This window comes from Trachurus trachurus (genome assembly GCF_905171665.1).
Source record: "Trachurus trachurus genome assembly, chromosome: 11".
Taxonomy (NCBI): domain Eukaryota; kingdom Metazoa; phylum Chordata; class Actinopteri; order Carangiformes; family Carangidae; genus Trachurus; species Trachurus trachurus.
The window spans coordinates 15326052-15398140 of record NC_139904.1 but is presented as its reverse complement, the minus strand read 5'-3'; the positions used below and the strand labels follow the sequence as shown (position 1 = coordinate 15398140).

The 72089-nt window shown below is 43.5% G+C and overlaps 1 protein-coding gene across 1 annotated transcript; it reads left to right on the top strand.

The window, feature by feature from the left end:
* Positions 1-12889: 12889 nt before the first annotated feature.
* On the top strand, positions 12890-69489 carry efna3a (ephrin-A3a; the record flags this gene model as incomplete). The annotated part of the gene is made up of 5 exons (XM_083981724.1): positions 12890-12999; positions 60795-61096; positions 61437-61502; positions 63188-63265; positions 69371-69489. 5 exons carry the CDS (start codon positions 12890-12892, stop codon positions 69487-69489), a joined length of 675 nt encoding a protein of 224 aa, XP_083837850.1.
* Positions 69490-72089: the final 2600 nt, after the last annotated feature.

Sequence of the window (72089 nt, the reverse complement as noted above, 5' to 3'; positions counted from 1 at the left end):
GTGTGTTCAGAGGGCACTGTGTCAAGTTTCAGGGTTAAAGCTCTGTGTAATGTGAAGCTGTCTGCATTCATTACAGACAGTGTTTCCTCATGGCGGAGCAAGTTTTCGGCAACATCGGAAATCACTTCCAACACCCAATTAAGCTCACGCATGAGACAACGCTGAACCGCTCTCAAAAATTCAACATCTGAAGAGGCCATTTAGGATTTTATAGAACAGTTATAAAATTGCTATACGCCTGTGCTTTATGATAAAGTTAGCTTCATTTTTTCCTCTAAAGCAGCATTTATTTCTCTCCTCGTAGCACCTGGCTAAACATACACACATGGCACATCGCAGCTTCGTGTCTTGAGTTCTGCCAAAAAAAAAAAAAAAAGCACACACCCACATAAAGAGCAACTTAATTATCTCCGATTTTATATATCAATGGGCCAGAGAGGTGTGCAAAAGACGACAGAAAGCATAATTATCTTAATGGAAGACTGAGATGCATGCCCTTTGTAACACAAGCACCTCTTAACAGCCAAATCAATAGCGCACTATGGCTGTGCCCTCAGCCCAGGAGTGGATCACCTCCATCTCCACTATCGAGCACTGATGATCATAATAAGCTGCTTTGATGCAATTCACATCGCCACAAATAATGAGGCATCCTCGATTGAGAGATCACTATTACTTTTTCCATCTCTCTCCCCTCCTCGCTGGCTCTCAGCAAAGTTCAACATTAATGTAGCTTAACAAGTTTCTCTTCTGAACCTCCCCTGGGGTTTTAAAACCCCGCTCCATCGTTTACTTTCTCCCTCTCTCTTCTCTCCTCCGGCAGTTTGAGTGGCATTTTTTTTAGAAGATTAATCAACATTTGGGAAAAAAGAAAAAAAGAAAGAAAGAAAAAAAATCACAGCGTCATGAAAAACCTCAGCCCGACAGAGTGATAAAGACGGAAATAGAACAATAGGATTTGATGACCGCTGCTGCACAAGTGTCGCCCCTGTTGATTATCAGCTCATCAAAGAGCACAGAACAAGAAACAAGGAGGACGATTTCTTCCAAGATGCCTGCCATCCACATCTAGGGGGATATTCGACTTAAAAACTAATGTAGCACAACACAAAGTCCCTGGTGAGGCTTGTATAACTCTATATATAAGAGCAAGTCGGCTGCGTGTCACAGCCATGAACAAGTAACACTGATTGCTCGGCTCATTACTCCTCCTCACTGGACTACTGACTAACAATACTCCTCTGAGGCTTCGCACTTGGCCTTTGTACAAGTGCTTACAGCGCTGTGTGGCTTGCTGAAACAGCCCTCTGAGCCAGAACAGGGGGATTTAAATAGAGGGAGATATGGCTTCATGACTCTCAGCTGGGGCGGCTGTCAGTCAGGTCGGCCTGAATCTTTACATGATCAGGGAAAGGCCGGAGACCACATGACATTTGGCTGACGTGTCTGCAGGACGAGGTCGATTTATGTGTTGCACTCTCTAACTTCATCACGATTATAATGTTTTCTATTGAACTGAATTATTATTTTTGGGCTTTTAGTTGAGAGAGAGAGACAGGAAATGGGAAGGCAGAGAGGGGGAATGACATGCAGGAAAGGGCTGCCAGATGCAGGATTCGAACCAGGGCCGCCTGCAGTGAGGAGTCAGACTGTAGCCTCAACATGAACATGAACTGAATCATTTTTCCAACAGTTTCACGCTCCAACAGATACATTTCTGTGCTAGTGTGGAAATTTTACCCAAATTACTTTTCCTAAACCTAACCAAGTCCTGACAGGAATTATAGTAACCATGGAGACAATGGGCAACCCGCTGTCGTTAGTTACATTCACATGTTTATTAACCTGTTTAGTAACCATGACAACCAAGGTCTGGTACATGTGACACCATAGGGGGCTCTGATTCAGGCGGGAGTAAGACCTCGACCCTTCAACGAGGCATTTCATGAAAATTTGACTTTGCTGTCAATTTACTTAAATCAACGTCACACAATACATTTTACAAAAGGGAAAACTAACTATAACCTTTATTTAACCAGGTTTGCCCCATTGAGATCCAAGATCTCTTTTGCAAGAAAGACCTGGCCAAGAATGGCAGCACATAAAGAAATACACAACAGGTTCCTAGACACTAATCTTACAAAGACATTACTCCTGGGAAAAAAAGGTTGTGGTGGCTGCCTTGTCTTTAGCAGTCTCCAGTTGGCTCAGACTACGAGCAGAAAATGAGCATTTAATGGAAATGTAATTATATGTTTTTCTAGGGGTTGAAATGTACTAATGGAGCAGCTGATAACAGTATAGAAGGAAACAGACGTCAAGCTGTCAGTAAGAACTGAGCTATGTTTTGTTGAAAAGGTTTTTACATTCTGACTTTTTCCCTTAATGGCCTTTTGATTACTATATTTTCCATATGCAACAGGATCGCTTAAAACAGCACAGACAGACCAACATGGCTGCTTTTTAAAGTGCAATCTTCACTGGTTGCAGTCTGACATTTGGATTCACAGGAGCAAAGTGCAACCTCAGTACTGGCATCTTGTCTTTGTCCACCTACGACCCCGCACTCATCTACAGCTATGAATGAAAGACACTGAAAATGTTTCATTTCAGCCCAGCCATTTGCCATCTGTCCTCACTGTCACTCCCTCTGTAACACACACACAAACACACAAACACACACACACATCCATCAGCCACATGCCAGCCAGTAGGGCAATTATTCAAACTGCTAATTAGGTCAGTCAGCTCCTTCGGCCCTGCAGGCGGAGGTTTGTGCAAGATGGTCAGGTCTGACACAGTGACCTCACGACGGCTCGCCTGGGCATCGCTGGCTGGGATTGATCCAGAGCCAAGAGGACGAGTGACCTGCCGCATCACTTGGACTCATGATTGAAATCCTGAGCATCAAGCACATAGGCCTTCTGGGCGTCTTGCCATGTGTCTCTGTGATCCTGTACTCTGCGGATATGAGACGACCACGAGCGAAGTCCCTTTTCGAGGCGGCTAAACAGGGTTTTGTTTTTCGCTCAGTAGACAAACCTTGAAACGACTGATCTGGTGTAGGGAGATAAACACGCACCATTCATAAACATCTGTGCAGAGGTTTCCTTGGGCTGTGGTTGATGGGAATTTGCAAATAGTTCTTAGCTTTTACTTAAAAACGCATAAAGCACCAGAGTGCTGCTGCTGCAACAAAGACTCATAATGCCCTCTTAGTTTTTGAATAATCTCAATACTGTGGTCAATCTGATTTGAATGAAACACATTCAACACTGTCTCCAGCTGTTTTTGTTGGTAGACCCTTCAAATGAAGCAGTGTCCTCTTGTGACCACTTGTCCCTGACTGCATGGGTGAGAAATGACGGTAGCTATAAGCCGCCCAGACATCAAAGAAACCAGATGAAAGCTGCACACTCAACCCCAGTGCAATCATTTTATTTTTGAATTGTGTGAATAAACATTTGTCCACATTCTGCCTTTTTCAGGGTTTATGCAGAATTTAATCAGCTCTTCGAGTGTGCAGCTCCCTCCGAATTTCTTCATGTCATATTAGAGGAGCTATGTAAGATTCTTACCTTTAATTAAGTTTAAATTATTAATTCATTAAACAGCTTCAGAGTAATTGTGATGGTTAAATGACATGTTACTTGTTACCGGGAGAATGGAGGCTCTCTTCCTTCCACCTAGGGTCTCTTGGCCCGAAAACCAAGCTTGCAAGATCAGCACCTCCGACCCGGTGTCCCAGCTCTCGTCTCCGCAGCACCACGACACGTAACCCGCAATCTCTTCTTTAAAACACATAAGACTACACAAATACACACATCCTAACATGTACATGATATATAATTTTATCCACCGCTCCATGGATTGCCTTCTTGTCAGCTTTGTTGTAAACAAATGCACACGGCTGGGAGGAGGGTTAGCAGGGCAGTGAAAAAGCGCCCGGACTTGCTTAGTTCCCCTTAATAAATTCCAGAGGCTCATGGAGGACGGATGAATGACTTACAGTAGTAACTGACTTGAAGAAAGAAATCTGTTTATATATTGTTGAGTGAAAAAAATGGCAGCAGGTAAAACCGATCAAGGTCTTCTTACTGGTTTGTTCCGGTGTTTGACAGCCGCTCAGCCTTCAAAGCCAGCGTTGTCAAAGAAGTTCTGGATGATAGAAAGTTTGAACATTTACATTTCACATTGTTTTGCCTGATAAGTGGAAAGTTAGTGTTCTGGTACTTTCAATTTATTCTGCAGCCCTGGGCGAATTCCACCGTTGACCTGTGTTGGTATATTCAGAGCAGATGAACAATAACGTTCACTGTGAAAAGGAGAGTACAGAGTGATATAATGCATAATGAATGTGTGAAATCGCTGAGGCTGAGCTACAGTAACTTGCTCCGTGCAGAGCACTTAGTGAACAGCACTGTACAGTAGACTGGTTATGAGTAATGGCCTATGAAGGCTTGTATATTGTAAAGGACACCGCAATTTGTTCCCTACCTGGCCATATATAAGCAATCAAAACATTACTTAACACCTCAGCGGATGTTAAACCTACTTTATCATCATAATGACATCGTTTTCATCCGTATCTCATTCTAACCTGCCATCCCCTAACTTGGAGCCACAATCCCGAGGCTGTGTAATTTTGTTTTTCCCTTCCTAAACGCGCACACGAGGAAAAGGTTGATGTCCATGCCAGGCCTTGCTCCAGTAGTGATTGTGACATTTCTCCTTCTCCCTCAGGGCTTTGCTGAACCCCCCTCCCTCCGCCTCTGCGCACCCTCTCATCCAAAATGCTCCAATTCCTCTGGAGCAATATCTTCTGCTCGCAGAGGAAAAGGTCACATGCTCCATTATTTCAAAGTGAACTTTCGACCTAACATTTACAGAGGAGGCAAAAAATAGCTGTGGATGTGAAGACGCAGCAGGGTTAGTGTGGCTGTATATTTTTGGATGAAGGATAGACGGATAGATGAGGCAGCATGTATAGGGATTACCATTGTTTGACAACACAGGGCTAAGTCTCTATATAGAGGGACGAGGGATAACAAGGCTGAGCGCGGTTAAGTGGTCGTGCATTGATCTGCGTGTTCCAGCTACATGTGCTGCACAAGCCATTATGGCATATTGCAGGTAATTTCTATGCTAATAATATCTGTTCTTATTGTGCATTATGGAGCCTGTACATGCAGTATACTGCCAACCCCTGAGGCTGTGATGGCAATGACTTAACACCGCCTTTTGACTCTGATTCACTCTGCCAGTGAGCTCTCCCTGCCACTGCAGCTCTACCTCCATAGCTTCTCATTAGAGCTGTGGGCAAGCACGGTGATGAGATGCAAAGTGATTTTTTTTTTCTCTTTTTGTTTTTCGCCGTTCAGGGTGCGTCATTAAGTTAGCAAAGTGACAATGAGAGGGAAGCTGTGTTTACTGCTTCTGTTGTCGCCTTCCTACCAGCCAATTACTGATCATTAAAAGATTTCAGCGGCACTAAATTTACTTATCAAGAGACGACGGCACCGAGTACGAGCGGAGAAGCAGAGAGGTTGAGGAGAGAAACAATCCTTTATGAATACATTGAGAGGCTTACTTAATTGCTTCCTCAGTCGATGCTCTTCCTGTGGTCAGCCCGGGCTGCTGATTTAAGCCTGGTTATTGACTCAGCTGTTGTTTGATTTGTTGTACAAAACCAATCCTCTGAGCTTCACTAAGAACGGAGCGAGGCGGAGTAAAACCTTTTAACCAGGTTGGGAAAAAAAGTGCACAATACAATAAACATCACCTCCTGTCTGCCTGATTTTGTCTTTTTTTTTCTTCTTACAACTCGTAGCTCTCAGCATGCCGTTAGGTCTGTCAATATGTGTTCTGCTTGCTCTTGTCAAATGTTATTGCATAAGGCTCATGTAGGCAGATTTTAATGCTGGCTGTCGTATAATGACGCACGTCTCTTAATTTCCAAGACACAGCTGCAGCGAACAAAACACTTGACAACAAGATTTTTAATTACGCACGTTGATTTGACATTAATTATCTATCTATCTATCTATCTATCTATCTATCTATCTATCTATCTATCTATCTATCTATCTATCTATCTATCTATCTATCTATCTATCTATCTATCTATCTATCTATCTATCTATCTATCTATCTATCTATCTTTCTATCTATCTAATCAGATTAGTTCACCTCTCTCCATCAGTAATGTAATATGACGGTGAAGGCTCCATATTTTCAAAGCATTCTTTGTTATTTCTTGTGTAAATAAAGGATCACAAGAGTAATTCTCTTCTATCATCGTCTGTGATTGAAGCCTCTCCTTCTGCTTCTGTTTGCATATTGAGCCATATCTAATATTCACCTCTAATACTAAAACAAAATAAAAAACAAAATCAGATTATCTCCAACTTCCTCTGTTTTTGATGTGGCATAAAAACAATCTCACTGTTGATCCGTTGTTTGCAGCATCTGCTCACTAATGACATTGCTACTACTACAGTATGTTCTTCCTCCTCTTCTTCTTCTTGAGGTGCACTAGAAACACTAATGTCCTCCACTGTTGTGGTTCAGCTTCCTGCAGGTTCTGTGCAGTGGAAAAATATTCCTTTCTCCCCCCGTAACAGTCATGCTAACAATTTTCTCCTCTTTTTGTTTGCTCATCAGACACATGCTGCTCGTCTCTTGTTTTCTCTCTCCTCTCCTCAATATTTCATGCCATTGAAAGTGCATCTATTCTTGGCATTCCCCATGCCCCACCACCTCCTGTCAAAACACAATTTTCCATCATCATTCGACACCCCTCCACCTTCTTAACACTCTCCCTGCCTCTCTGTCCTCCGAGCAGAGGCCATCATGTGCTCTGGGACGACCTTAGGTGCTCTAAATGGGCTCTGAGCCACAATTAGCTTTAGTTTAGAGTTTAAACCTGAAGGGAAAACATAAAACTGGCTATTCAGTCAAAACGCTGTACAACATACGTGGTAAATTTGCTCTTTGGAGAGTTTCAACTCAGCAAAGGCCAGAACCTGATTTACCTAATCTTGTGCATGGAAGCAAATGAGATCTAATACACCTGCTCCAGGGACATGTACTGTACATTAAGTCTTGATTTGGATTGCTGTAAATATTCCAGTGAAAGTCTGTTAAACCAAATTGCTTATCAAATGGTCAAACAGCATCTGAAAATGCCTGCTCACACCGTCGCTGTCTGGCATCAGAACTTTCTGTAACTTCCTAATATAATTTCCCTGCCAGGGATGAATAAAGTATTCTCTATTCTCTCTATTCTATTCTCTATATATGATTTATTTGTTAGTTTTGCTATTGCTGCCTAGCCTGTTGTGAGTTGTTCGTCACAAGCTTTTACAAATAGCCTCTTTCAAAAAGAATCAGTGTTTGCAGACTTCTTTCAAGCTCACGGTCACTTCAGTTCTTTACAGTATGCATATGTACGGTATGCTTCAAGTGTCTTTCAGAGCGGCTCCACTTTTACCTTCAGACTTGACTGGACAACTTATCACTTTGTTTAAAGCAGACCTGAGATTTAACTCCTTAGAGGGGACTTTGGTCACTTTTCCACTGTTTGGGTCTCTCTCCCCCTATAGTTTCGGAGTGCATATTTTCACTGTTGTAAAAACTTACCGCTAACCTTATTCGTTTTGGCCTTTTTGGCCTTGTACATTTGTTTTCAACGAAGCTGGCGAGAAGGCAATCCGTGGAGTGATGTCTACCGTTAACAAGAGATTATGGATTACTGGGCATGTTTGTGTTTTCTCACGAGACAAGAGCTGGGACACCGGGTCATAGGTTCTGGTTGGTAGGTTGGTTTTCAGCCAAGAGAACCTAGGTGGAAAGAAGAGAGCATCCATTCTCCCCGTAACAAATAACATGTCATTTAACCATCACAATTACTCCAAAGCTGTTCAATTAAGGTATAAATCTTGCATATAGGTTCTCTTTAAACAGTGGGTTCACACATTTTCAAATTTCTGAAAGCAACAGTAGTGAGGTGCCTGTGCATACAGTATATCTGTAATTGTTCCTCCTATTTGTTCTGTCTATTGAAAGTTCCCTTTCTGTTAATGAAGGACAAACTCCTCAGTCCCTCTGACGTCAATATAAGTCTTCAGACATCTGAGATCAGACAAGTGATTTAGTGTATGTTTTCCAAAGTTACACTCTGCAATCACAAAATTCTCTCTTTTTGTTACAATTCTTCCACTACAGCCAAATGGGAAACTCTGGGAAACATAAAGAGAACATACAGCATTCATTACACAATGTATAATAACATGCAGTTTCAGTAGGCAAATGGCTCTTAAACTACCCCAAGCTCACTTAGAAAACAAGACAAAGATCCTGTTGTGCGTTGTTTCGTGTTTGTTTTCCACACCCTCATGTGATGAACATATTTTGATTTATTAGGAAAGATCGTACCTTTAATCCATGACAAATCTCTCCCTAACGTTGTTGCTGCTGTTTCATTTCTATCTGTTCCTCTAAACTGATTGTCTTCGCAGTGCATCTCCTTGCCCCTCCAACTCTGTCCTTTCTGACCATTTACCAACACATCGCTCCCTTCCCCGAAGGCTCAGCCCTCATCCCAGCATCCATTTCCCAGTTCTCCCTTTTCATCACAGCCTTGACGCTGAGGAACATTGTTCTTGATTGCTTGGCAGATGCCATTATCCTGGGCTTATATCTTCACAATCACATTAGCCATTTGCACAGCTGGGTACTTACCGGAGCGAGGCAGGTTAAGCACCACACTCTGGGGGACAAAACGATGGAGGCCCACCTGGAGTTTGGGCCAGGCCTTTCCCCAGCACCACGCCATTACCAAAAACACAGTTGGCCTTTCTTCCATTTAGCTAATGTCTCCATGCCTCCCTCTCCATCTTCCCTGTATACACACTCCTCTGCATCTCTGTTTATACCTGTGTCTTCTTTAACCTTCACTACCTGTGCCTTGGTTCCTGCACTGTCATTTCTTGCCTCCAATCTGTCCGTGCCCCAGGGCTTTCTCTGTTTTTATCCCCTCTTCCTCTCACACTCTGTAACTTTTTGTCCCTTTCTCTCTCTCTCTTTTTATCCCTCCCACAATTTATCACTCTGCTAGAGTTAAGGGACTGCAAAATGCAGATTCACACCAAAAGGAAGAAGTGAAGAAAGAAGGATGAGTGAGGCTGCTGAGGTGACTAGTGTCTCTAGAGCTGAGCTGGTGTGGCAGGCCAGCGATACATCTCTACATGCTCTTTCTTTCACACAGAGATTTTTTTTTATTCTTCTGTGTCTCAGAGTTCAAAAGGCTCCTGCTTCTGTTGTTATTTTTTACCACACTTAGTTTATATTCAAAGTCTGACATTTCACTTGATTAACTGATTAATCAAATAAATCGTTGTTTACTGACACCGCCACTGGACATTAAACTCAATCGAGACAACCTCATTTTAATCCATTAACATTAAAGCTGAGATAACTCCAGAATGAGACATCAGGCAAAGAGGAGCAGATGGGTGTAGGAAATTAGAGATATAGCTCAGATAGAGGCCAGGAGGAAGAATAAAGAAATCCCACTCAGGGAGAAAGCAACACATTTTCTCCTGGAATATTGCTTACACCGGGGAAGGAGCCGGTTAGGAAATCAATAGGAAGGCAACAAGGATATATGAAAGTGTTGGAGCTGATTGATGATAACAAATTATCTGAATAATCAATATGCCCATAGATGCTGTTCATGAATTAATCACAAACAAAACAAAACAAAAAATAAGAGAGCAGGGAGTCAATGCAACAAGCCGTAGTTACTGTTCCTACACTGTGTACCCGCAGGAGCAGTAGTGCAGCTGCAGAGGCTGCAGGAAGCAATAAGCATAAACAGTGCATCACATGGCACCAAGTGGAAAGAACAAATATGTTCAATAACTTATGATACTGGGAAGCTTCCCTCGGTCACATGTTCAGGATACACACTCGTACACACACACAAAGCGCATCATAAATATGCATTTGTGCCGCCGCTGTTTGAGGTGGGTCCACGAAACATATTAAATGTCGCTCTCCATATTTTCATCTTGGCTTGCGATGGCAGTGCGTGGTTGGCACGTGCGACAGAAGAGAGAGAGATCATCAGTTTATAAAGAAATGGAAGAATGTGCGGCTCATATGCAGCACTTTCCCTCCCGAGCGCGAGGCGACAAAAGGATGACAAATGCTAGAGTGAATCGAGGTGAGTGATCCAGTGGAGCTGCACAGATAGGTGGTGGGACAGAGAGAGGCAGAGATGGGGGTTGGTGGTGGAGGTGGTGGGGTAGTGATGGCACTTGTTCTTTCATCCGCCCCTTTACTCCAGTCGCCACGGCAACATGCCTGGAGGGCACTCAAGAGAGGCGTCATCACTGACAAAAACAACAGAGAAGGCAGAGAGTGAGTGAGAGCAAATGAGAACAAACTAGACAGACTTTTGTGTATGAATGAGAGCTTAAGAGAGCGGGCGGCAGATCTACAGCTGACTCCGGCTATAACTGCTGCTCACTCAAACAAGTCGCAGTGTTTGACCTTCAGGGACTCGGCTAAGAAGTGTAATGAACATTCATTCATCATCGGAGGTCATGCAGATTAATGTTTCGGCTCCCCACAAGCTGAAGTTTCACCAACAGCGTCGATGGCCACGTTTATGGGTGTGAATATCACTGATATCCCCCTCCCACCACCAAAAAGGACACTATTATGAGATAAGAAATTGGCAGAGTTAATCAAACCGAGGCTAATGCCTAATATTTGGAATTAACGGAGCCATTAATACTGCGGGCTGCCGTTGGGCTAGATAGAGTGGTTAAACCACTACCGGCGAAATTAAACAGGTTAATTAAAGTCTCCAAATTTTTATACAGTGCCCCTTTTACTGTTACACACACACACACGCACACACATACACTTACACACACACAGATCCAATTACTCATATACACGTATATTACTGTACTCATAATGGCCTTCTACCAACTGTATTAAGTTCATAATATTAATCCTAGTTCTCACCTCAGCCCACTGAATTGTGAATCTAATACAATCTTATTTCTCAAAAATCTCTCACCTCAAAGACTTTGGTATATGTATAAATTGTTTCTACCAACAAAACAAATAAGTGAATAAGTGAATAAAATGTCACAAACACTTTTGTACAATAAGTTTCTGTTGTCTGGCAACCAGAGTGAGCCTGTGAGCAGGTGGAGTATCACAGTTACAATCAGGTGACAAATTAAAGAAAACAATGATAAAAAAAATAATGAAATACTTTCATCGTGGGTCACTGAACAGTTTGGTGATTATGGAGATGAAGTGAATCATATGCTGAAGCACCTGAAGGAGATTTGGGACACATTGAGCCGTGACCCGTGATGTGAACAAGACAGGGTGTTGGATCCTGACCAATCATATCTGTTGGTTTTTCCTTTATAGCTTGTCACCCATTTGGAAGCCGTTTGATACAAACAGCTGTGCGATACAAACAGCTTCCATTTTTTTCCCCTCTGTGTTGACATAAATCTGAACAGTGTGCTCCTCATTAAGCATGATAATGATTAAATATCTGATAATGAGTCATCTCACAGCCACTGACTGAGGATTTTAGTCTTTTAGCGTGTTCCAGGCTTAATCCCACGGTGCAGTAAACCCTGAACTCCTGCTGCATTTTTAAACATCTTTTAAGGGTTGTGAGAGTTAATTTGCATAAACTAAATCTATTCCAACTCTTACCTTCACTTCAAATTCAAACAAACCTCATTAAAAGCACAAACTTCACTCAACTGAACACAGACTGTTCACCCTGAACTGTTATAGTATCTATTACTCAGGCCATAGTGCACTTTTTAAAAATGTTTTTAAATCATTATAGTTTCATTCTATTCGTAATAAAATAAAGGGGTAAAAATACAAAGTAAGAATGTAATTGCATGGTTTAATCGCACATGACAATAAACCTCCTGGACTTGATCTAAACCTAACCTGTTTCAGCTCTAAACACGACATTAACACTGCAGCCAGAACATGATCACGACACCCCCCTCCCCTCTTAATTAATTGGTGAGCATTTGCTCCACAGTGTGATTGAAACACACACACACAGAGCGTTTGGAGGGGGCGGGGCCGCTCAGTAGATGGACATGTGAGCGCATCTCGGCCATCAGAGGGCGGGTTTGTAGCGTTGTGTGCGCAGCGTGTGGCTCCTGCTCCTGCTGCCGCCGCCGCCGCCGCTGCTGCTGTTACTGCTGTTACTGCTGCTGCTGCTGGTGATGTTGATGATGATGATGATGATGATGATGATGATGAGGAGGAGGAGGATGGTGATGGTGATGAGAGCAGCGGCAGGTACACACACCTTTCAGCGGAGATCCTGCGCCTTGGATGCGACTTTAAAGCTGCGTAAAGAACAAAAGCCGCCGAGCTCAGCTGTCAGTGTTGAATGTGATCGCCTGCCTTGCCTTATCGTTAGTAGTAATACCGCGGGTGTCGTTGCTCTTTGGTGAAAGCAAGCAGACTTGGCAAACAAAAGGAGGAGTGACTAGAAAGTGCGCAGCCCGGTACGCGGAACAAGTCCTGATCAGATTTGGCACAGGCGCAGGTGCCCAAATGGGTCTCGTCGCGATGGGATTTGAGTTGAAGAACACGTAATCACCCAGAAGTCACCCTGATTCAACCCGTTGTTAAGGTAACTGGGAACTTGAAAAGGCGTCTTTTTTTTTCTTCTTCTTCTGACCGCTGGGATGTTGTGAGCCACACGTCGCCTGGGACAGAAGGAAGGAAGGAAGGAAGGAGCGGGGGACGCAGAAGGAAAAAAGAGAGAGAGCGAGAGGGGGAACCAGGTCGCTGGACGAGCACCGGAGGGATTATGGCTCTCGCAACGTTTTCTCTCAGCCTCATCACGCTGGCGCTTACAAACTTGCACCTGTCGAGAGCCAGCAACCGGCATGCGGTGTACTGGAACAGCTCAAACCTACTGTAAGTGGCTTTCTGCGGTCCTAACACTGCTCTGTTCCCTGTTCACTACAGATTTAACTTGGTGCTTGATGCGCACCTGTGCTGCTAACTTCATGGTCATCCTCTGCAGACCTCCACAGCATGAAGCCATTGAACCGCCTCTGAGATATTATATATAGAGTGTATATATATATGAAATGTCAAGAATGAGCCAGTTAATCCTCCAGTTTTAAGATGAGACATGAGATAGTTAACAGACTGTGTCCAGCGGTAAACAACTGTTTCAGCGTTTTAAACCTCGGTCTCTTCCACCGGAGTACAGTAAAGGTGCACGTCCAGATGGAGACGGTCTCTCCACGGTGTTTCCCTCTCTCTCTCCAGCATAGTCCTGCAGAGTGCAGAGTGCTGCTCACTGTATAAATATTTCATTTCTATCTTCACATTTAGTCCATCTACTGCTTCACAGTAATGACTCATTTAAGCAAGCAGTCATCTTTTCATTTAGCTGCTGTCAGGTCTGTGTTGGCTATTATCCTACAGTACCTGCTGCCTTACTGTGCAGCACAGATGCATAATTCATACACACAGCTCAAAACTTCCATAAATCTGCATGTGTGTGTATGTGTGTATATGTGTGTGTGTGTGTGTGTACATTCACTATATACTATATAAAAATGCTTGCTCTACACACACATACACACAGGGATTAATGTATTCACACACACACACACACACACACACACACACACACACACACACACACACACACACACACACACACACACACACACACACACACACACACACACACACACACACACACACACACACACACATACATTCTGAGCCTATATCCTTGGACTCTGATTCCTCCTACAACAGTAAGGTTGCTTACCTCAGGTAAGCTTCCCCAGGCTCTCCTATCTCTCTCTTTCTCCCTCCCTCCCTCTACCTGTGAGCTATAAAGCCAGCTTGCTGTGGGGCAGAGATCGATGTGGATTCTACCGCCTTTGTCTTCTCATTAGGCAACAGTGAATCCATCTTTCTCACATTCTTTTATCTCCTCTCCTCACACAACCTCCCTCTTTGCCCCCGCCCCCTCCTCCCCAAACCTCCTCCACCACCACCTCCTCCTATCTGTGTTCCTCCTCTGTCCATTTGTATTCACCTCAGACTCGGGTCTCTCCTATCGCCTCTCTCTATCTCATACTTGGTTATTTTCTCCTCTCTCTTATTTTTCTGCTGTGTCTCACCAGTCAGCCTGTCCCCCTCAATTCCCCTTTTTTTCTGCATCTCATTACCGACCTCCCTCCCATCTGCTCGGGTTCCTCGTTCACCTCCCGAGCTCTCAGCTGAGAGCACACACATGCAGTAGATGATTAGAATTAGAAATTGTGTGGGGGAAAAAAAGTTATTTGAACGTATGTAGTTGTGGGATAATTCAAATATTTGAAGGTTTCCATGAGTCAAACAGTGAGGAAACTGCTGTAAAAGCTGATGGGGAACAGTCAAGGTGGTGCTGCAGCCCTGTCACTCCCTCATTAATGTTAATGTGTAAGTGGCACAGGCACATTCACAACTATTTTAGATTTATGAGCGCAGTTAATCGCGTCAGTGTGACATGAATAGTGAAAAGGTATATTAACAGACCTTCGCTGCATCTAAGTGCTGTAAAAGTTCACAGGTTTTTGAATGTCATAATCAGTATTAGTCCAATCTATCAGTTTTAATTAGTCTTCCTGCGTGTGCTAAAATGATTTTCACAGCATGGGGAAGGCTTCTCTGTGTAGTCATTCATTACAGTGTTAGCACATTTTGGCGGCTTTAAAGTGACATTTATGTGTTAAAATGACAAATATGTGTTCATATTAATGAATTCAGAAAACTGTGTGTGGGGGAGAGAGGGAGAGGGAGTGGAGAGTGAGACAAATGCAGGTGTGGGTCTACATGGCTGCGTGTGCAAAACCTCCACATCAAGATACAAATCTCTAAAATAAAATAATGCAAAAATTGACCCAGTTTGCAGGTAGAAGACAAATCCTCAGAGGCTATGGGCAAGAATACTGATGGCCATCAGGCTTTAAAAGGCCTTAGGCTCAAGGCCACTTGTCCACCACTCTGTCTACATGCATAGAGAACAAGCTGAAGGCCTCACTTGTTCTAGATGCAGCTCCTTCCCTCATGCAGCTTCTTGAGACGAGCTCATCGGGGAGCAGGAGGAAATAAAGGCTGCAACAGCGCTAAAAAACCAGAGGCCTTTGGGGCCAGAGTCAAGTTGAGGCCTTAATGTTTTACCCCTGAGCGCAGCATTCAGTGCAGATGGTTACGGCACAGCTGCAAGAAATGGGATCACTCGGTGGCAAAGCTGTTTGTGCCACAGCCGTGAAAAAGGCTTTTTATGATCACGCTCAGCTAGAAATATCTTGCTCTGGTGTATTGACCATCAAGGGGAGATTCCTCACATAGCTGATACAGTAATGCTGTGCTCTTTGATTCTTTTCACAGTTTCTCTGAGGTAAACAACATCAGACAATTCATTATAGCGTTTTCCCATCGCCGCGGACAATTTGAGACGAGATGTCTCGATTATGGAAACCCAAAAGAAATAGCCCAGAGTGCTTTGATTACCGCCCGAGTCCGTCATGACCGCACTACCCCCCCATTAGAAAGTGTTGCTCTCAGCTTCCGCTCACAGCGGTGTGCCTGGCCAACTCGTTACAGATGTCCCTGCTAATGGCTGACTGAGGCAGGAAAAAACACACACGCAGGCCATTAAATCATCTCGCATCTGAGGCCATCTGCCAATTAGAGGGGGGAGATGTGGAACATCTTGAGAGCACGCGGGAGCAGCGGTGCACTGCGGTAGCCTCGCCTACCCACGGGCTGCGTCCCGTGCTCCTGCCACCTCTTCCCATCAGGTGTTTGGCCTCAGTGGTTAGACAGGCCACATCTCCATAATTGGACACCCCATGTCAGCATGATCAAAACAATAGCGCATTTTTTCACTCTCCCACTCCCTCCCTTAGTCACACAGTGTCTCCTCTAATGTTTATAACTTAGCAGGACACCGTAGCAAAAATCTCTGCGCTGGCGTGGGAAGGAATAGCAGGGAATTGAGTTTGAAAATGTGCCACACATCTCCTGCCTAAATCACCATTCCCTCGCCCGCTCAGCAAGATGAAAGTCTTCTTTCACTGTTTGTGGCTGATCCCCAGTCGGATGCAGCTCCCTGCGTCTCGTGCTGCATATTACGACCCTGATTTGGACGTGAAATGGTGTCTGTCAGGTCCCGAGACCACATGAAGAAAAAACAGCCCAAATCCTCAGCACACCATATCTGGTGCCACAAAAATAAATTATCACCTTGACAAATGGGTGGATGTGGGTGTGTGCAGACCCAGCTCGACTCGGAGGTTGTTCCCCGAGGAGCAGAGGAGAACCCTGACACTTGTGCAGGGAAAAAAGTTGGATATTCAGTTGCACCTAAAGAAAGACAGGAGGGAGTGAGTGATGGAGAAAGTGATGGGGTTGGAGAAATCTGAAAATAGATGCATGCAGGGAGAAATTGAGAGAAGGATGCAAAAGTGCAAAGGATATTAACTGTGGGTAAGAGGTGGACAGGATGAAGGGAGGACATGCAGGTTTGATGGAAAGTGAAGCTTCTTTAGGAGGAAGAAAGTGAGAGGAAGATTGACTGAGCTGGCCAGAAGTCAGGGAGGTTGGAGGAGAGCGTGGGCTTCACCGGATATGGAAGTTAGGTTATTTGGCCGAATGTGCTGTGGCTGCTGTTTTCTGAGAAGATGATATGCACAGGAGTTGATCCGTGCTAATGTGGACATAGGCTGGGTCATTCATGTGGACCAGTGCTCAGAGACAATAGCGCCCGCCATTCACCTGCCCCTCCGCCTTTGGGCAACACGGCAGCAGACTGAGCATACAGCAGACAAGCGGATTTACTACCTGATTACATGCATGTCCGACGTCCGCCTGCAGCTTCATCTCTGGGCTGCCTCCACGATTCTGCATACAAATGTATCTTATTCACTGGTATTCAATTTGTTCTTTCACATTCATTGTCCCACACAAGCGCCTCAAACAACATTAGATAGCGTGTAGTTTTCTTTCCCTGGTTGCAATTGTGTTAAATGAGAATGTGTGAATAACAGAGGTTGAAAAGGTAAATTGATCTTTTATACGTCTTAGAATTAAATTTCAGGTTTCCCTCTCTCCAGCTGTCACATCCATGGTTGTGAACAGGATAGTTTATATTCTTTATTTGACTTGAGAAATCCAGAAGTTTGATTAGCATCAGTGTTTAATGGAGATTTAACTTGACAGCATCACCTGGCTTCATTATGCGGCAGATCTGCAGTGTCGTCACAAAGCGTACTGGTCTGCTAAGTGGTGTCCTGTCCATTATTAGCTCCCTGGAATCTGCTATGAGTCGCATAAATGGACGGAGAAACACTGAAGGAATATTTAATGGTTCATATGGATCCAGGAATGGGAGTGCAGATCAATATATTTATATGGCATGGGAAGGTGAATGGACCCCGGCTGAACAAAAACACAACAAGGTTGCTTTCTGAGCAGCAATCAATCTGGGTGCATCTGGTGATCAATGTCCAAATGCATTTTTAATTTGATTTCACAGTATCAGTAAACTGCCATGAAGTGTCGGGAGCTCAGCTCGGGGAAGCTCGGATCAAGTATTGCCTTGAACAGCATGCTTGAGAATTGATTATTACAGGCTTGTCAGTCACTGCTATGGGTGTTCATGCTCCGTGGAGGCCTTAACTATATGACTGCACTAAACAAGGCCTTGGCATAGCGGCTTCAGAAAAAAACAAAAACATGAGGCTAAGCACAAGATGTAGTAAACAGATGCTTGAGTGTGTTTTGTCAGACCTAAACAAGCTAGGTTATGACCACAAGAGAAAAAGAAAAGAAAAGGATGTGACTGCAGAAGTCTGAGACTTAGACAAAATGTATGTTTTTCCTCCAAAAGATAAAACCAAAAGAAAAAGAGAATTTAGATATATTTATAGTACCTAACGATGTGTAAGTTATTCTTCCCCAAGGTAAAAAAAATAAGAGCATATTTCAGATTCAGCTTGCTTTCCATATTCAGTACTTGTTTTTGTAAAATGTCTCGCTGCTCATCTGCTTCACATTTTAAAGGAAACCCAGTCAAAAAAACATCCAGTATTTTGCATCGCTGAAGATTTGTTTTATTGGATTTGAGGTATTTAAGGAATTCTCCACTCACATACAGAAATGTATGTGAAAACAGCACAAATATATTTAGGTTCATACTGTGTTGTCGCTCTTCCTAAAAACCTGAATCCGGCTCTACGGTGCGCTGAACGTGGCTTAAATGAAAAGGTGGGTTTGGGGTGCAGAGAAAACCTCTGGAGGACAGACTTAGTCATTGTTGAACATTAGAGGTATGAACTGTGGAAAACGGTTAAAACTTTGATTGTAACTCAGTCACAATAAAGTCTTCCATCTTGGTGTTTCTACTTCTTTAACCTCTCCAGCTCCTCTGGAGGTCCAAAGCGCTTGAAGTCTGCTCAGCTTCATTATTATGAGGAATTGGCAGGTTTGGTGGGCCATTATAACCTGTTCCTGGGCTGTGATGGGAAGGTGCCATGGGACTCATCTATGAGCTACCCCAGGTGAGGGGGAGCGCTATACTTTTCTTCTGAGGAGTCCGAAGAAAAACATAGTTAGGCCCCTTCAAATGCCATCAAAAGCCATTTGCATTCCTTGCGCTCCAGGGTTATAAAAACTGCACTTAACTGGCAGTGGGAACCCACAGGAGATAGTCCTGATCCCAGACAGGTAGAACCAATTTCAGACTTAATGATTTGAATGCAAATTCTTTCTACAAAGAGGGCTTTCCAACTTCTGAATGGTAGCTCCACAGTACATTACACTGGGAGTCTGCACTGCAGTGCCAGTTACCCACTGGGAAATTACATTGCGGTTATGATGGAAATGGCTGCCATGTAGGAAAAAGATCAAAGCTGTTGATAGGTGGATGGTCACTGGCTGGAGTTTGATTATTCGGGAAATGGGCCTCGTTACGCTACATGGCCTGGAAAACGATATGGCAGCCACAGCAGTTGGTCAAAATAATTTGTTTTGTTATTGAAGCAGAAGGCCTCTTCTGAGGTACGGCAATTGAGGTGGTATTTTTTGCACTGACTGGCGCCCTCAGAGTTATCAGTGTCCCTTCATAAAAAAGGCAGCAAGTGAGGACACAGGTTTGTGCTCTGTCATATCTTGTTCTCTGTTCATTCCCTTCAGGTCCTGAGCCGTGACAGGTCTTCCCTGTAATGCTCTTGGGTGCTTAACAACAGTGGTGTGAGGAGAAGTGGAAAGTGTCCTCACAGCTTAGTGGATGATACGGCTCCAGTTTTCCTTTCATGCGAGGGCAATTTCAAATATGAGCTGCGTAATAATTAGGTATTCTGTTATAATTGAGATTTTTCCTATTGAAGATGTAATTATATGAAGGTCTGAGACCCTTTGGCAATCGCCGTGTCTGTAATGAGAATATTTGAGGAAAATTGAAATCTCTCTCTAGTGCTCTGTGCATCCAGAATGACTGAAAGTAATTTGACCCTTCAGCAGCAGCAGCCACCACCTTCAGTGGCTTAATGTATCCCTCTTATATTGTTAGAGGGAATATTTAAATCAGTACATCTTCAAGCGAAACTGTTCTATTACAAATATGATAGCAAAGTCTTTAGAGCTTGAAAGTGTGATGTAAGTGGATTGGATGGGAAGCTACCTACCAGCAAAAAAAAAATGAAAGTTATATTCTTCTGAGGTAGCTGGAGGGCTGTGCTGCTCAGAGGTTTTTTTTTTTTTTTTTTTTTTTACATTTGTAGGTATTAAAATAGTCTGGTCTGTTGAGGTGGCTACAGAGAGTGATGAAATATAACACATTTTTACACATTTCCTGAGCGATAAACAGGTTTGTCTGTTTATCGCTCCATCCAATGAGAGCAATAAACAGTCACGCTGAGCATTGAGTGCTCTTTAAAATTTATCACAGTAGGCTAATATGATATTAGAATTCATATTGGACATAGGTCAGTTATATAACACATTTATCAATTTTCCTTTTTGTTATCACTGATGAAATTTTACTTGCTGTCAACTTCATCTATACTGTATTTGAGAAACCAGATCAAATTATTGTAGTTCACATTTAATGAATATAGTTTAAAGTGACATATCGTCCAAACTCCTCCTGTTGACTCTGTCAAACCTTTAGCTGCTGAGCTAACGCCTGGTAACGTTGTTTTTTCACAGACTGACAGAACAAGCTGCTGCTAGCACTGAGTGAAATTAAGGTGACTAAAATATTAATCTGATAATGTATTTAATGTATGACTGGGAGATTCTGACTCTTAGTCTCTGGTTGAGTTAGCTGTTAGCGGTTGGTCGGTGCTCGCCTGCACACGCAGCCAGAATGTGTACAGACAGGAAGTAGAAAATCACATACAGTATGCATGCAGCTATAGGCTACTTGTTTTACTGACCAGAACAGAAAAACATGCTAACCTCGCTTATACGTTTTTGAAAATAATGATATGTCGGTTCATTTTCTACTTTGGCTAACACACGAAATACATTTTCATAGAGCTCATAAAGTGGGGAAGAAGAAAAATACGAGTATCCTGCTGACAGCTTTGATCCTGCCCTTGATTTTATGAGGAACAAGTGTGCACCGGGAGTCTGGTTTACAGCTGGGATGCTGTCACCAAATCATGCTCTGCCTCCAACACTCAACACTGATAAAAACTCATCAGATCCTTGTAGCTACAACAACAGAGCGCCACACGCGTTCCTTTCCCTCCATGTTTCCATATCTTCAACCTCATCATTTAATCAGGTCTCGTGTTGGTCTGCATCAAAAATCTATTTGGGATTCATTTGCTGCCTTGATGTGTAAATTCAGTTATGGTTAATACATGAGCTACGGCATATGCATAATCACGTCTCTCAACTCATACGTGCATTTTTTCTTTTACTTCCTGGTGTTCTCACCCATTGATTCATATGGACAATACGTGACTCATCTTGCACTTCTGGCATCCACCATCAATGGGGGGTGAGGGGTGGGGGTGTTCCTTCCCCCTCCTCTCCCCTTCTTCCTCGCTCTTTGGATCAGTGTGTAGTTGCTGGTTAGTGAAACATCCCTATAGTGCAAGGCTGTTATTTGCATGCGTTATAGCCGGGGGGGTGATTTGAGGAGAAACGAGAAGGGGTGGTGCCCTGCTTGTAACCACTAAATTTTGAATGTTTTACCATTAGCAGATTATAGAGGAAATCTACAGCAGAGTCAGAAGTCTGCATTTATTTTTTATTTTTTTACCACCCCTGTTGAAAACTGCAAATTCTCCTCTGGCTACGATATCTGCTGCAATGCTATTTATTTGGTTGGTTCAGCTGCTTTTTGGTAGCCGTGGGCTATGTACAGCAGCCATCTGTGTGTGTGTGGGGTTGTCGGGACTGCAACAGCGAGTTATGCTCACATTTCTGACCATGACATGTTACTGTTGTGATCAGTATGTGTTGACAAGGGCTTGCATGATGTTTTTTTTTCCCTTGTGGTAACAACCTGTGTATAATGCTGCATGGGATTGTGTCTAGACCTGCGTGGTGTGTAAAGCTTGGAGACACACACACTCACTCACTCACACACACACAGAGATGAGCCCAGATCTTCACCATGCTGTGTGTGGGTGTATAGAATATCAATGTCCTGCTGTGCTCTCTCGCTCTGTGTGTGTGTCTCTGGTTGTTATTAGGTGGCATTTAAGGTGTTTTTATGTCTCTTTGTTTGTGTTTTATGTGTGTGTGTTTGTGTGTGCCTGTGCATACATGCTTGTTTCATTGATCGGAGGTGAAAGCAGAGTAATGATTCTGTCTCCCCTTCTTGGCCCTCTCTGTCTCTTTTGGTCAGCCTCTCCGTCACGCCTGTGTGTCCTCTCTGTTCGTTGCATTTGCCTCGCAGAGCAGCAGCCCTCTCCCTCTGTCTTCCTGCCGTGTCGTTTGAAGTGTTTTCGCTCAGCCTTCTGTTCCCGCTCCGTTCTCACCTTGTGTGGAGTCAATGGGAAGTCCCCGAAGACCGCTTCGCTCAACCGCATTGCCGTGCGTGGGAGGAGAGTGGGCACTACCGCCCATTTACCTCCCTTTAATTTATCGCTCTATTGCTATTGAGAGAGTGAATCACATATATTGTATCATTATTTAGAAATCCTTTTGTTCCCTGCACCTGCACTCGTCTTTCTAGTACAAGCACACATGAGAGAAGCTTCATTTTTCTCTTTCTCTGCAGTCTGTGTTTGTGTGTGTAACTGTGTCTTTCAGTATAGCATATATGTGCAGGAAGAGATAGATGGTTATGATAAATAGATTTGCTTTTGCAGCACTTAGAGGGATTCTGTGCCACTTCCCAGGAGGAAGGGGAAGGGAGAGAAAAAAAGTGGTAGAAAAAGTTGCAACGAAAAATAAAGGGGCTGGGAAGAAAGTGAGGCTGGGGTAGGGAAGCGTTAAAAAAAAAGGAGAAGGAATATAAGGCAATATAAGACAGTACAGAGATGTAAAGGCAGAGAGCGGAGTGGAAGTGAGGATACAAGAGGAGGAGAGGGAGGGGTGGTGGTGTTTGTATGTAGAGGAGAGGAAGAGTGTATGGAGAATATTAATGGTGTGTCAGGAAGTGGAGTATCTTTAAAGACCTCAACCTTTTCTTTTGGTGCTCATGCGTACTGTATTAGAGCAAGAGAGAGAGAGAGAGAGAGAGAGAAGATCCGTAACTGCATCACGGGCAGAAACTTAAAAATAACTGCAGCCATTCATTACCAGGAGTAGTATTCGCAGTAATGCCCACAACGACTGGAAAGGAAAAATAACTGAGAAAACCAAACACCCACAATTTCACAATTTTGTGTGTGTGTAGGTGTGTAGGTGTGTGTGTGTGTGTGTGTGTGTGTAATATGATGCAAGAGGATTTGTTTGGCTCTTTGAAACATGTTTATTAGAGGTGACTTGTTTGTTCTTCTCTCATTATGAAAATCAGGCAGCCTGGAGGAAGAGATCTGACCTGCAACACCTGCTCTGTTTGCTGGTTTAGATACAACAAACATTTCAACAAATATCTATCTATCTATCTATCTATCTATCTATCTATCTATCTATCTATCTATCTATCTATCTATCTATCTATCTATCTATCTATCTATCTATCTATCTATCTATCTATCTATCTATCTATCTATCTATCTATCTATCTATCTATCTATCTATCTATCTATCTATCGTTTCATCTCTTCTGTTATTATTATTCATGCCATATCTCTTTCCTTCTGTATGATAAGCACATACTCAAACACACTCGCTGATTTTTGAGTTGCCGCTGTGTCAGGACTCTGAAATCCCTCCCAGCACCTGTCAGCACTGGGATCTACAGCAACAAGGAGAAGAGAGAAGGAACTGCAGGTGTGTGTGTGTGTGTGAGTATGTGTGGAAGTTGTGCACATAGAGAGAGGAGGGGAATCCAGAGGAAAGGGAGAAAGAGAGAAGGAGGTGATGCTCATTTACCACATGATGCGAGAGAGAAACATGTGCGCTGTCTTTCGTGGAAGCTCGTGTCACAGGTGACAGCCAATGACAGGGCCAAGAACAGACCTGTCACCGACGCAGGAACCAAAGAGGTGAGGAAGCTCGGGAAAAATGAATATGGTATTCCTCATACAGCAAATGACAGTGAGATGCAGAGGCAGTGTGGGCGTATATACAGTATGGTGGCATAGAAAACAACAGGAGAGCACATTGTTAGGAGTTAAATGATGTAGTGAAGAGAATAACATATACAGCCCGAGGTCGTTGTTTATGTTGGGAAAAGCAAGTGTGACACACAGCGGCTGCAGAAGATGGATTCCTGCTGTGGAAATTGGTCTAATACCAGGAGGCTTATTCCCTGGGAGCCCTGAGTGCCGTTAAAAAAACATTGTGGGTCGTGATTGAAAAAAGAGAGAGAGAGACTGTAGATAATCAAATTCACATCTCCGCTTGTTATTTTTTTTTCATTTGATATGGAGTAATGCAGATTGGAACATCAAGCCCTCCAGTTTTCCCTTCTGTCAAGATAAATCCCGTCTGCAGGAAGAAAGTTGTACTGTACAGTACTTGTGGCATTGTCACAGTCTCCTAATATCTGTTTCCACATTCGGACTTGGCATTTGCAATTCATGAAACAGGTTGTAATCTTTAATTAGCAGGGTTTTAATTTCCATAAAGGGAATGAACTTTTGGTCAAATTAGAGGTTCCATTAAGTTTTGACTCTAACCTACAGCGTTTGCTGTATGGGGCTAAATTAGTGCCAAGGAAACCATATCTCTAGCTAATGTGCGCTGCCAGGAAGATAACAGCAGTTTCAAAAATGCCAGGGACATTAGTATTCCTTCGTGTGTGTGTGCGTGTGTGCATGTGTGCATGTGTGTGTGTGCAAGGTCTCCATTTTTAAATTTATAAAAAATAAAAATAAATTGCTGTTCGTCAGCAAAAAACATTGCCTCTCCTCCCCTCTCCCCCTCCCTCCCTCCCTCCCTCCTGCCCCCCCACCCCCCGGCCTCCTCTTCATTAGACAGTTCATCAGCAATATATCATCATATGTATTATTTATGAGCCGAGCGCAGTTCACTCTAAACACACAGCGCAGGTTTCTGTAGTTATTTAGATTTTCGGTTGTATTCTCAAACTATTGTGAGTGTGTATATGCAGAGAGAGGGGAGGGGGGGTGGGGGGGTGTGCTGTGAACTTCAGAGTGACGCTTTTCTGCCTAATGAGGACTCGTTCCCTCCCAGCGTTGCCACCTCCACCCGAGCAGAGAGAGAGAGCCAGGGTTCGCTGCTCTGCCTCTCCGCCCTGCTCGGTGTCTTGTATGCAAATATCCATTCATTTTTCAATCAACCTTGTGGTTCATTCTGAGGCGTTCGATAGAGGCCTGGCCTCGTGCAAGGTAATTTAGCCAAAATTCCTTTGACCTCCAAGGTTACCTGAAGGAATGACACCTTTAATCACTAACCTCCTCCCTGTGCTCACGGCCTCCGTAGAGGTGGAGGCACGGTGCGGGGACGCCACCGGCTTGAGCCGTGTTAGCATCACCGACTGCTGTAATATAATACAACATGTGGCAAATGGAGTTTGGCCGTTAATGAGGTCATTTTGCATGATAATATAATTTTAGCCCTGACCCAAAGTTAGTCAAGCTGACTCACGGAGGTGTCATAGAAGCAAAACTCGGGTCGGGCAACATTTCTCTGAAAATGTGTCTGAGCTCACGCTGTAATGTTTGTAACAAGGGAACAACTACTCAGACTGGCAGCGCCACTAATGAGCCAATTAAAAGTGAGCAGCATCTCAAAGTAAATAATGTAACACAAGGTTGCATAGACAGAGTTCTACATCATTTAAATGTTAATGTCGTCTTTACTATCACATCATCAAACTCTCTTGAATGAAATGAAGAAGTGCTTTTTATGATCCAAAATGGCTTTTAGTGAAACAACAGTGAAAAAAAAAAGCCTCTTAAGTAATGTGACAAATGGCAACTTCTGAGTGACTGTCATGTGACCTTGAAAATGCTTTTAATTTTCCAAAGCCTTTACGCCTCTGGTGTGAGGTAAAAGTGTAATAGAGCCACAAAAGTTAAAATCCATAAAACTCAGTAAAACTAATGAAGCCTCTTGACGCAGCGGAGACACACACAAAGCAGCTTATTTTGCTTCAGGTACTTAAAATAAAAAAGTGTATTCCACAGGTCCCAGTGTGTGTGTGTGTGTGTGTGTGTGTGTGTGTGTGTGTGTGTGTGTGTGTGTGTGCTGGCTATGCCAATATATTTTTGAACATATCTCATTATTTTCAGAAATCATGTTCACATTTGAACATTTCCTGTCTCACAATTTACATACAACTGACTTCTGGGTCTGGCTCCTGTCACAAGCCTGTAATTAAACCTCACTTTTTAGTTAATTCAGCCTTTAAGTGTTTTGTAGTCTAGTATGTTATAACTGTCGTCACCATGGTTTCTCTCTCTCCTCAACCATCAAACACTTTGTTTTTCAGACTAGTCCAGCACTGGTGTTCTTGCCTAGAAACATCTGGTTGGAGAGACGCACTCTTTCAATGTTTATCACCAAGGTGCCTTTGAGCAAGACAATAAACTTTTAATTGCTTAAATTTTGCCATTTAACAGCCAGCAATACATGACTCATTTCACTGTGCGTGTGTGCATTATGATTTTAGGCCACTGCTGTAAAAAATAAGAGTGGTCTTTGTAAAGCAGTCTAGATACAAAGCAGTTTAAAACAAAAAACAAAAACCCTGTGCGGTCTACAGTATATGATGGCTCTGAACCTGTAGGGAGGAGTTACACCTGAACACACTCTCCTTTCCCCGAGATGCTCCCTGGTACATATGCTCAGCACTTTATGCTGAGATGTAGCATCAGTCTCTGTACAGTGAGACACCCCGCTCTTTGAAACACAAAGCCAAAACGCCAAATCTTCTGCTTTTCATCTATAAGCCCTGAGATTTACACCAAAATGCACTGGAAATCCGCTTGAAGCCACTTTACATCTTCAGTTCACGCCGGAAAGACACGTGCACACACACACACAGTATGCTTCGACTCAGAAAGACTCACAACCGAGGAATAATTTCAAAATTTTATCGACTGTTGAGAAATTATGCAAATTTTCTGTTGCGACCTCCCTCCCTCCTTCATGTACAGCTATCATGGCCAACTCTTTCAAGTTTTGATTGGGGGAGTTTTTTTTTTTAATGCTGTTGAGTTGTCGCTGATGTGGTTTCATAAAAGAGCTAATCAACCGAAAAACTCTTTGTACGGCCTGAATAACATAATGTCTGACTAATCAAGAAAGAAAAGCAGTGCACGCACACGCCCAGTCACCCAGAGATATGTACGGATAGAAAAGCCGCTACCTCTGATTCCTCTCTGCAAAGCCCTGCAGGTGTGGTCCACTCCTCCTGTGCTGGCTATTAGCACAGCCTATCATTGGTATTCAATACCCGCTCCTAATTCCCCCACAGTGTTTTTTTCTCCTCTCACTTGACAGAGGACTGTGGGTTAAACGCCGGGGGGAGCGCTCCATCACGACTAGATCTGATCCAATTAAATACAGATTTAATCAGTCCCGCAGTCGGCGAGTGAATACGCAATGTGATCAGCCTGGTGGTAACCAGTGGCCCAACAGCGCGGGCGCATGGTTTTCATCCCTGGGCTGGACGATTGGCTTAATGGGCGAGGACGCACCTTGATCCTATCTGACCTGTCAGTTATAAGCACATCCACATATCTGCAGACAGATTTAGTTTTCACTTCATACTCATGACATGTTGGGGCCGTTCCCAGCTTCTCCACAGCGTCTGAACATCCGCGCTCTGAAGACCCCTTAACCCACTGATTTAATGCTGTGAGATACTGAGGCAGCGACGACGACTGAGGCTCCCGGTGAAGATCTGCACGATTTACTGTTGATGCAAACTCTATTAATTAGTGATTTAGGGACTGGATTATCTGTGTGGCAGGCGGAAACAGTCTGGAGGAGGTTAATCTTCTGCTCACTGGCAGAGCAGCAGAGCCTGTCTACCAGAGGCTGCATGGAAATCATGGAGAAAAGACACCTCACCCTGCCAGAGGAGGAAGATTTTCATGCCTTCCTCCCAAATGGCTGCAGCTGCTGATTGTTGAAACCTTTTACTCTGCAGAGGAAGCAGTCCTGTGATATGAAGTACAGCTCCCCAGTGTCCCATCAAAGTCCACTGTAACTGCTGTGTCACCTTCAGAGTTCCAAGGGAGGATTGTACATGGGGAGCTGCAGTGGAGCCTACTAATGAGAAATCACTGGGAAATTGGTTGCTTTTCAACATAGCCCGATGTCTGGGGTCATTTTAGTTATGACCCAAGACTTAATTACAAATCCTGCCATTTAGTGGATGGCGATGTGTCTGTGCGACTGTCTCTCTGCGACTACATATTGCTGTGAAAAATAGCGATTCTGGCTGCGACTCAGATGTGTAACTGCAAATAAGTAATGCCCGCCTCAGTTAGAAACATCCCACACAATGCAAACATAACGCACCATGTCATTAAGTGCACTGTTTAGTGTCTGAACCAGCTCCAACCTGGCAAGCAAAATCGGCCTGGCTGGTGCATTTAACAAGCTGGAGGTTTGTTCCTCATCCAGCTTGCCAGTCATTTATGTTAATGCAAACAACCCCCTCCTCCATTCTCTACCTATTTAATGTTTACAGTGATGAATTATGTGCTATATCAGATCGTAGCCTCATATCCTGTGTGTCATTGGCATTCAGAGCATTCCTGCAACCTCTATTGAAAAACCACAGAGGACAGATTCCTTGAATCTTTGCATTATTCAGGAAAGCTAATCTCAGCCTATTGTATGGAAAAATCGGCAATTAATTGAAAAAAATACTCCAGGAGATTTCATAGTTGCCTCCCAATGAAAGATCTAAAGATGTATAATTTGTTATAATTACACTGAAAATGATTCCAGTTTTGGGGCCTTTTAGCCGCGTTTTGCCCCAGGGACGGGCATCTTTCTCTCTTCCTCCACCTCAGATCAGTAGCCTTTAATTACCTCTACTGTTTGGAGCCAGCCTCACCTCACTTGTTATTTCCAGGTGTAAATGAGATGAGGAGAGAAAGGTTACCCAGAGTCCCACAGGACCGCGCAGTCCTTCAGGACGGTCTCGGCTCACCCCTGCCATAGTGTGATATCTCAAACAGAGCTGTGTTTGAAGTGCTCGGTTGGGTGCCTGCGCTTTCTGCACTTGGGCGAGAGTCGTGGTGCTTGTTCAACTCTGGCAGCCCCTCTGTAAGTTCCTTCTTTTGTATTTGCATACCGAACAAACAGGAAATTGTGTTCATTTGTATGCAAATGTGTTTGTCCCCAAGGCTGGGATTTTGAATTAAAAGTTTTACCGTCCCATTAATTCCAAATTACACACAGGCACTGACATGGGCTCCTCCGCTCGGCAGGGGGTATCCAGCTTGCCATCCAAACGCGTCTCTGTCAGTTTAGGCTGTTTAGTTTGCCATCTGTGAAACGGAGTCGGAATTTGGATTTAATCTGGTCCGCTGATTTGGAGATTGATCATCTGCACCACGTTGCAATCTCCTCTTAATTATCTCCAAGAAAATATGCAAAGATTTCGGTGTGATTGATATTCGAGGATACTACCAGAGACAGACGTTAGGAGGCCTTGGAGTGGTTGACTGACAGGTTGTGAGCAACATGGTGAATGAGAGGGAGTGTTGAAGGCTGTCCTCCATGCCGATGTAGCACACCTCATCAGCCCTGCTCATTAAAATACATGTACAACCTTATGAAAAATGCATGACCCCGTCAATGACGTGTGGCATGTATGGCCTGATGCTGACAGTCAAGGTAATGTGAAAAATTAGCACCTACGCATCGGCCTCTCAGAAGGGCCTCTGTGTAAAAGACCTTGTCTTTATCATAATGTTGCCAATCAAGCACTAACATTGTATTAACTCGACTGTTCAACGTATAGTTTCTTAGAGATTGAGTACCTGGTTGCATTTATGGTTTAATTGCATGATTATAACTTATAACACTGAGGCTAATGGATCATATTCTCATTCTGATTTAAGGAAAGAAAGAAAGAAAAGAAAGACAGACAGACAGACAGAACTCAAAGTAAAGAAAGAGAAAATGGAAAATCCACATGGTTCCATGCTCAGCTGGAAATACCATAACAGCAATGCAGACATTTTCATACAACTGGGCTGCTCTTACAGTATGAAGTGATAGGTCTGCTGCTGCTCCTGTAGTTCTTTTGTTCTTGTTCTTTGTACTTTTACTGTGTTATCAATTATTTATTATGATTTGTCCACAAATAGTTCAAGGACTTGTACTTGCAGTTTGTACTTGCTCATTGTCCGGACCTCTACTTTGAATACAGTGAAGCGCGTTTGCAAAAAAAATACTCAAAGACAAATTCAGACCAATTGAAATCTAACCTGGTTCTCACAAAGGTGAAGGAGACTCACTCATTGATAAATGTGGAAAAAGAAGAAGATTAAATTTTCGCCCACAAACATCACAGATACACACAGTAACGTTCAACTAATTAATAATGCATGGAGCACATCTTGTACACATGCAGACTTTTGGCAGCCATCTGATGTCTGAGTGATGAGCCAAACGGGGGACACATCATTTTTGACTCTCCAGTCAGAGAGCGATGGTGGCTGAGTGGTCGGTTGCCAGGTTTGCTAATGAAAAGGGGAATTGGGCTTTGTGTCTTTTCAAAGACTGTAACGCCGGCTGTGTTCTTTGGAGGTGGCACAGTGCGTAACCTGGAAGGAGTTGATGTCTGACAGGTTAAAAAATGACTTTGACAACAACACAGACTTGCAGTCAGTAATGGTACCTGTTAGGGGAATTCTCCAGGTTGCTAGAAAACACTTAGAAGTAAATATAACACAGCTTAAGAGTGTTGGGCTTAAGAAAGTCAGGCAACACCACTAGATTGGATTTTTTTTTTTAAATAAGTGATTTGTTTGAATTTATTTTTGCTTTGTTTGATTACCTTTGTTTTGTTAAAGGGACAACGAGGAGTTTTGGAAAAGCGAAGCGTTTTCACACTACATTTATGAGCCTCCGCGCGCACCGTACATTTCTTTGACCGGGCGCAAGACGGACTCATGTTTTCATTCATCAATAATTAAAGTCAGAGGTTCAAAGAGGTTCACATACCACCGTAGTTCCGACCATAAACGGCGATGCGGCTGCGTTATTCTCATGATTCGCAACGAAGGAAACGCTGGTCGGCTCGACCAGCACTTCCGCCACCACTAATAATAACAAAATAACGATAGAGACAGAACGATATATTTATCGAAAATGGGCCCATTAACAAGTGTGGGTAGCGGAGATTCATCCACATTAACGTGAGACTTTTTTATAACCGAATAGAAACTCCTCGTTGTCCCTTTAAGAGCTACAGAATTTGAGAAATGAGATGTTAACTTCTTGTTAGATTGAGCTATTTTCTAGAAAATCTATTCGAAGTTAAACAATATTGTCAGAGAGAAAAAAGGAGAAGCTGCCTGTTTAAAAGAAAAACACACAAATAAAGTGTATTTTGAATTAAACACAATGGGCACTCAGCTGTCACACTGTGGATAACGATCCCCCTGTATTGATTGTGAGTGCATAAGTGCTGTTAAAAGAAAATGTAGTTATTTTGACAATACTTTATCTCAATAGTAAGACAATATTCCCAACATCTCTTCAAAGAAATTGGTTTGCACGTGTGATGCAGCTGTTTATTATTTGTTAGTGGGAAAATCAATGTGAAATTTATGAAGAACAGATGGAACCAGGATTGTTTTGCACCTGAACAAAACCATTTTTCAGCACTCGGAGAAAACACCAGGCAGATTTCTGCCTTCATTAGCATAACTGGCAACCACACTCTCAGCTCAGCTCACATCGCTCTGATTGAAAAAGAAAAAAACAGGATGTGAAATCCCTTATCAGCATTTGTTGTCATTACAGACACCCCTCTAAAATCTCTATGTTTATAAGATGTCACATGTAACATTTAGATATGAGCTGCATTGAGCGGTTGTTTTTCTACAAGCTGAAAACCATTATTTTATATTCACTGTGTATGATGAAAATTGTGGAATTGATTTTCTTTTCCTCTACAGGTTTTAATGCTCTGTAACCTCTCTACAAGCAAAATAATGGGTCATCCGTATTTGTGGATGCGTTCTAATAAATATTTAGTCATTATAACTGCATGTCTGGAATAGATGTGCAGCCGTTTCGGACTAATTGGAGTGAATATTGAATGTAGATGATCGCTGAGCCATGTTGGGCCGGCCGCCTCGGTAGCATGTATGACAGTGTGTGCTGCTTTGTAATGAGAGTCACTGATATGTTCCTGCACAAATTAGAGTTTGTTTATTCCACTTGGTGGACAAGGTGAATCTGAGAGAGAAAAATAGAGAAATAGTTCTTTTATAATGAGCTTATGTTCAAAACACTGGGGTTAATTATTAAGTTGCAATGCAAAAATAATAATATTATTTTTTTCTTTTATAGAATTGAGCTTCGATTAGATTTACAACCCTGGATTTGTCAGTAACAATCATCCAAGTGAAACCTTGAAGGTGGGAAAAAAAGGATGTAGCCTTAATCAATCACAGGACAGAACAAGTCACAGCTGATTAAATATGTGACACCAAAAAAACCTCAGCTGTCCGTCCACATTCAACACACAGCAGCAAATTCATTGATAACCATTGAAACCATTGATTGCCTCTGCCACCTCTTTGCCATTTCACTCCCTCCTCTATTGTTCTGTCCTTGAGTGAACCGTCACAGTGCACAATGTAGCCTGGAGTGTACACTTCCTGACATTGTCACGATTGCCACAAGTCATTACAAGTCACTCTCTTGTGAGCGCTAAAAAGAAAAGTGGTGACTTGGAGCAGAGATTGAACCGGAGGAAACCTGCGGTCTGTGGGAGGCTGCAGGAAAATAGTTGGTAAAATGGGACACGGGGTTAAAGGAGGTGGGAGATGAACGTGGCACAAAATGTACCGACGCCATTATCACAACCTCTAACTTGGGCACCCTATCCACCTGTTATTAGTGCTGAATTGGGAGAATTGGATTAGACTGACTTGTCTTTAAAGGCTCCTGGAATAAAGCTGCCAAAGCCTTTCTGCCTTTCTGCCCGAGAGCCAGCGAGGGTCAGCGGGAGCGCGTGAGTGGGCAACGGCCGACAGTCACAGCCACTCTAAGACACCCTGCAACGGGAGAGAGGAGAGAGCCAACCACAGCTTGGCAGCTCCATTGGAGTCTGATAAGCTTTAATGGCACGGGCACAATGATTCACACCATGTAAGACACACACACACTGGCATGCACGCACACACAGACACACAGGAACACACACACACACACCTCTAGCAGCCTTGTGAGGAATAATTTCTGGACCCTGGATAAATTTGCAGTAGCAGGGAGTCTCTATTTACCAGTAATTGCATTTCTCTGCCCTCTTTCAGCCCTGCCTTCAAAAATGTTCTGTGCCTCAGGAAGTTGAAGGTGGCTGGGGAGAAAGCAACAGAACATGTTGTCGGCCTTACTGCTCTGCCATAAGTTGACAGTTTATAGGCCAATCTGTACCATACATGAACACAAGCTGTGCACCGTACATAACCTGTCAGACAGACATGTTGCATCATCTGCCACCCCCCCCCCCCCGAGAGACCGTTCAACTGGAACAGGATATGTTTAACCGCAGTGCGCGTGCATCTACTCGCCATACAATGACTTAATTAATCCATTTACTCACCATCACCGATGCTGCAGGATTACATCCCCAGCAAATGGAGATGTTCAAACACAGCATCTGTATTAACTGCAGCTGTTCATTGGTGTAAATGATGATAAATGGCCCGGGTGTTTGGTTGATTTTCCACAGTGGAACAGGCCCCCTTTTAGGCTTTCAGGCAAACAGAGTAAAACAGCCCAGTGTGCCTAATAATTATGTTCATAGTGGACGATTCTGAAATATACAAATTGCATCCATTGGTACAATTCAGTCGCAGTGTAGGAAGTAATGCTGAGAGACAGATAATGGGTGGTAAGGGTGGGTGGTTGTAGTGAGACTTACTTTCATACTGGAGATCAGAGTTAGGCAGTTAAATAAAACAGCAATGGATGTTCACACTGAAAAGATTTTCCAACCACACAGTTGGTGATATATCGGTTAGTGTGGATGAACCCAATATACTTGTAGCTTTTTAATATAGAAAACTGCAGGATCCTATATGTTTCCCATCATGCAACTTGATGCGTCAAACCATCCCTGCCAGGAAAACATTTACATTTTTTAAAACACGCAGTAATGACGTCATCAGGTTTATGTGCAGAATATAACGTTAGGCAAATGTTTTCCTTGTTAATAAAACTCCTACTGTGAAAGGTGAACTGACCTTCACGTATAGAAATAGTGGAGCGTTGCTTTAACTGTGGACACACAGGTGGAAGAGAGGGCTAGCCATTAATCATAAGTCTCGATCCTTAGCTCCTTCCATCTATATGTTGAACCTCAAAATTGCCTCTAATGTGTGTACAGTAAAAAAGTCTTTGACAAAACCTTCTGAGTGAAATGTTAAAAATAAGTAATTTAGTTCTTTGACGCTGAGCCTAAGCTGCAGACTCGTCTTATTATTAATGTTCTGTCTGGCAATAGGGTTAAATAAAACGGCCATGGAGAGAAATGTCCATGTCAGCAGCTGTGACTTACAGTGTATATACTTATTGGCTATCCTTTGACTGATGGAGGGTGTTAAAGTGTGTATGGATGTGTAGAGTACTGTGTGAGTGGTTGAATATGAAGATACAGAGGATAAGGAACAAGGGCAGTGAACATGAGGAATGGAGCAGAGCGCAAACCACAAAGCAGTGCCTCCAATTAATCTGCACGCTAAATTAGAGACACACAGGGAAACACTGCATGGACTGAAGGGGGGAGAAGAGAAAAAAATCAATTGTCTGAAACAGTTACTTGAATAAAATAGCAAAGTCTGTCCAGCTCAGTGTAGTTTTTGAAGCTTCGTTCTCCCTCAGTCTGAGAAAGGATCTGCTCCTTGTTAGTAGGAAGTCACAACAATGCAATAATGTACTTAGCAGCTTTGTCTGTGGAGAGTGAGTGCTGCGCAGACTGCCAGCTAGTGGAACAGATTGCAGTAGTGCATATGACTCAAAATGTCCATCTGCCCCCATTATGTGTGCAGTTTATTCTCTCTCTCTCTCTCTCTTTTTTTTTTTTTTTGCTGGTTTCAGCATTATGCCCAAAGTGTGCTCACACACATCTCTCTCTGCTTCTGGGAGTTCTGTTTTCTTTTTCTTTTTTTTTCTTTTTGCAAATGAACAAGCAAGGGGAGGTACTTACACACCCACCCACCCACGCACACACAAACACATTTATAAATACAGGCAGCCTCGGTACGGTACAACAGGTAATTATTTGCAAAGAATGGAGAAAGTGCGTGGGGTGCAAATTGCATTGTGGGATGGCTCTGCAGGACTGAAAGATGTCAATTGAAGAGGCAGCCATTTTTACGTACAACTCATCCATTGTTCTCCGCGGTGAATTGCAGGGGGGCAGTGTCACTGTATTTACATGTACCTGTTAGAGCGTGGGCGTGTGTGTTTGTTTGTCTCTGTCAGAGAGGATGATTTGGCCCCGTGCTGGAGAACACTGGCTGTGCACAAACTGCCGGTAAATGGGAACATGAGTTTAGCAATAATTCGGAGCCCCTCTTGAGAGCGACACCGAGGTGTGCACAAAGCCTGTCGCCACCTGTCACAACCCTCAAAACAGCAGGGAGGGCAGAAAAAAAAAACACCTGCCTGTCAAAACTCTTTTCACTCTCTAATTGTTCTACGCACATTCACAGGATTACTGGTTTAATTCTGCTTTATAATCACCGCTCATTGTTCCCACTTATTGTTTCCGTGCTCAATTTGTTTTGTTTGTGTTCACACTTTGGCTACACAAATGTATGTCATGCCAACCAAGCGGTTTGTGCTCAAGGCAAGTGAATTTAATTTAATTTAATTTAATTTAAGGAGAACATAGAGGAAGAACAGGAGCAGGAGAAAAAGCACGGAAGAATGAAGAAGCACCTGCAGACATAGGTGGGGGAAAAAAAGCAAAGTAAAGCAAAGATGAAAAGCTGAGAATGAATACTGTTTTAGTAATTCTACATGGACAGTGTTTTAACCAACGTACCTGACAAAAGATGATGGATTATTCATTTAAAAGGACACAATTACCATATTAAGTAGGCCGGTTTTTAATTCATGAATCAGGCTGCTACGTGGTGCCTATTCGTCTGGAGGTAGAATAGTGGTAACGACAAAAGCAGCTCTATCACTTTTGGCTGCCCATGCATATGCCTTATGAGATGTATTTGATAATCCCAGGTCGCTGCGGTGCACTTATCTAGTGAGATTAAGCTACAGGATCCAGTAATCCTTGATAGGATCTGCTATTCAGTATGGCTGCTATGACAGAGATTATATTACAGTGTTTTCCACTTCCAAACAGAAGATTTCATTTATTTTGTCAGCCAAAAATTTAATTACTAGATATATTACAAAAGGAAAAAAAAGTGGATTTGAAACTGCAGGATTAACAGAAAATAGACAGTTGGTAACTTTGTGATAACGGGATAGGACGGCTGTTGTCGTGATAATGATTTTTTTTTTTTTTCTAAAACTCTGGGAGCTGCTACTGCCGCTATAGAAGCATGTATGACATTCTGTGTAGTTTCATTTCCAATAGTCCAGTATTAGCAGATTATGGTCTGCAGTTTTTCTGAGTTGGTGGAGGTTGGGACCCGTTTTGTGAACTGTGAGGTTCTGTGGACTGGAACGTGTCCAGCTCGCACTCAGCTGTGGATTTGGGTGGTTCAAGGCCCTCTTTGCCCAGCACGTAGGGGTGCCAAGGGGGAGCAGGAAAGGAGACTGATCGAACTGATTTTACACTGGGGTTGTCAGAGGTCTCCAAACTTTCCTCACAAATCAATATGGGCCTTAAACTGCAGCCAACTGGCTGAAACTGGCTGCAATTTCCTCCCGACTCAGGCTCTGTCCATGTTTCTCATCAGTAATGACTGAGCAGTTTGAATTGAGCCAAATACCCCCGTGGGCCAGAGAACACTGACTCATGTTGCTCGCACACATTAATAATGCATTATAGCATGTAACACAGGATAATTAACTCTGCTGCTAAATACAAGCTCAGTCCAAAGTGCCATTCTGCCAGGATGCTGTTTGCAGAGACTGAGAAAGTGTAGGGTGATGACTAAGCCATCCATCTTTGTTGTGAATGATTATAGGCTTTACGCTTGTTTTTTTCATCGTCGTTGTTTGGTTTGCGTTTCGTTTCATCATTAAATCAGCGAGAAGAGCTACAATTAGACAGATATTAATCAGCAGCTCAGCTGTGTAGCGAGCCCAACAAACCTTTATTCTTCAAATCCAGCAATGTTCATTCTAAGTGCTGAATTAAAATGCGTGTGTTATTATGACGTCTCCTTTATACGACGGCTGTTTATCAGTTAAAATTTCAAGCTGAAGGTGCCAATAGGGAACCAGGGCTTCAGTACTGATGCCAGAATCATCTTTTTTTTAACATTAATAAAACACCTGGCACAAATGGTTTAGTCGTCGTTATTCTAATCAATGTCTGGTACAAACTCTTGAAATGCTGCTTTTTGTTGTCACATGCAGCAGCAAACCAAATAACTTTTGATTTTGCACTACTTGCACAATTTCAAGACTTTCTCCTTTTCAATAATTTATGACGTTTGATAGATGAATCGCTCACTGATTCATCCAAAATCATAAAGAGCACTGTTGATAATGATTTTTCCTTAGTAGCAGCACTTACTGATACAGTCTATTTATTCGTTTCTCAGAATACACTGAGATACGGTACTGTATGTTTGAAAGATTGTGAAAAGGCTGTAAATTAGCCTTGAGTTAATATTTTCATTTAATTTAATTTCATTTAATTTCAGTGACGTGATTATTCATTCATCAGTTTAACACAAACTGCCATCCAAGAACCTCACCTGCACGTGTAAAATGAGCAAAGTTTCTATCAGTCTCTTCAAAATTAGGAGATGTCAGGTCAGTCTAAAAATAAACCCCCTTAAAAAATCTGAGCTGAACTGTCAATACTTGATGTTACAAACACGTTTTTACTCTGAAAGGTGCTGAAGGAAAAAAAAAAAAAGGTGCCGTGGTTGGGTCCTCAACAACTCACTCTGCATGAGAGAGTTCCTTCTCCCCAGAGCCACTGAATGACTCAGTTGTTTATAAGTTTTTGTACTTCTCAGCTCTTTCAGTGAGTGTTGCTTGGGTTTGTAACTGTATGTGTCTCTTTCACCGATGACTGAGCAGTCTGAACCCACTACATCCTGCTGTTGTTGAGAGACTCCACAGTGCGTTCACTGCACCTTCCAAACACCCGGCGTCTAATTGTGATTTGCATTCTGCCAGCCCTAATCTAAGCTGTGTAACAATCTAATTGATCACTTAAGTGTAATTGAAATCATTTGAAACTTTATGCTCCAATCCATGTAAGGCATGCTTCAGTCCACTCTAACATTGCTTTTTTTTCTTCCTTTCTTCCTCTCTCTCTCTTCCTCTCTTTATCCCCAGTGGTTCTGGTCCACTGCTCTCCCTCCATCTCCCTTGCTCTTTATTGACTGTAGAGTGTAAGGCGGTGTTAAACCAGCATCGATGTAATAGTGGGCATTAGCCCTCTGAACTGCCCTTAATCTGACTGTAATAAACTCACATTCATTTTGGTTACAGGGGCATTTTCTCCACCACACGTATATACACACATAAATGTTTGTGGATAGATAGGAAAAGGAGGAAGAAAGTGTGTGTGCATTACTGTAGGGGTTGGTGTGTGAGGCAGAGGAGCTGGTCCATGCATAAATGGACATTGTTATGGGGGACAGCACACCCAGTGCAAAGGCTGTCAAAAGCTCCTCTGCGGTGCGGTGTACTGGAGCCGTGCTTGAGACTTGGCTTTAATTGGAATGTAATTGGAGAAGCACCATTGATCATGAATCACATTCAGCTTCGTCTCCCTCCTCCCTGAACTCAGAGCTGCTCTGTTTTCCACTGACTGACTCTGACTCTTTTTTTTTCTTCCTTCTCCGCTCCGTCCCTCCCTCCTGTACCACCACCACCTCCTCCTCCTCCTCCTCCTCCTTCTCCTCCTCTGCCTCCTCCCGTAAGGAGAACGTCAGTCATGTGCAGTGGAGCGACGCAGAGGAACAAGGCCCCCTACTGGATCCAGGGCGCGTGGGTCAATGTGCGTCTGGGGCACAAACCACAAGAAACAGGGGGGGTAAAAAGAGAGGAGAGAGAGGGGGGGAGTGAGGATAGAGGAGAGAAAAGAGGAGATTAAGAGAAAGAGAGGGTGGGAGAAACGGGATGGACTGCACAAGTGGAATCATTTGTAATAGCCTGCGCGCTCTATTGTGCCATTTCATCCAGCATTTAGTTAAGCGAGATTTGTTTTGTTTTGCCTCTGTTGTTTGAAATGCTCGGAGAAGTCAATTTGCTGGCTCATTTGTCAAACGCTGGACTGCGTCAGTGGCATCTCAGCGGTGTCATGGAGCGGAGAAAAGCTCTCTCACTCAGCTGGAGTGTAGATGGGAATCAGGCTTGTGGAGATTGCCTGTGTACCATTTTAAATGTGGACTGGAAAACAATGAAAACTAGGGGCACCGGCAGAGCACCTCTGTCCCAAATTGATTCTTAAGTGGAATAGGGCAGCATGAGCAGAGAGGTGGGAGGGAGGTACAGAGAGACACAGTGAAAGAGAAAGAGAGACGGATTGCAAGATACTGTAGGCTGGGACCAGAGCAGAGAGAGTTTTACATCAAAACTGTGATTTAAAGTTTTGACTCACAAGCATTTGAAGCATAATCTTACATAAGTAAGTGTCTCAAGTTGTTGGAGGTGAAAGTTTTACTTGGCAACCACTGGTTTCCCAAACTATAATGAGAACAGCTGATGGCTAATTTACTCCCCTGGAGCCAATTAACATTAATTCTGAGAGTCGACCAAACTCAGACGTTCTTGGCCGTCGCCTGGTTAATATGCCGCGTGCTGGTGTCCAAAGACACCAGAGAAACGCTGCTCTGAGTTGGCCTGAGTTGTGCTCTTCAAAAAAAAAAAAATGGAGCAGTGAATGTTTTTCCAGATAGATAATCTTACTGAACATGTCGTGTCAGCTTCACACCACCAGCAGCAGCAGCAGCAGCAGCAGCAGCAGCAGCAGCAGCAGCTAGCAGTTAGCTTGTTAAAGCAGAGTAAACGTTGGACAGCCAGTGAACAGAGCTGTGGGATCATCTGCTTAAACATTAATGGTTTTTTAAAAGCCTTTTCTCATATGGTGACAGTGGAGGAATCACAGGTGTTAGTTATACAATTCATTTATTAACAAGCACACCTGTTTTTCTTTCTTTTTTACACAGATGTCCAAAAATAATATACTTGAAATAAAAAGGTTACTGTTCTTCAACCATTTGACTACAGGAATAACAATGATCTCTCTCAGGATGGTTGTGTAAAGTGGTGCCGACAAGATTATATTCACAGCTCCTGTCTGCTCAGGCTACCAGATTTCCCCACACCAACATACTTTGTGTCTACTTATTGAACAGGGAGAGCACTAAAGTTTTGACAGTATAACACCAACTTCAAACTCTCATTAGCCACCTCATGTGTGTCAAATATCAACCAGCAGCCTGCTAAATAAATGCTATAACAATATACCATGTTTAACATCCTAGAGAGAGATGTGCAGTAACGGTAAAATCCCTTACCCAGCAACATCATCCTAAAAACTTGTTGCAATCAAAAAACCACATGAGAAAATAACATAAAATTGTCTTCCGACCTATTTGAAGTTCACTGCGTCTGCATGTTAAGGTAAACTTTTAGAACAGTCTCTGCATTTATCCTACTATCATGATGGATGTTCATCAGTGCTCCACATCTGCAGAGTCAACACTCTGCAATAAGCACTACACACTCTCACTTTATCTCCCGCTCTCCTCCTGAATCTAAACTCATAACATTAAAAAGTAAGATAGGATCTCCCGTGGCCACCTTGTTATTTCTGAGATGTTTTAAAGATGTTATAAAACAAACAGAATCATAAAAAATGTACACATGGAGTGTACTGGATTGCAGCTGCAGGCTGATTATATGAAAGGTCACGACACAGAGGCATAAACATAGAAGTAGTGTGATTGATTGATTTTTTATTTTTTGCTTTGTCTGTAGTTGTACAGTAGTTGTACCTTTTGTGTGGGGAACACCTCTGAGCCATATACCCACCAGTCTGAGCTGGTGGGTATATGTATCTGTAGCTGCAGCACTGATAGTTGGATCCTGAAATCCTTTGCACCACCAAGTCAGCAGGCTTAGAGATTTCAAACAGTGTCGCCAAAGGTTGTGTGAAGATTGTGTCCAGTCGGGACCAGAACACACACAAAAACGGAGCACAGGTGGGATGGTGCGTTGTACAAAAGGTGAATGGTGAATTAAATCCATTTCTCTTGCTTCAGTCTCAGAGTCCTGGTGATATGCATGCTGGTTCACTGGCACCGGCTAACTGGGACACATGGACAAAACAAAACAAATAAAATAACAAACATACCCCACTACAGTCAGTTCAAGTGTAATAAGAATAAAAGAATCAGATGGTAGCTGATACTTCCAAGAGGTATTTCTATTCTAGGTCAAACTCATTCGGGTTATTCCCATTGTATCTGTATAAACAGTCAGGAACTGGCTCATTTATGTTTTATCAGTGCAGGGAGTTAGTGGTAGTAAGTGGTGGAGTAAAAGCATATCATGGCATCATTTCAAGACGACCCCAAGAAGACTGTGAAGCAGCTCCTGCTCTCAGTGTCTGAAATCAACGTTAGCTCAGGCAGCAGCGTAAAGAGCTGCCAGAAGCAGCATGAAGAGGCTGTCAGTCACATATCAAAACACCATCAGGACCAAGTGACGAGCTGTTTGACATTATTACCTTATACCTGAGCAATGTTGTATCCATTATAACAGATTTGACATTGATTTTGAACGGTTTGGTTGTATTTAAATGTTAATGACATAATATCTTGATATCTAGGTCATTTTTAAAGAAATTTAACAAGTCCATGTAAAAGCTTAAGGCTCGACCATGAAAATATATCGTCAATGGTCCATGTAGTAGCTTTCAACCACAGATGACTCTTCAGTTGTATTGAAAAATACACAAAGTACAAAGTTCAACTGTGGTTTTAATGCAGGCCTGGTGTTTCATGTATAGAAAAATAATCTGCATTGTAAAGGCAATTTATTCAAATCACCCAGATCCAGTAAAGAGTGAAGAAGAAGAAGGAGAAGAGAGATGAGAAGAGAGAAGCTGATTTTTACTAGAGACTAGAAGAGGGTCAGAGATCCCTCTTGGATATTTATGAGACATAAAGTGTGACATGAAAATGTGATCAAATGAAGGAGCGAGAGTGAGAAATGAATGTTTGAAAGAGCAACATTTACTGATGAGGAGGCTGAGATCTGATGTCAGGTCTCAGTATTAGGGAGAAGGGAGAACAAACAGCAAACCAACGCCGGGCAATCACACAGACAAACAGAAAGCCGGTGATGAATAAGGAGCAGCAAATGAAAACGAATCAGGAAAGAGGAAGCGGAGAGAAGGAGAGAGAGAGGGTGGAGGAGGAGGGGGGGGGGGGGGGGGGGGGGTCGTGATTCGTGAGGAGGCCAGGAGAGAGGCCACAGGGAGGTTGAGAGTCAGGGTGAAAAGAGATGGAGGGAAGGATGGAGAGAGGGAGAGAGGGAGAGGGAAAAGCGAGTGAGGAAAGGGAGGAGGTTGTTGTTTTAAGATCAGTACGGATGAGTGCGTTTCCCCTCTCTGGGGATGGGGCCCATCGGCTCTCTATGTCTGTCACTCCACTCATTTATGCCTCGCTCCAAGGGAGAGGTAAAGGGCGCTGAGTCGTGTGTGTGTGTGTGTGTGTGTGTGTGTTTGGGGTTGCACATGTGAAAATGTGGGCAATTTAGAAAAGGAGTGTAATGCTGTTTTCATCAGCGAATGAGTCACCCTTCCTTTCATTAGGTTGTTTTTCTCCCTCCCTCCTTCCTCCACTCTCTCCTTATAAATACAGGTTGTGCTGCTCCTCCAGCTTATTGTCCTTTATCCTCGAAGGACACACACTCTCATATCCTGATGTCTGGTGACAGGCTTTCGGGTTTGGTAGACCACTGCGTTTGGTTTAAGGCTGCACCTAATGATTATTTTTCAATGATCCAATCATGTCGTCCATAAAGGTCGGAGAATAATGAAAAGTGCCCTCAGAGTTTTTTGGAGCCCAGATTGAAGTCGTCAAATAGTTATTTTGTTTGTTTTTTGTTTTTTGGGAGGGATGAACCACAATCTGAAACCGAAACAATTCAATTTTCAATTAGATAAAACAGACAAAAGCAGTAAATCCTTGGTGAAATGTGCTTGTTTACTTAATCACAGTTGTTAAATTGTTCATTTTCCGTCAGTCAAGTAATTAATCAAAATTTGTTTCAGCGCTGGTTTGGTCGTCGTCTTAGTCTCCGAGTTTCACCAAAATTAAAGCAACGACTGATGTTGATACACAGAGGCTCTGTGTAAATATTTAATTCCACTCTTATTATGTTAAAATTATTTTAAAGTAACAAGGCGCTTTGAGTTGAACTAATTGAATTAAATCAGATGATTAGCTCATTGATTCGTTCCAATTTCCTGCTGTTTCAACATGTGACTCAGACCGTCACCTTTGGTCTGTGAGTGCAAAGAGTACAAAAAGTTTAATCCATGGAAAAATAAATGTGTCTTCTTTTTTTTCTTCTAAATGCAGGTGTGGAAAAAGTGACTTTGTTGCAGTAATCATGGTAATTGCAATTAGCCACTCCTCACCCCCGCTGCTAACTTAAAATCATTTGCTAATGAAATCCATTTAGAATCGGCAGGGCTCTGGATGTTCATACAAAACCACTGAAAAGTCTGGTAACACATCACCGCTTTTAAATGAAGAACAAATTCACAAAAAATGTATTCAACAACTAAATGAATAAATTTAACAAAAAAATTGAAAATAAATGTCATCGCCGGTGTTCTAGTCTGTTTTTAAGTATCTGTGGCAGGACAAAACTCCCATTATTTTATTCTATAACAGTAACGGGCTGACATCTGATATTTAATTAAAGGCCAGTATCAGTCAAATGTATGAAGGAGCTGATTTATCCGTCTAACCCAAGCAATAAGTAATATCCGCTCTGTCATAAAATTAATACTAAAATACGACGCTGTATCGATGTGATAATGTGTTCATTTGGCTTAAATTACTACGTGTCAAACGTCCCGTTTTCGGTGATAATAACTGTGTGAGTATTGTAGCGAGCTGGCAGCCGCCTCAGAAGCTCTTCCAGACAAAGTTATCATTGTTTTTGCAGGTAGGCAGACCTGTCACCCTGAGTGTGTGTTTAGCCCAGTTGCCATGAAGGTTATCAGGCCAGCGCACAAACTAGACTAGAGGTGGAGGAGGTGGAGGAAGAGGAGGAGGGGGAGGAGGAGGGGGAGTGGGGTGGGAGTGGGCTCCCCACAGGTTAGGAGGCATAAGTATGCAGCACCAGTTAGGTGCTTATTTTTACCTGCATGTGTGTGTGTGTGTTTGCAGAGCTGTCCGTCCATGTGTCTGTTTATCCGCCTGTCTTTGTGTGTGTGTGTGTGTGTGTGTGTGTGTGTGTGTGTGTGTGTGTGTGTGTGTGTGTGTGTGTGTGTGTGTGTGTGTGTGTGTGTGTGTGTGTGTGTGTGTACAGAACCTCCCAGCAGGAGCAGCCAAAGTGCGTTCCTCTAATGTCATCCTGTGGCCGTCCTCCAGCTAAAAGCCAGCGGCTCGCTCTCCCCTACACTCCTCCTCCTCCTCCCCCAATGTCACCTTTCCTCCCTCCACTTTTTACTTTCTCCTTTTCCTCCTTCTCTCTCTCTTTTCTCTCTCTCTTTTTTCTCTCCCTCCCCTCGCTCCCCCTCCTCTCTCTCACCCCCTCTGTTTGTCATTTTTCATCATCTGCCCATGTTTGCTAATCTCCGTCCTTTCTCTGCTCTCCGTCTCAATTCATCATCTCTACTTGGGTCTTGTGCTGAAGGTTACAGAGTCGCTGATAGAGAGGAGACGACGAACAGATGATCATAAAGACTGACAGGCAGGGAGGGGGTTATCCTCTTATCTCTCTCTCTTTTTTTCCCCACTGTCTATCTTTCCCCCATTTTTCACTTTCCACCTCTACTGTATGTCCATATCTCTCTCTCTTTCTCTCTTTCTTATTTTTTCTTTTCTCCTTCTCTCACTCTCTCCCACTCTATTCCTTCTCTCCTGATCTCTGCCCCTCCATCTGCTTCTTCCTGTCATCACTATCCTGACACCGCTCACCTCTCCCTCCCTCTCCTCCTCCTCCTGCTGATCCCTCCATACTGACAGCCGTCAATTTCAGACAGACGAACACACTTCACAGAGACAGCATGTGAAGTTTGTGTGTGTGTGTGTGTGTGTGTGTGTGTGCATAGTTTGTCTGTTTGTATGTAATGTAATGTGATGTGACGCCTGTTAGTGTGACTTGCGCAGGAGGTCACTGCTTAACCCTGTGTTTGCTTTACTGATCTGAGCGGCGTGTGTCGTGCAGTTTGATCTGTGCATGTTAAATAAGGTCAGATGATCACCTGGCTCTGTCGTGCTGCAGAACATACAAACGTACACACACACACACACACACACACACACACACACAGACTCACTCCCTCACTCAAACACAGCTCGCTACATTAGGCGGTGAGAGTATTCTATCTTTACGCTCATAAGGTCACATTCAGAGCTCCTGTATGCCTCGCTACACAGGCCGGCTGCATTAGGCCCAGGAATCATGGCGAAGCGGCTTCGCCTGTCTCTATCTGAAATTCTAATCACCACTCGCAGACATTACTATTCAGCCTGTGTGCTCCCGCTGACTGGCTGGCTAAGCTTTGCACTAAAGTTTTGGTTAAACCGTGAAGGCCACAGCTCATTTCATAACACACACATTTGTATTACATATTGATAAACACAATCAGTCTGTTACTTTTTTGCCCCCCAATCTCCTCTGTCCCTCCCACTTTCCTCCTTCCTCCCTGTCGGTTTTCCTTCCTTCCACCTTGGCCTCTGCCGGTCCAACTTCAAAACAATGTCGTTTTTTTTTTTTCCGCCCCACATTCATGGTGCATTCAGTGGATCCATTCCCTTTGTCACAAGTTATTTATGCGTGACACATCTTTTCTTAACAATCTCTCCTCTCATCTTTCAATTTTCCCCCTTTTGCCGCCCTCAGTTTCTGCATCCCTTTCTTCTGCCCCGCTTTAAGCGCTCCACCTCTCCACTATCTCCATGCCTGGGCACACTTCCTCCATTCGACTCAATCCTTATCTCCCCTTCTATATTCCTTCATCTCTCCTTTTCCTATCCTTTTCCTCTATCTTTCTCTGCCCAGCTACCTCTCTCACCCTCCCTCCCTCCCTCCCTCTCTGTGCCCTCTATCCCCTCCCTCTCCATCCTCCCGGCCCGTTGGACGAAATTAAACCCCCGTTGGCGAGAGCCCGGCCCGACCACATCTCCCACCGAGGCTGAGCCACACGGACCCAAAGAAACAGACCTTGAAAAACAAGATAAAGTACATCAAAACTGCAATAGGTTCACCGCTCCATGGGCAGTGTATATTTTTGGATATCATTTCACATTTTTTTACACTCTCTCCACCCTGCTCCACCCAGTCTGTCTGTGCACCCCCCCCCCTCTCCTATTCGCCCACTGTCTGTTTTGCTCCGTCTCTCTTTCCCTTCTCCTCTCCCTCAGACACACGTTGTCGCAGTCTTGACAGTGAGGCGAGTCTGCAGTGATTAACATTGATTAAAGTGGCTAACGAGTCTCCTTTTCATTCTGTTGGTGTGTGGGTGTGGGTGTGAGTGTGAGAACGTGTGTGTTTTTAGTGTATGCGCTTCTCAGAGAGTGTTTTTTGTGTTCAGAACGTGTCCATAAAGCTGTCACTCATCTGGGCTGGTTGTGTGAAAAAAGAAAAGCCCAGCTGTGAGTGCTTAGCAGTGGAGGTGCCTGTATGTTTGATGGGATTGCAGACGGGCGAAATGTGTGTGTGCAGTCATGTTTGCGTGCGCGTGTGCAGAGAACACATGCACTCTAATTCAGCCGCCTGTTGAGCAGAGACTCTCATCCTTTGTTTTCCTGCCACATGGACCATTTTACTCTCAGATGTGAACAGCGAGGACCGAACGCCCCGCGGCTTAATTCAGCCTCCAATCAAGTGACCAATCAAATTTGTCATTTTCTTTCAAGAACACATTGAGTGTGTCGTGGTGTTTCATTATTTGAGAATTTGTTTCTTTTTTATGCTTATGTTCGCTGAAAGTTTCTCACTTCTTGCTAATGTGTTCGGTTTAGACGGAACTGGTTTAAACTGCATTTGAAGAGACCGTGGGGCGACCAGGCTGTCGAAGGCTCCTTCAAATGCTGCCAAGAAACGCAGCCTCCACAAAAGCGCCAATAGGGGGTGAAATTGTTGCTGTCCAACCTAACCGAAGTTTCACTGCATGCTTCGTTGATTAGCTAATGGTGCAACTTAAAAAAAAACAAGTCCTTAAAAGTTACGTTTTTGTTAAAGAATAAAAAACAGGAGAGTCGTACTTTGTGATGCAACGGCAAGTCAAGGCCACACTTCTGTTTGCTTTGCTATACTAACTCTATATGCTCCATGAATTTCTCTATGTACATTTGAGTCACTCCAAGTGGGACGTCACGTCACGTCACGTCACCCACTGGTTTGTGAACTGCCATCACCAACTTGATATTTTTGAAAATCAAAAGATACCATATTTGGAGGAGAGGGTTGACCACCAGAAAAATTTGAAAATTAAACAATATACAACCAAGATCAAGTTAACATGCTTTCCAGACCTCGTATCCATGTCCATTTTTATATCCAGTCTCTTTCATGCTCACAAAAAACAATTTAGTTCAGGTTTATATCACAATATAGAGAAGGCATGCAAAATCACAAGTGTAATCACGTATGAATAGTCAAACCAAACGGCCAACTCATATTTTTTTTAATTTTAATTACACTTAGCCCAGCCCCATGGTTTGCTACATAAAAGCATACCCCATGGATTTCCATAAAAAAAAAAAACTGGTATTGCCTGTGGAGGTTGAAACAAAAGCAGAGAATTTGCATGTGCTGTGTCCCAGGTGTGATTGAGCGTGTTGATTTAGTCTTGTATGGTACCTGAGCACAGTGGCGGGAGCTGTAACCCTCCTGGCTGAGGCAGTTGTAGGCTGACTGAGCCTTTGAGGCGCACAGATTCACATCCGACATGGCTGCCTGAGCCATAAGAACAACTCCATGAATTATGAAAGGGCACAAGCCCCTTCGCTGGGCTGCTCTGAGAGGGGAAGAGATGGGAGCAGAGATAACTACAGATAGATAGAAAGATAGTGTAGAGTGAAGCAAAGTGGAAAAAATGAAGGAGAGAAAGATGCACTGGCACAATGAGAGAGGGAGATAACGCGTGCATGTGTAGTGGAGTGAGAGGGTGTTTGTTTTGGACTGAAGAAGAGTGCGTGTGCTCGTCTTTTGTGTGAATTCGGGACTCTGTGTGTTGTGCGTCGATGCCGCATCGTTCCCAAATCTAACCAGCTACGTGAAAAATCACTAACTATGCCGCTGGATTTAGGCTCATCGCTGCATCCACAAAGGCAACATTTTCACTCAGACACAACACTGAACACACAGGCTTTTGTTCCAGCCTCTTCAAACAGTTTTCACTGCAGAGGTGTGACCGCACGCCAGGCAGGGATCTGATGGCCACCATTTTCAAACCCCAGCAGAAAAAAGAGGAGATACAGAGACATGGGGTTTTATTTTTATTTTTTATTTTATTTTATGTTGTTTTTTTTTAGCACCAATTATCTAATGTGTGATCTCAGGGCCTGGCTGACTGTCATAGGCAGCTTCTGGTTTATTCTGTCTTTTAATCTTTCCAGTAATCTTTTTGCCACTGCTGAGCCGGTGTCACAGCAGTGAACTCCAAGACAAGGCAATTCCATTAGGAGATGGCATGAGGCGGCATTCATTAACGGCCCAAACCAGATGCTGCACAGCACATTGAAGGGAGGTGGGTGGAGGTGTGTGGGTGTGGGGGGGGGGAGGAGGGATTTGATTTGATTCCTCAGGATAATGTATTGTGCCTCATCACAAAGTTGTTCCAGATAGGGAGGGGGGGTGTATTCAGGAGGAGGCATTGTGCCTATTGAGACAGCAGGTGGATTTCCTTGAGCATTTATTGTGTGGTGTAACAACCTCCCTCACTCCCCGGCCATCCGCTCGCTCTGTTCCCGGCCTATCTCCATGAAGCCTCATCTGAGCCTGTTCAGTATTCAAAGCTCTCAACTGTCCACTCAAAGCTTCTCTCAATCTGCTGGAAGTGTTTTAACAGAGAGCAGCACAAAATGTGTAGCGTTTTAGCCTCCTGCACCCAGTCCTCCTATACTAGTCTTCCTCTCTCCCTTCCCCGTCTGCATGCATCACCAAACAGCAGCTGTGCTGTTAGAAATCGTCCTGAAGAAGTAAACATGCTTTGCAGTCTGGTATCACCAAATGGTGTATGAATAACATCACATATCATTAGCACACAATCTTTTTTTCTTTTTCTGCCCGTCATTTCACGCCATACAATCACTCTGCGGCTGCCACTGTGCCGTTTCTCTGACTAACCCTGACCCTAACCTCAAGTAAAAAGGCATGAAATGACACATAAAGGTTTTAAAATGCATAGACGTGACATGAAGAGCTGTGACTCTGCGAGGTATCACACAGTGCTGAGAGATGTGTCGCCTCTCCAAGGATGTCTCACACCGACGGCTTTCAGAACTCTTTATCTCCACACGTTGCGTAAGTGCCTATATGTACCAGCAGCCTTCAGGATTCATAGCCTTGGGAGAAGAAGAGTGATGGAAGGGGAGTAGCAAGATAGGGCAGGAAGCGAGAAAGAAGAACACAAAAGACGGAGAGTTAAAAAAGACAATAACAATAGATGGAGAGAGGAAGTGCGCAGGTGACGCAAGGGGAAGACGGAGACAAATGGAGGGGAGTGAGTGAACGGCGGCTATGCGGATGGTCAATTATTCAGAAGAGAAAGGTCCGTTGTACCTTGGGAGCTGCTTTGAACATGCCTGGCTGGCATCACCTGCTAATGGGCCACAGATTGACAAGCTACCTGAGCCGACTCTCCTCACCCCCTCCCCGGTCTCTCTCTGCCTATACGGGCTCTTATCAGTGCTCTCTGGTAGAACGTGTAAATAATTACTCCATGACCGCTCTGCTGCGCGCGCTGGAGGGTTGTTTGCACAAAGAAAAAGAGAATATATTTTAAAAGGGCGATGGGTTATTTTAAGAAAAATGGGTGAATTATTTATCGGAGGCCTGCTATGGGGAGTTGTTTGTGCATTTGTGCCTCTTTACGTACAGGGGCACGTTTGGGGAAATCACATGTTGGAGATGACGTCATGTGAGGTGTAAGCTGGTGGTCGTGTTGAGCCTCAGCAATCAGGGAATGTGTTCACTTTGCTTAGAGACTTCTTTTATAGTTTTAAAAGTGAATGAGGGTGTGTGTGTGTTTTTAGTGGTCTCTATAGGGGGGCTGCGTACCTACATGAAACCATGCAGTTGCCATGGCTTGGAGTTAAAAGACCAGATTATTCTTCTTGGCATCCATGAGGTTGGCGCGGCCTGAATATGGTCCAGTCTAAATCTGACCCAGAACTACTTCCCTTCATCTTTCTTTCTTCTTCTCCACTTCTCTCCCCGTCTCCCTCTCTCCTGCCTTTGTTCTTTTCCCTCTCGTCCGTGCTCGCAGAGAGAGAGGGTTATGTATGCCAGCTCAGAGTAAGGGCTTAAAGACTGAGGTTTTTGAAAGTGAACACCCTACTGTGGTTGACTTCCTGCGAGAGAAGCTGAGCCCCTCACACACTGAGCTTCAAAGCTTGCATATTGCACTTTATGAAGATAATAGAAGTGTCTCTGTTGTCTCCAAGCCGGAGCCTCTCTGTGGATTTACTTTTGCATGATATTTTACTCATTTTTTTTCTTAGGTGTTGTGGTTTTTGTGTTGGGTTTTACCTGCACGCCGGTTCAGATGCAGGATTTCTGTGTTTTTTTCTTTAGATGCATGAATACTAAGATGATGTGTGTTTGTGAAGCCTCTTAGTCTCTCTCCCCATCTGTGTCCCCAGCCAGACAGACAGTCAGAGATGGGCAAGACAAACATTTTGTTTTTGGGTATTGCCACGACGGCGGGCTGGTGGGAGCTGCCTGGCACCCTCACTGAGGGCGTGTACTGTGGAGAATTCATCTTGATGAGAGCTTCTATTGTGTGTCACAGCCCCTCTGCTATCTCACTTTCTTCGACTGCCTGACTCCCTTCGCTCTGTAAGTCCAACACCCCAACACTTGGGAGGCGGCAGAATACCACAAACAAAAATCGAAATTGGCCCCTGTTCTCACAGGGAATATGTCACGTTTGTGACAATTGTCAAAATCTGCCCACACCTTCGGTCAACTTGTCAAAAACATTTCCACAAGTCTCGTTTCCACTTTGGGGAGATGGACCAGTTGGTACAAGAAGATAATTCCAGGCGAAAGGAAATTGATTGTTGATTTCAGCTCGCACAAAAACGCATTACAGCAGCTTCATAACAAAATGTGTGAGGCAGAGCAAGACCCTTGATTACAGCTGAATAGATGTTTCTGCACATTGAAGAGGTTTACTTTCATTTGTTGTCACTTTTACACCACCCTATTGTCTAATTTGCACATGATGCATTGTTTTGTTTTTTTATTATAAAGTCTAAAAACAGTTTTGTACTTGTGCGTATACTGCAGCAGGCACCATATGGGCAGGAGCTCCATTAGGTGAAGGCACCTAACAGATATTTAGCAAAGCAGCAAAGAGACAGTAAAAACAAGATTACTACAATGTGTCTGGAAAGAAATGGCACTGATGTGAATGTGTTGTGAGAAAATATTGCTTTGACAGTGTAATTTAGTTTTTATAAACACTTATTTTGCCTTCATTTGACAGCCCTATAGTTTTATTTCACCTGCATTAATCATCCTGTAAATAAATCACAGCCTGAGCTGTTGTTTTTGTTTCAGATTACACCTTCTCTATTCATTTTCACCGCCACCTCCTTCACTAATATAGCTGTAAATGACATTTATAGTAACTCATGTTGCCATTTTGTCCAGGCCTCTCCTGTAGAGTAGAGATAACGTATCTCTAGATAGAATAAATAAACTTCTGATCTCTCTGATTTGTACCCAGTGCCACATTCAACAACCAGACAACACGTTAAATTCGATCTTGTTTGGACTACACCCTTACCTGAACACATGCACGTACTCACACACACACACACACACTCACGTAATTATTTTCCACATGGCCGGTCCATTATCTCCATGTGTGAATGTGAGACCTTTGTGGGAGAAGGGGTTTTCACTGGATGAGGGGGAAGAGGAGAACGAGCTGTGCTTTTCATTATCTGAGGACGACGTTGTGCAAAGCAGAGAAATGGTGAACGAGGGGCAAAAGGAGGTTGGGTGCGAGACGGCAAATGAGAAGTGGGCTCGTGGAGAGAGTGAGGGAGCAGATGTGGGCGATCAAGCCTTTAATAGTGTGGTACAATTAGAGCCTCACCTTGAGAGAGATGGACTCTTGTTATCGCGGCTTGTCGCAGGATATAATCACACCAGGAACTCAGCAGGATGGATGACTTTTTAAGGCCGGCCCTGAGCACGGTCTAACGTCACCTCATGTTACCTTTGGGGGTTTTCAATATGCTGCCATTAAGAGAGAATGGATTCCCATTTTCTGTCTCTGCTTCATTCATTTTTATTCATGAGCGGATCCTTGGACATCACAGGGACTATACATCACCGACAGAGACTGATATTGCCTGATATTTTGACCACTCAAACTCCCAGTTGCATTAAATTAAACCTCAGTCATTAAAGCAGGGAGTTTTATTGCAGGATTTGAGTGCTCTCTAAAGTGTAAGCCATACTGCTGCCAGTCTTGAGTTGCCACACCGATGCAAAGCCCAATGCCAGGGGCCCAATTATAACTCGAAAACATTCCCAAGTGGTCTTTGGAAAAGATTCCACTGTAATAATAAAAATAAATTAAAAAAAAAAAAAAAAAAAAAAAAAAGAGATGCCCAGTGGCCTCTCATATTTATTTTATGCAAAGAGTCTAGTTGGAGGACAGCCAAAGTTTTAATATTCAACTGTGTCATCTATATTTCTGTTTGATATTTAAACTTCCTCTGTGGATGTCTAGAAAATAAAGAGCAGCTTAAACCACATAGATTAATCAATGAAATTCACGCCTGCTCATATTTCCTCTGAACGAGCTGGCAGCAACCCATAATGCTTTGCAAGCGATTTAATCAGAGGCTGGAGCTGTGGAAATGGTGTTATTATGTTGATCATGATCAGTTTTGTTTCTTCCAGTGCCACAATTCAAATAATCACAGCCACTGAGCCAGGAAGAAAACAACAAGTGGTCCTTTGCCTTAAACCAGCAACTCTATGATTTCTTAAAACAGATCAATACCTACCTGAGACCCTGTTGTTTACAACACTACATACTTATTAGAGCAGTGAGCAGCAAAAACAATGCTTTGTTTATACGTTTTAAAGGCTTGAGAAAGTAAAACTATGAACAAGAAAAAGACAAATCTGACTACACATTCTTGTGTTTACCACACAGAGACTGAAAAGACACAGACATTCATCAAGCACAAATACCAAACATTTGTTGCTTCCTGCTTGAAAAGAGGTTCTTTTCTGTTCTGTTTCAAATGGAATATATTTGAGTTGTGGATAGCCGTCTGAAGATGCTCCCTTGAGCTGTAAGTAATTGTGTAATCTCTGACAGCTAACATTACAGTTGGCAGGCACTTTTATCCAAAGCAATTTGCAAGTGTGAGCCATCACTAATGTCTATACAATTGCTTTATCGACCCAAGCGGGATTTGAACCTACAGTCCCCAGCTCTGGAGGCTGATACCTTATCCATTAGGCCACTGGGTCACATAATCAAGTAATTACTGGAATAAAAAAATGGTTCCTGACTCATTTCTGCATCATCTCCACCAGCTCTAAATCCAGGGGGTGCTGCCAGAAAGTCTGTGTAGTGTAACACTGCATGTCCTTCTCCTAGGTGCATTTACCTCAGTTAAGTTGGCTAACACTTTACATTTCTGAACGGGTCCCTCCAGCCCCCCCCCCCACCACCCACCTCGCCTGGAGCGAAGCTGGGGGAGACGGAGGCCCCAAGCAGCTGAACCGCGGGGTGGAATAGCGAGCAAGAGAGAGGCCATCCTTTAACTCAAAGATCCATTTCTCAAGCCCCTTGTGTCGGCAAGAGCGGGCCCCACAAGCTGCAGGATGTTGGTGTCTCACTGAACTGCTGTGTTACCTCCCACCGAGAGGGGAGAGCAGAGAGATTTCCCTTACAGGAGATCAATAAAATATCACTCACAGAGCTGAAATCTGTAACTGTCTGCATGTTCAAACTACAGCTGGAGTCACTGAGCATTTAGCGTTTGGCTCGTGAAGTTGTCTCAGCGCTTGTTGTTGACGTGCAGCATAAATGTCATGACCAGGCAGCAGCTACAACAAATGTATTAATTACGGGAGTGATTAATTGACTTGAAAACAGTGGCATTTCAGCATTTCTCAGCAGCAGTGTGAAGTGCATCTACTCAGTTTTCACTATTTAATCCTAACACATACAGCGACAATCAATATTCATTGGAAAACATTGCTGTTTTTCACTTTAAAATGGGATGCAGTCCGCTTCACTCTCCATTGAACAGAGGCTGCGGCAAACAGCAGAAAATGTGCTGTGTCCACACGGGGTGAGTCAGGGCACAGAAGAGCTGACCTGTGATTGGTTTGTATTGATAAACTGCTGTTAAGGTGATTGGTTTGAATAGGTGATTGCCGTCGTTGTGTCCTTGCACAAGACATGTAATTACTTCAGCAGATGTGTATGATGTAGGTAATGTAGGGGTCAATAGACACCATCAATGTACCTACAGTATACCACATCCTTGATGCAGAGCGTCATGCAAATCTTAAACATGTCATTGCAAAGCTTATATAAAGGCAAGGGAAGGAATGCAGCAGAGCTTTTCAAACTGCACTGTGCCAAGGCCAAACAGTCCCACTTGTCCATCTAGTTTTTATAATAGGAAAATGAAAGGAAAAAGGAAGTAGTCCAACAGCTTACCAGAGTCAATTGTCAAAAAATATAGAACATCTCAGTATTTTCTTCATCCAGGTGATTTTCTTGCTCTGCACCAAAATGTGCAACCTCTATAGAGGCAACACCATGCATCTGAGTTTCTAAATCAAGATCCAAACTTAACTTCTTGAGAAATTGCCAAAAATGTCAAAAAAAGAGAGAAAATATTCCCTATCTCGCAATGCTAATTTAGAAACAAATTGTAATGGGCTCTTCTTTGGCCCAGGCCCAATCTCTCCACCAAGTTTGGTGCAAATTGGTCCAGCACTTTTTTGCATAATCCTGCTGACAAATAAGCAAACACACCAACAGACTTTGCAAGAAAACACAACCTCTTTGTCTGCATGAGTGACGAAAGTAAAAGGAGGAAGGCTGGGGGAATAAACCGTGGGCAGCTTCGTAGAGAAATGGGTAAATATGAGAAGGTAATATTCTTCCATTTCTCTTATAGGCCAGAGTGGACAGAGGAGGAAACCAGTGGATGACTCCCAGTGGTCTAATAGAAACAGAGAAGAGTTGCATCGTCTGCCTCTTCCCACATTCTGGCTCAGCGTTTGTTTCTCCCTCAGTCCCCCATTTTGGATCGAAACATTGTAAATCGGGCCGTTAATTGCAGCGTTAACTCAATCAGTGACGACTCACAGGAGATATTGTGATTGTGTGTGTGTTTGTGTGTGTGCACGCTCACATGCATGTCTGATGCTTGTCGCTGGCTTTTGTGTCTATGTGTGTGTGTGTGTGCGTGTGCTTGTGCGTGTGTGTGCACGACTAATGAGTTTTGGTGCTGAGGTACAGAGAAAAACAGCAGAGCTTAGCTTGTCCCTGCCATGGGACTGGGTTGGAGGAGTCTTGTCGGTGGTAAACAGACGATTGGTAAATGGCATTTTAAGTCGTGCCATTTCGCGCATCGGTAGTTTATCCTCCTGATGAGCCTGATGTTGATTACCCCAGAGAGAGTGTTTTTAAGGTCATCATTGACGATGCCACGCTGACCTCGACTTAACCGAGAGAAGCTGTGACAAACGCGGCGAAATTGCAACACAGCCCAGTACACGATTTCTTACATAATGACTTTAATAAAAACTTTAATCAACTAATTTTTCACGGCAGCCATCTTGGAAAGGAATAATGACAAATGATGCAGACGCCGCAAAACAACCTTGTACTGTTAATTAGATATAGATTACTTACTGTTGGTGCAGAGATAGTCTGTGCAGCGACAAGAGCGTTTAGGCAAACGTCGATTCTTTCAATTGAATCATGTTGATTCCATGCTGCTATTTCTGACGCAGTACAGCTCTGTTCATAATTGCTTTGTAGATACACCAGCACATAAAGCAGGTGGGAGCAGAAGTCTTGAGGAAATCTTTACAATAAAATGAATCCGGAGGTAAAAATCTGGCCCAATACAGCACAACATGGCAACGTTTCCATTCTCCAATGTGCCCAAAATAAAGAGAGCGAGCTTGTGACAGCTGCTGATGTTTACAGTTGTAAAGGATAATACAACCATTAGCTCTGATACCTAAGAAGAGATGAAAGCCTTAAGTGTGAAAAGTTATTTCAGCCTTATCTCCCGCCAGGTCGGACTGTGTTCGTCACAGGCGACAACTTGTCTCCTCCAGGTGTTTTTTAATGGAAGCAGTCGCAGCCTTGTGGCAGTCATGTGGGGCGAACACACAGCAGAACAAACGGCACCTACTTTAGCCGCTGTAAAAAAAAAAAAAAAAACCTCAGTGGATTTAGACGTTTCACATCCATTCATGTCTCGAGAAAAACATAAAAACACAGTTGTAGTGGAATTATGTTCCTTGAAAGTCGGGAGCTCCCTGCTTCTGCTCTTTCACTTTGATGCAATCTGCTGAGATTATTATACAGGGCATGTTTTTTTTTATTACGTGAATTGTGTTGAGTGTGAAACTCTGTGAAGCAAAACAAAAAGATGATTGACGTCACTCGTGTGGAAAGCAGAGGGGAAAATGTTTTCCTGATGTTTCCCACTTTTCGTGGTCTTTGTTCTTGTGTTATGGTGTTTTATTCCTTCAGAGGAGCTGTAGGTTTTCTGTGGTTGTATAAGACGCGCTGTTTCTGTCCACTGAATGTTTTTTTTAAGTGTCTTTAGCTGTAGCGCTAACATACCATTGTTATTTATTGATACCAGCAGTATTCTCCAAAGACTCTTTTTTAGCGCAGATGTGAAAGGTGCAGTGGTGCTATCTTGGTCTCAGTCCTCTGCGCTTCTTCTTCTTCTCTCTGCTCCTCCTCCTCCTGCCTCCCCTGGCAGTGTTCACCAGCTTGTGCAGTCTTTACTAACTAGCTGCGCACTCCCACTCATAGGAAAATGATGATGAGACAGCAAAACCCACCACAGAGACAATGCGCGGCAGAAAGAGAGGTAGCGAGTGGGAGAGAGGGAACGCGCTTCAGGAAGAGAGACAATGAGAGAATGAGAGCCATCAGTCTTTTTTTATGCACTTTTACCACATATGTTCATCCCTGAGGGAGCACTATGTCTCTGTCTAGGCCTCTGCCTCCCTTTCTCTTTGTTGTCATCATTCAATGCATTTTCCTCTCTCACAGATCTCCCCCCCCCCCTCTTCCCTCCACCTTAAGTTATTAAATCTCCTCTCACCCCCTTCCCTGTGTTTCTCTTCTCTTCTCCTCTCCTCCCTCCATTCCTCTCTGCCCTGCAACCTTTCTGTCTTGTGCCACTAAGTGGACTGCTTATATAACCGCATACACCTAGAGGGACTGCCCGCCTCCTCTCACCCAGCCAACCTGTTCTTCTCACTCCACCCTTTCAGTCGCTTTCTCTACAGTTTTTCTCCTCTGCACCACCTTACCTTTCTCTCCTTCCTTATAGACTCGTTTTTCTTCCTCCTCTTCCCCTTCTCCTCCTGCTTCCACTGCTGCTGCTGCTGCCGTTACGTTTGGAACAAATGGTACTCCTGCTGTGTGTAGCTGCTGCTGCTGCTAGCGAGGCTAAGTGATAACCAAAACAGTGAAATAACGGGGTCGCATGTTTATCTGGTGCTGAAGCAGTCGAACAGCTGAAAATGAATCATCCAACCATTTTGATTATCAATTACTGGTAATTATTTAAGATATGTACCAAACAAAAATACGAAAATATCGCTAATGTGAGGTTTTGCTTCCTGTGAAGTGAACATGCTTTTATTTTGAAAGGTTGATTGGACAGAACAAGCTATCTGAAGACTTCACCATTATCTCAGTGAGATCTTAAAGGTCATTTTTCCTCCATTAACTGACATTTATAGACAAAATGATCAATGCATTAATCCAAAAAATATAACAGTTCCACCAAATACACTATTAGTACCCATCACTGTGTCTTCTCATGTAGGCTACACGTGTGCATATTTTTCTGACACTGCAGCCTGTGAATCTGAAAATGACATGAACACATGCACTGGTGGTGAGTTAGCAGTGTTTGCTGTACTGTCTCAGCAATACCCGCTGCCTTTCATCCTCACACAGACACACACACACCCTCTCTTCCTCCTGATCTTGCTTCTTGCATGCCGCCGTCCTCTCACCTATTTCTCATTGACTGCGTCACTCTCCCACTTTTTTCATGCCCCTCGCATTCAGGATTCTCCCCATCGCATGTTTTCATATTCAACGCACTCTCTCTCTCTCTCTCACTTTCATCTTCCATCTCCTTAACCATTCTCTCTATTCCACGCCCATTGTACCTCTTTATCTAGCTCTACCTCTCCTCTCGCTCTCTCCCCCTCATCTCAAACTTCCTCCCCTTTCCTAGCACCACCAGCCCCCCTCTCTAAATATAGTCCCTTTGAAGCATAGCTGTGTTGTCTCTTCCCGCAACACTGCAAGACAAAAGTCTGTCATCTCACATCTGAGCAGCAGGGATAGAAAGCACAGATAAGATTGATGGCCCAAAAAGAACACTGGTTAAGAAAACTGATATTCATCTTCCTCAGCATGTGTGTGAACGAGGAGGAAGAGGTGTTGGATGGAAAAAAAGAGGACGGGAGTGTAGGAGAGGAGAATCCTGAAAAAGGAGCAGTTGTAACACCACGGTGATAAAGATGGTGCGGGCAGGAGGGAGAGAGGGAAAGAAAGGGAGAGAGGTGTTATGACATTTCTGATCCTCATTTTGTAATTGAATAATAATCTCTCTGGAGGCCTGACCTAGTAACGTATGCATGTGTGAGCGTGTCCACAGCTTTGTGTATGCGTGTGTGCCGGCACAACGCACACACAGCAAGGGGTGTGTATGTGTATGTGTGTGTGTCTGTGTGTGCGGGCTTGCATGTGTGTAACAGAAACTGTGTAAGAGAGAGGAGACAACCAGGAGGGAGAAAAAAAAATCAGTGCAGATGAGGAAATGAGGTTTAAACATAATGCAGCACAACACCGCCACCTACTGGTGAAGACGCGTCATTACATCTACTCTGCACAGGTTACACATCACTGCAGACAAGGACAATTCCCATCTCATCAGCTCACCTGCAGGAGCCCTTCTAATGACTTCTACTTTGTCTAATTACAGATTGTGTAATTTACATAATAAGTATACTCAGTATTATAAACAGTGAAGATCACAGCAGGGCAGCTGAATGCCAAATCATGCCACATGATCGCCTCAGATGTTCAGACAGGAGTCCTAAAGGGTTACTGTTCTGTCATGTACATCACACACATACACGCGCATTATGCTCAACCTTAGAGTGGCCTTCCCTGCCTGCTAACAGCCTGCTCGTCCATCAGCGGCGGTTGCCAGGGGAGCGTGGTCCATCATATGTACCGGTGTGCAGGCCGCTTCCCCTGCGGCCAGAGCATACATCGCCACTGACAGGATCTCCTTCCGCCTCAATGACCCGGCCTGTAGCGGGCTCAGGGGGGAAGACAGGAGTGCAGATTATCATTCTCAGCACCGTGCTCAGCACCTGCCACGAGGCATTTAGAGAGAGAACGTGTGTTTTTACATGCAAAGGGCGAGAGATGGGCGTAAGAGTTTGATCTCCTAAAGAAATGAGGGTGTATACTCGCTGAGGGAAATGTCTATAACTTCTCCAGCCTCGATGTGTTACCTTTTGTGCTGGAAAGGTTAGTTTTGTTTTGGGTTTTTTGCTCAATAGCCGGACCATTAAATCAACTTTCATCTGTTAAAAGTCATTTTTTTGAAGTGGAAATTTGAAACACTGGCTGATTCTGTCTGTTTGCTGCCTGACGCTTGTGTCTGTCTGTTATATGTCTCTTGGTTGTTATAGAAACTACCATTGAACACATCACCTTGAGCAGAAGAATACTTTGATGTTTAGGGAGATATTCATATGCACTTTGTTTGTTACAGACAATAAGACAATGAGATACCAGTCTAACATCTGAGGCTGCAGTTAGCTCAGCATAAAGAAGAGAAGAAGAGCAAAGATACATCCATCAACCTATAGGCACATGTGAAGTTTACTCACGTGCATAATATCACCCATAGAGCTACTGATTTCTGACCTGCTGTGGTTTTATGCTTATGTGCAGGATTATTTATGACCTGGAGAAGTGATTTCTTGCAGCCTGACAAACCTCACGCTGATGACATGGTTGAAATATTCCTTTCATGGATAATCTATTTATCTCTCTCTCTCTCTCTCTGTTTTTAATTCAGGCTGCGGAGGGAGGGATACACGGTGCAGGTCAGCGTCAACGACTACCTGGACATCTACTGTCCGCACTACAACACCACCCCGCGAGGGACGCTGGAGCGCGTCGTGGCCGAGCAGTACATCCTCTACATGGTCAGCTACCGCGGCTACCGCACCTGCGACCCCGGGCTGGGCTTCAAACGCTGGGAGTGCAACCGGCCCCACGCACCTCACGCGCCCATCAAGTTCTCTGAGAAGTTCCAGCGCTACAGCGCCTTCTCCCTGGGCTACGAGTTCAACGTGGGCCAGGAGTACTACTATATCTGTAAGTCAGGCCGGTAAACACCAGAGCTGGATTGTTTTGATGGCTGGGAAAAAAAAAAAAAGCCCACGGGCTCCACACTTTCAATATTTTGATCTGAGATTATAACGAGGAGCTTCTCTTCCTCGGCTGCTGCCTGTCACCCACACACGTATCGGCGGAGCGTGGGTGTTTCTAATGGAGTCTGGGAGTTCAGCTGGGGACAGGATGCTGCTCAGTAGTAGCCGAGCTCTGCTGCAGTTTTCACAGCTGATTGTTGAGGGTGGGGCGGCCTGCAGAGGGCACAAGGCTGACATGTTGTATGTGTGTGTGTGTGTGTGTGTGTGTGTGTGCTCTGTTTCAGCCACTCCCACCCACCACCACGGCCACAGCTGCCTGAGACTGCGGGTCTACGTCTGCTGCTCCACCGGTGAGACCTCATAACTCTGTCTTACCATTATAGGTCTCTCCACCTCATTTAATACAATTGACTCTCCTTCTGTGTCACTTCCTTCTGCCCCCGTTATCTCTCTGGTTCTCCCAAACACACAAACACACGGAGAAACAAGGAAGTAGAGAGAAACAGAGAGGGAAAAACTAAGATCTGACAGTCTTGTCTCAGGGAGAGCCGTCTCTGCCTCGTGCTGTCTTGGCGAGGAGTTTGATGATGGCGTTTTTTCTCTTCTTCTTCTTCTTCTTGGTTTTTTTCCCCCCCTCCTTGCAGCAACACTTTGAGAGTGATGGCTTAATGTTATTCTCTGTCTCAGTGCTATTACAGTAATGCTCTATCTCGCTCTGTGAATGACATGCTCGCGTGAAGCCATACAAAAGATGTAAAAGAAAGAAAGATTCAGCTGTGAGATGCAGCTCTCTCTGCCCTCCCTCTATCTCTCTCTGTCACTCTCCATCCTTCTCTCCCTCTTGACCATCTCCCCCTCCTTCTCCCTCACAGTCTATCTATCTCTTCTTCGCTCTCTCCGGCTCTCTGATGCCTGCTGCTCTGTATAGTGTGTGTGTTATTTTTACCCTGGTAGCCTGCTCTCTCCCCTGCAGGCCTTTGATCAGGGAGCCCAGTGCTGAAAGCCTCCCCCTCTCCTCTAACCTTGTCAGCACTAATACATCCCACACTTAGGCCAGTGTCAGCCCCTGTGTACACATCACCTTAACACCCCCCCCCCCCCTCTTCCCTATCCTAGTGTCACGGCTAATCTATTGATGTGTCTACCACGCCTCCGTTTGCTTTTGTGTGTGTGTGTTTGGGTGCATCGCCGTCGTGTGTGTTCGAGCTGCAGCATGTGCACGGTGTGTCAGCTGTAAATCTTTTTCACTGTGTGTTTGTGGATGTGCATGAATGAATGGGCCGTGTGTGTGCATGGGTGCCTTTAGCCACTATACGACCCACCACCTTTACTCAGCAAGGTCATTTTAACAGCTTGCTAAGACACCGTGTGGATGTCAGTGGCCCCAACGACCATTTTTCATTCTCACCGCTCCTCGTCTCCCACCTTCACCCAGACGAGACTTAAAGATAAAGACAGAGACGGGACTTTTTCATGACATATGCTGCTCATCAAATTAATTGCTGCCAGCTTCTATGTAAATTCCCCGCGAATGTTTTTCATTCTTTCCAACTATGCATCAGACTCACAGGCGCACTCGCACACACATTTATTTATTTATTTATTTGAAAAAAGCAGAAAAAACACAAGGATGCATAGGCTAAGGCTTACACATCAACAAACCCACACATCATTCATTCATGGCTAATTTAGCGATGCAGGCTGAATGTAATTCTGCGTCTAGACAAACAGTAAATGTAATAACGATTTCTGTCCGCCGCTTCCAAATGCTTTCAGTCCTTTACTGATTCACAGTCCAGGATTTCTTCATGGTTTCTCAGCAGCGGCGTCACACTCGACTCCTCCGTGCTCTGATGTAACTGTACACAATTTATCAGAGCCTAAAATGTACATTTCACTCCGTGTTGTCATTTTAATGAGCTGTTCTCTTGCCTCGATTCTGTCTCACTTTATTCCTCCCTCTTCTTTGTTTTACTTTCTTCCCTCTGTCTTTGGGTGTGTGTGTGTGTGTGTGTGTGTGTGGTGTGTTTCTCAGTCTCCCAGGCAGATGATGACTCCAGTCAGACTTCTCCTGACTACACAGTCAGGCCAAACATCAAAATACACAACCTCGGTGAGTGACTCGACGTTTTGTTTTCTGTGTTTGCTGAGAAAAAAGACCATAGCGGCCGATCACCAGATGCTGGTCAATATTTGGCTGTGGCTGCATAAAGCTTGATTTGTGTACCGATCATTGTGGAAAAGAAACAACCATTTGTTAGTTGTTGTTTTATTTAATTCTATGTCTGGTAAAAGAAAAAACCCACAGGCCGTAGCTGGGTGATGAGTAGAACCTTTATTTTGGGCTCTTGAGTTGTGCAATCGGGGGAAGACCATGAACACTGCAAGTCCAGTGATTCAGCAGCACTGACATATACTTACATAATTACAACGTACAGTATTTACAGTATTTGTCGTCAGCCGTACAGCATTGAAGGATAATTCCAGTTTATTATATTATGGCTAGTTATTTCCAAGGTTTCACCAAGTAGACAGTATTGACCCTGTTATTGACCTCATTTATCAGTGTCATGATGGCATTTAGCATTTCATCCATCAGCTACATTAATTAGTCACATCAGGATGCTAACGCAGCATTTAGCACCACAGCTTTCCCTCCTCATGATGTAACGATGATTTTCATGAAGAAGATGAACCAAGAAGACATGAAGAGTGGGATCAGTGGACAGTTTGGGCAATAATCTGAATGTTTGCCTTTGTTGTCTCCTCAGTCTGCATTGATAAGAGACCAAACTTATTGGTCTCTTATCAATAACTTGGGTGGGGGCAGTCTGGCTGACCTGGGGTTTGTTATTTAAAACCTCGATCTAACAACTTGTGTTAACAAAGTCGAAACATTCCCAGATCTCTGCTTTTACTGTAACTTGAGGTGAGTAATGTTTTAATTACAGATAAGGAGTGCGGAAACACTATCAACCTAGTGTTATCTGTTAGTGTTGCTAATTGTAATAATCTACAAAAAAAACTTTGCTTGGCACAGTATAGCACACACACTTAGACACGCTCAGAGATGCACAAAGATAAAACCTTCCTTTTTCCTCTGCATGAAATCCACAAGGTCAGCAGAGGTCTTGTAAGGAATGAAAGGTCCATGTTTACCTAAGGAGAAAGCATGTCAGCGAGTGAGTCAATTGTACAGCTGAGTGGTTACATAAACCCTTTATTTTTCTTTCTCTTTCTCCATCCCCACCTCAAACAAAAGCCTCTTGCCGGGAATCATTTAGTATGCTTGTTTCTGGAAGCTGCAAGGCGGTGTGTGACGAGGGCTAAGAGACTGTGACCTGTCTGAGATGGAAACTGAGACCAGCAGCAACGAGAGTCGAGAAGAGCTCTTGAGCCATCAGCGACGAGCACCTTTAGAGAGAGAGAGAGAGAAGGAGAAGGCATGAAAGTGAGAGGAACAGGGGGGAGAGACAAGAGGGGGAGAGGGGGAGGCAGAGGGATGACGGTGAGAGAGAGAGAGAGAGAGAGAGACAGAGAGAAAAATGAGATAGAGAAAGTCAGAGAGATAAAAGACAGGAAGGAGGCAGTGGAGGAGAAATGCAGCAGGAGAAAGGCTGACAGAAAGAGGGACAGATAAGGCAGAGAGCGAGAGAAACAGGCAGAAAAAGAGATAAAACCAGAGAGGGGGCAGAGGAAGGGGGCTGCGGAGGGAAGGGGCAGATGAAGAAAGAAAATCTCAGTGGTGGGCGAATTGCTCAGCAGTAACTCAGGCTCGAGCTTACGTAGAATTTAATATATAAAAAAAAAAACACACATTGGCAGAGAATCATAAAAAATCATAGCCTCGAGCGTTGTGATGCATTTTGCTGAATACATTTGGAGAATAACAAAATCAGGACACACAGATTTATGCACACTCACGAACTCACACACACACACACACACACACACACACTTAAAAGCAACCCATAGCCCTGATGGCCCTGCTGACCGCTGGACACCCACTCTCTTGACTCACCCTCAGGACCAGACCAGCCCACAGACTGGCTCAGCATCAACAAAGCTTTCCCTCGCTCTCCCCGCATATGTTTGGACTTGCTGTCGTCCTCGTTGCTTTATTATTAGCTTCGCCTCTACGTCACGTCGGCCTTATTTAACATGGTGCGTTAAGGATAATTCTTCTTTTCGTATAGTTTTGACAATCATTTCTACAGGTAATAATAATACAACTCGTCTCGCCTGGTTAATTGCTCAGATATTGCCGGTGACATCAGTCAAACCAGGCAATAAACATGAGGAGTAAAAGGATCATACAAGTTTTAAACAACCCCCCAGGCCTGTTAAACTTACAACAAAATGTTACCCAACTCTGGGATGTCAACACTTATCACACTGGTTTGTTTACAGCCTGTCAGATCATCTGAGTCATTTGTATTTTTTGCCCCATTTAAAACTATTTCCAGATCTCAGCAGATTCCACAACTTAACATGAACCACTATACAAGCCCTAAGTTGTAATAAACTGAATTTATGGATTCCTTTTCATTTTTCTTTGTTTTTTTGTTTTCTAAAAACCCATTGCCACCCACCTCGCCTCTGCTCGTAGTTTCACCATGAATTATGAATAACATAGATTAGCTATGATAAAGCATCTTATAGCCAACCGCTCACAGTTTCCGCAAATGTGCTACAACAATTCAGCATCAGTCTTGCCGCTTCCCGCTTGAATTAATCATAACTTTATAGTTTCCTGCAGCTAAGCTTAATATACTGTGCATTTCTCCATCTGTGACATACTTTCCCCTTAAACACTCTCCTCCTATATTGAATGTCTGCAGTGTAGTGTAGGGCCGAGGCCTGGAACGTGAATTAGGTTACGGACCAGAAAGCACAACAGATTACTTCACGATGAATAAATAGACGTTACCATCCTTGATTCATTTGTTCTGGATGTGTTGTTATTGTGTGAGCAGATTTTCTCGAAATCAGTCAGCCGTGTTGCAACAAAGCAAAACAGTCCATTTATTATGTGCAGCCTATACATTCACTGGCCAGAAGTTTGGGAAACATGTTGGACTGACTCTGGCACTAATGGCTGCGAGGCTTTGCAGGCTTCATAGCAGACTTGTAGCCTCCTGTTCATTAAACTGAATAGTTTCTCTTTGTTGTATCGTTCTGCTGATGGCGTTCATCTGACACAGAGGCTACACTTGGTACAGTAGGAGCACTGGGGTTAAGTTTCTTATGACGATCATGAGTCGTTTGCAGATTAAAGAGGAACTATGCAAGATTTTTCCTTAATTATGCTACAATTTTGACCTTAATTAAGCTTTGGAGTAGTTGTTGTACAAATAAATTACTTGTAACTTGTTACGAGGGAGAATGGAGGCTCTCTGCTTTCCACCTGGCGTCTCTATCCCAACCTTGTAAGATCAGTGCCTCCGACCCGGTGTCCCAGCTCTCGTCTCCGCGGCACCATGACACAAACGCGCCCCATAACCCATTATCTTTTGTTTATGACAGATAAGACTACACATCGTAACGCATAATAATAATAATAATAATACATTTTATTTGTAAAGCACTTTTCATAAAGTAATCTCAAAGTGCTACAGAAACCAAAAAACTAAATAAACAAAAGACTAAGAGAAAAATCAGACACGATTAAAATCAGACACGATTAAAATCAGCAGAAGGAAGAATAGCTAAAGGAGGAGAAGAAAGTGCAGAAAGAGAATAAAAACAACTATACTATATATATGATAATTAACGTTATCCCCCGCTCCATGGATTGCTTTCTCATGGGTTTCTTTGAAATAAATGCACATGGCCGGGAGGAGGGTTAGCAAAACAGAGGAAAAGCGACCGGACTTGCATAGTTCCCCTTTAATGAGTAGTAAAGTTGATGGAGGTACAAGAACTTGTAACTAACATTGCAGTGGTTTGCTTTAAGAGCACAAGTACCAGAGGTTTGATGCATTGATATCCCTTCATAGGCCTACACAACCTGTGCTTCCACTCCGGTTGTAACTGACGGCTTTTCCTTATCGGTATTCCCTCAGTAGTACGTGAAGGTCATAAGTGCCTGAACCCGCCAAAATGTAAAGATATTTTGGCATTAAGACATTGATCTGCAGATATTAATAGATTGGGTGGACTATTACACTTCTCCCTCTGACCTGTAGAGCTGTAACTAGACATGGCCTCACTGTGGGCCTTCCCCGGTTGTGGCGTAGTTGGCATGAGGATTTATCAGACCAGACAACCTTTTTCCTCTCATCGACAGTCTAGTGCTGATGCTTCTTATCTCACTGTAAATGCCTCGGGCGAGTTTACCGTGGACAGGAGAGCTACCCTCGTACGCTCGTCTGTTGTTATACCCCATACGAACACGGCTGCCCTGGATTGTGTGTGCTTCGGAATTGATTGCTGTATCCCACAATTGTGCTGTGATGTGAAGTGTCATACCGAGGACCTTTGATAACTTGTTATGGCCCGAGGCGCCCGACGTCCCCCACATTCATCTTCCAAGGACAGCCTCCCTAAATAGCAAGGGGTTTGAAGAGGTGCATATTGTGCAGCTTTGTGAATGTCAAAGCTCATTGCATCCACAAACAAGTCTGGAAAAATCTGCTCACAAAACATCTGTGGACGCCAAGTTGTTGTTACATGGACTTGTTTATGTAAAAGGAAGTGAAACCACAGTAGGGACAGCGTCTATTCTGCTCACAGTCTCTATTTTTTACCACCAAAATATGAGACAAAAGGTGTGAAGCTGCCACTCCCCACGGCAGTGCTGCTTTATATTCTCCCTGCTGCCTTCACTTTAGTGTTTTCTGTTCGAGCTCGTCCCTGTGCACCCTGTCGTGACTGTCAGAGTCGTGTGTCATCGCTAAGGACAGACGCCTTGTGTTTCTGAAGAGCAGCTGTGACGCTGGCTGGAGACGCACGACCAGGACAAACCAGAGTGTCCGGATGCTTCGGTCTGAGACGGAGGAAAAACAAAATTCCGTACATTCGCCAAACATCATCTGTCATGTGGTTGTTGTCTCTATGCCTTATCTCTTATCACCTTCCCTGTTTCTACTTGTAGCCAATTAATCTCTATTACAACTCCAAACAACGCTGTAACGTCACAGATAAACAGCATTCCTTAATTTGATGTATTTTCTGCTGAAAGGTAAATGATGCTAACGAAGACATTATGTCAGTTGGTGTTTTTATGCATTTGCACATTATAATAACAACATATTAAAGTCAAAGTGATGGGATTTTTATAGACAAACAAGATTACTCTGGTTCCTTGCACCATTTGTCAAATAAATACCTCCTTTCTTCTATCAAAACAAGTATTTTTCCTCTCTCCGGCGCCATTTTAAGATGTTAAATCAAAATAATTTACTAGAGACACAATGTGTAACATCAGTGTGTCACATCTGAAGGCTTTAAACTCCTCCATCACCCACCCCATCTCTCTTTTATGTCTTTTATGTGGGCTAATGTGACTGTCGTCAGCAAGAAATTGCAGCTTTCTTCTGCACTTACATGTCTTGGTAGAAAAAAACAAGTTTTACTAACGTCAGAGCACAGCTCACCCAGAATGTCCTAAAAAAAACAGTGTCAGATTTGCAGGCTCCAAATCTCTGTTTGGCTCCTTTTGCTTTATTTTTGCACCTAATAACCCTCTGGATATAATGGCGAACATTATGTGGAGACGGAGTGTAATGACTCGTTGTAATCCACTTTTACAGAATATTACAAAATGACTTCTCCCAGCTCTTTCTCCATCTTTCCCCTCCAGCTAATGTTCTGTTGTGTCTAATCAATGGCAAGGCCGTAGTAATTTGGTTTGATTGAAATCCCTCCAGGATAAAAACATCATTAGTGTGAAAAGAGGAGTATGTGTGGGGAAAAAAAACAGATCAGAAACAAAAGTGTTTTTAATTTTCCTTCCCATGAGGGGGAATGGCCATATGTAGCACTGTTGATGATAATTGGTGGTTTGTTGATAATTGCATCATGTCTCTCTCTCTGCATATGTTAAAAGTACAATTTGCATGCATCACACATTGCATTTAGATTGATGAATTAATAATGTAGTAATGGTTCGTTTCCCTCTGTCTGGCACACTCACTGTCTCGCTCGCTCTTTCACACTCGCACGCTTCTCTTTTCTCACTTTCTTATTTCTGTCTCTCTGTGCTTTTCTCTCGCAGATGAATTTAACCCCGAAGTTCCCAAACTGGAGAAAAGCGTGAGTGGCAGCAGCCCCTCACGTGACCGCCTTCTTCTCACCGTGGCGATGCTGCTACTGTCTTCAGTGCTCTTGTCCTAGCGACTGTCGCGGAGAGTGGCACTCGATGCATAGCTGGACCGCCGCCTTGTCCAAAGGGCTTTGTATCCACCTACTGCGAGTTTTTGATGTGAGAGTTGGCAGAAGCACGGGATAGAGTCAAGTGCAAAGAACCACGATTGAAAGAAAAAAAATTCCTTGAATTTAACTTACTGGACTATGAAAAAAAAGGAGAGGCCTTTTTCTGTCATATTTACACCGGTGTATTTAAACACTCCATGTGTTGTTGGACATGATTATCATATGAATACCGCAGCATTTCATGCAGGTGTGTTTGCCACAACATGGAGACTACTACGACCACAACTAATATTCAGAAACACAATTCAGTGCTGCTGTCGTGCCAGAGACAAAGTGAACTTGTAATGAGTTGGATGTAGACTACACACTCTTTATTGTAGCATGGATATCAAATCACCTGAGGAATTTAAGCTGCACTGTCTTAAGCTGATAAAGTTTTTCTTTTTTTGTGACTATAAGCTTTGAAGAAGGTGGCCAAGGGAGCAGGAGTGGACTTTGCAGGGGGGGGGGATTTTAAGGCCTTGGACCCCAGACCATGTGTGCTGCCGGATTAAACTCAGCTTTGATGTAGTAAAGAACGAGCTGGACTCTGGAAACTGTGCTGATCTCACCTGGACTATACAGGATATTTATATGATCAAGCCAGCGGGGAGAACTGCCGCCACTGTCCTGGACATTGAGGAATGTTTTCACACCTGAATGAGGGAACTGTTCGTAATAAGAGCCTCAGGAGTTTCTTTAGAAAAGGGAAAGACTTTGTGAGGATATCCACCGGCCTTTCAACAATCCATTTTCTCCAGACATCAAAAATACCCCCGGCTTTGTGATAGGTACAGACGCAAAGCCTGCGTTTCTTAGAAGATAGCGAGTGCCCTCTGAGAACTAGTCCTTTGTCTGCATTTCCTGCCTTCACACTGTAACAACCCAAGAAAAATACAGACCCTGGACTAGTGATTTGACGGCACTTAGACGTGGTGGTAGATGTGGTAGATGTGTGTTTTGTTCCGATGCATTTACCTTTCAGCACTTTCCGGATGTCAAACCTTTCTCCTCGCAGCAATCACCAGAGTCGTTCAGAATACCACTAATTTACAATTCTTAAAAAAAAAAAAAAACCTCTCTCAGTAGCAACTTCTCTCTTTAATCCCAGACAAGCCCGGCCGTTCCTTTTTCCACTTCGGGAGGTTCCCAGCCAATCAGCGCTGATGGCCATTACAGCAGTCACAGTCACCATGGAAACGACCCCATACAGTCGCCAAGAGTGCGGCAGGTGCCTGAGGAGAAATTGTGCTTTGAGTCTCAAAGTAACGCTGCCGCCATTTTGTTAAAAACAATACAAATGAAAAACAAAAAAATAAAATAAGATAAAAACAACAAAAAAAACAACAACACGTGTGAATGTGCAAATAAAGAGAAGTTCACTTTTTTATATTGTAATACAGGACAACGTAGGCTGGCATTAATCAGATTACAATGTTGTGCTTTTTGAATTGATTTACTTTTCAAATGTATTTATTTTAACATTAAAATATATTATTTATCTACCTAATTTATCAGTGTGCATTTGTAGGCCTTTGCTCAATAAGCTATTGTGCCATTTTTTTATTCTTTTTTTTAAAACAGTGGAATTTTTACTGCAGCGTTTTTTGCTTGTGTAGATAAATAGTCAGATGTAATTCAGCCTGACAACAAGAGAGGGTTATTGGTTATGACTAATCAGTGGGGGATACGCACTCAGTAACCCGACTCTCATGTAACAGACACTGCTAACCAGATTATGTTGCAGAAGAGCATGTCATAACCCAACTGTGAATGCACAGACAGAGGATGGAGGGGCTGCATTCCTCAAGTGCTGCACTTGCGAAACAAAGGAGTCTGTATTGTAATGTATGTTTATAATACATGCCGGTTATGGAATGTGCGTGCGTGTGCACAAGCGTGTATGAATCTGTGTGTGTGTGTGTGTGTGTGAGTGAGCAAGATAAAAAAAAAAACCAACATATATGTGCACATGTATTGTGTGCGTATGTATGTAGAATGTGTTTGTCCGCGCTTTACGAGTATGTGGCGTTTAGAAATTTCGTACCCGTTAAGGAGTCGTTTGTAGGATCTGAATATGCAAGTGCGTTTGAGAGAATGTGCTCTTCTGTGATGTTAGCTCACTTTACGGGGGTTGGGGAAGAGCGGACGAAAAGCATTTACTGATGTTGAAGACAACCACAAGAAATGTGTTTACCTTTGACAAGAATGAATAAAAAAAGACAACTGTAAATTGAACCAAGAATGATTAAAAACAATACCAATTAAAATCTTTTTGCAAATTTATTCATGTGTGTTTATTTATAGGTGCATAAGGAACTACTGTTTCTTCTTCCCTCCCCTGTCTGCCCTTTCTTTATCTTAACACTGCCTCCTTCACCTTCACTCACCCTGCACTCACTTTTGTTTATTTTTCTTGAGCACGACTTGAAAGCGCACACTCCACACTCCACTTTTAGATGTGTTGGTTGTGAGCAGACACACGCAAACAGACAGTACTCTTGGTGTAAAACTATCACCCT